The following is a 60,948-nucleotide window of genomic DNA, read 5'->3' as shown; positions in this document are numbered from 1 at the left end:
TTTGTCCATTTTTTTTAAACCACTTTTTAAAAAAATCACTTTGGTTGTATTCTTATGCTGTTAGAAATCCTGGAACTTCCTGTACCTCCCATTAGAGTGACAAAATGGCTCTAACAGCTCCTCACATCCATTTAGACTCCACATGAAAAAGAATGAACATTTTGTCCAGTAGCTCCTAGAAAGTCGCAAATTTACTATGATCAGGTTCATTTGGGTCATATACCTATCCTCCTGCAGCCATAGGCACACGCTGGGCTGATTTAGTTAGGTCTTCTCACATCTTCCACTGGGTGTGTTGGCAGCGTGGGGCAGGGGGAGCTCTATCCAAATTCTTCATTAAAAGTGCTCACACAAATGGAAATAGGGTGTATTTCTCAAAGAAAGTAGAGTGGATAAGGGGACTCAAGAAAGTGTGGTCAGTGGAGAGGTTCTTTATCCCCATTACCCACTATGTATGTGAATGAATGAGAATAGTAGTTGCTTATTTAGCGAATTGCCTGTATATTCTCTGGCTGATATACTTTGCTTTGTGTGGAGTCAGAACTCCTTGGAAACTTCTCTGCAGCAGCAATGGCTAGGAGGAAGCTACCAGTCAAAAGGGATGCACATCTGGGGGTTCTTATGTCACAGAGTGCTAGCTGATTCGCAGCAGGTCTGCGCAGCAGTCTGTGTACAGGATGCTCTCCTCTCTATGCAGAACCCTCCCAGGGCTTCTCCTTATTGGCAGACACCAGTCAGCTTTCTATCTGCCTGCATTCTGGAGGACTGAAGCTTATTTGTTTATTTGTGGGAAATTATCATTTAGCAAGTGTATGTGCCCATATGGCATAGCAGAACTTCATCAGGCTTGGAAAAGAAGTTCCATGAGATATATCCCAATTCACTGGGAGGTTCAGCCAAACTCTCTATCAGTCATCTTGTTTAGTTCTTCAAAAGAAGCTTTATATGTCATGGCCCGGGGGCATAAATGCCTCATCATCATTTGGATTCTTGAAGCAAAGCAATCATAATAGCAAACTCACTTTTAATAGTTTCAGAATTAACATCATTTATTCATCAAATTTACATCTCTTGTGTGTATAGATAAATATTTTCCTATCACATTGCTTGAAGGGTAAATCTTAAGGTCTTTAAACTCTTAGAGATTTATTTATCTAAAGCTTGTGTATGAATGAGTTAGAAATAAATATTATGAAAGCTAAATTCTCTCATTGTAAGCTGCATGAAAAAAAAAGCAAAATCTTTATGGAAAAAAACCCAGGCTAGTCGGATTTCTAATACTGGCTCTTTCTGATGGTAGAAATTTATTTTTTTTAAACCTCAGGTACAACATTTCTCAAGTCAGATGGGTTGGCTTGATGAATGAATGCTCTGTCATGGCTCCAGACAGGGTGGATGTTGTGACTGCTGCCCTGTGACATGCAGAGAGGACCCAGGTCCCTGTCTGTCGGGAAGTCCAGACAGCATGCAGGCTATGTATTTTGGCCCTCAGTGACATAGGGTCCTCCTTTCTTCTTCTAAGATTTCATGGTGCAAAGCATATTACAATAATTCAGGAAACAGCAGGGTACTTTACCCTGAAAGTCTGCACCCCAGTGTGTCAGGCAGCCTCCTGTCTGCTGCTCAGTCTTCTATCTCACTTTCTTCTGATTTACTTTCTTCTCAGCCCTCAGGGATCCCATCCTTTATAGCAAATATCTGGAATTTCCTGGGGCTTGCTTTTATGATACTGAAAAAATTAGCAAAAACCTAAGTGTTCCAATTCAATGACTGGCTAACAATATTAGGATATGTCTGAATTTTGTAACATTGTACAGAAATTAAAATGTTTTAGAAAAATATTTAATGCAGTAGGAGACTAGGATGCTATGATGCTAAGTGAAAAGTCTATATACCAAGATCTATCTACATTATGATTCAGTGTCATAATTTCTATATGTACATGTGTATAATGAATACAAAAAAGTAGAAGGAAATGAATTAAATGTTACAGTGATCATTTTTGAGTTGGAGAACTAAATATAACTTTTATTTTTTATACTTTTCTATATCTTCTAAATTTCCTACAATGATTATAAAATTAGAATATCCTATTATTTTGAAAATATGAGTAAAATAACATTATTTTAGAGTTATAGGGAATGAGAATTCTTTTCCTGTTACATGAGAAACTTTGGAAAATTTAAAATGGTATGTGTATTCCATGTAATGTTTTCCTCTTTATCTTTTCAATGATGAGATGATATAAAAATCTATAACTAATAATATATATATATTTTTTTGGTACCGGGGATCGAACTCGGGTCCTTGTGCTTGCGAGGCAAGTGGCAGAATCACTGAAATAATCCCCCACCTTATAACTAATAATATTAAACTATTAGTTGTATTAAACTTTAAATGAAAATATGTTCAAATTTACAATTGAATAAAATAAATCATCATCTATTTTAAGGAATGAAGGTTAGATACATAACAATAAAATTACTTTATTTCAAGGTAAATATAACTGCCAGATTGTAATCAAATAACAACAGTTCAGAGACATGGATATATGTACACATATATGTGTAGAATATATGCCTTTTAAAAAACAGTAAAGCATTATTAATGATATATAATCTTTTTACCACAAACTATATACACTTCTCAGCTATGAAATAAAATTAATATGACTAGGAAGACAGACCTGGGACAGAGTAACTGCTTTACAAGTAGTTTAACTTTTATGTGTGATGTTAGTAACACCATTATACAAACAAGCCACTTTGCTGGCAATGTTTTGGCAGTGTGAGTTTTTAGGACTCTGGCCAAATTTCACAAAAGATTCTGAAATATAGCGATTCCTGCTTTGTGAGTCTTTGTATAAAATGCGTAGAAGCAGGTACAAGTGGGGTCACAGTTGGTAAAAGCTAAGCAGACACAAAAGCTTTATTCCCATTGGAAACTGGGCAGAACAATTCTGAGCTCTGATCTCCTGTTGCTTGTCTGGAGATTTAACATATTCTAAACACCTTTATGTGGAAGTCAAAAATAATGGAACAAGAGAAAAATGGGGAGATTCCATTTCTGCCAGTAAAATTTTCCAAATCGACACAATCATCCAGTTTCTGACATTCTTGAGCAGCCATCAACTATTTAATGCAAAATGTGGCTCTTTGTTATTGGTGTTGTTGTTGTTGAAAAGGGAAAGCAAATCTTTTGTTCAGAGCTTTAGGAAAGTAGCTACAGTCCACTTAACTTCTGAAAAGTAGCTAATGCTCCTTTGGTAGTGAAGCACTGTCGAGGAATGTTTTTCCGGCTCCTTCCTTCACAAGATTACTTTACAGACAGGTTTTGAACATGTCACTCCACCTCAAAACACTGCATTGGCTTCTTGGCAGATGAGCTTACATTATCTGAGGGGCGGTAAGAAAGTGTGCTCATTTTTGTTGATAGGTTTGAGTGGGATTTGGCCTTTGGGGGAATGTATTTCAGAAGCTGGAGAAAATATTTTTTAAATTTTTTCCCCAGAAAGCCATAAAAAAGAGGGTTAAGGCAATTGTTAAAATAAGCTATGCAAATGGTAATGGGCATGGCGGTGTCCACAATATCTGAAATTTTGCAGTCATGTATAATGCCCAGCTGGATCAATACATCCAAAAAGGTGAATATTTGGTGGGGAACCCAGGAAAAGAAAAAGAACAGAACAATTGCCATAATTATCTTAAAAATATCATCATTTCTTGGCTTGTTCTTCTGAATTTCATAAGCCTTCTTTAGGGCCTTCCAAATCAGAGTATAACTTGTAAGGATGATCAGAAAAGGAAACATGAAACCCAGTATATTTTTGGTCAGGCCTAGGCCTATGGGGAGGGTTGAATTTTGGGATTCATAATGGAAAGCACAAACTGTGATGTTGGTGTTCTCGATGAAAAATACATTTCTGTGAATAATAACTGGCAAACTGGCCAAGCCAGCCAACAGCCAAATTATGATGCAAGTAACTTTGGCAACAAGCATTGTGCGTCGAAGACGTGACTTCATCGGGTGAACAATAGCCAGGTAGCGATCGATGCTGAGACAGGTGAGGAGAAACACACTGGCATACAGGTTGAAACTGACGCTAGCTGAAGCGATTTTACACAGGTAATTGCCGAAGGGCCAGCGGTATTCCATAGCAGTGTAGACAGCCCACAGTGGCAAAGTCAGCAGAAAGCATATATCAGCCAGTGCTAAATTCAAAAGAAAAACACTGGCCACAGTCTTCAGTTTCATGTAAAAGTAAATGACAATCACCACCAAGCTGTTTCCAAATATTCCCACCACAAAGATGATACTGTATAACGTGGGGATCATGACAAATATGTAACTGTGCCTTCCAGCTTTGGGGCAGTCATCTTGGATTCTTTTAATACCATCTTCGGTAGAAGAGTTGAGGATCATTTTGATCTCCTGAGTCGAATTAATCTCAGGCACTACACCAAATGATCCTGGAAAAAAGATAAAAATAAAAAGGTAAAATATCTAGACTCCCACTTGTAAACAGTAAACTGCTCAATCTTAAATCCAGTAACTCATGTTTAGTCTTTTTTTTTTTTACTCATGTTTAGTCTTAAGAAAAAAATTTAGATTACATTTTCTGAAGAAACATTGTGAATTTATAGTCTAAAATTATAAGCTAGGTGTAGTGGAGTGCACCTACCCCAGGACTCTGAGTCAGGATGCTTATAAATTCTGGCCCAACCTTGGAAACTTAATGAGATTCTGCCTCAAAAATAAAAAAATAGCTGGGCATGGTGGTGCATGCCTGTGATCCCAGCACTCGAGCAGCTGAGGCAGGAGGATCACTGCAAGTTTGAGACTAGCTTAGGCTATATAGTGAGTTCAAAGCCAGTCTAAACTACACAGCAAGACCCTGTCGCAAATTAAAAAAAAAAGACCAGGGGATGTAGTTCTGTTCAATGTCCTAAGTTTAATCAAAAGTACTGCAAAAAAAATCACACATATAATACATATAATTTTTAGAACATAGTGTCTATAAAGGAAATGATAAATGTCTTCCAGATAAATAAAAGTGGCATGCTATATGAAGAAAACTGTCTAGGTCCTTTTTCATTTTTTTCTGTAAGTAAACTCTACCTTTCCAGTAGATTCAAAGCATAATCTAAATATTGAAAACCACTGCTGAATTAAATTAGTTATTCAAACAACTTGAAAGTTATTCCTGAGGTAAGTGATGTTAATTTATCTTTAACATTAGAAGTATGATACATCTGTATCTTATTATTTAAACCACTTATTTCATCTCACACTCCATTTAGGTGTAGAAATTTTTAGCATTACCCCTTAAATAGTGACAATAAGTGCTTTTAGGTTACTGAGAAATTGGCATTGTGGGAATAGATTTAAAGCAGGTAAGAGGAAGGGCTCAGTATTTTGGAAAATAGCATTTTTGCCATGATTTTCCTGGCCTCTATAGGCAGTAATTGCTTATTCTTTAACTTCAACTCCATCTGGTAAAAATCTCTGAACCTCTCAATTTCATTCCGGCTAGCCACATCTGGAGTTAACTCTGAAGTTAACCATTTGTGTAGCCAGGCTGTCAAATGCCAGATTAAGCCAAGATAATCAATAAGGCTTGTCTTTGGGGAGGGCTTGAAATAGCAGCAGTTCTTCAGGATTTTAGGAAGTGTCACATGCTCAGGCAAGGGATCTACAAGGATTTCTGCAAATATTTGCTCCAATATTTTACATAATCAAAAATCAAACTGATCATTTATGTGATTTGAAAACGAACACATTTTCTGCCATCTGCGTCCATCAGGAAGTCCATCCTGGGAAGGAGACTGCAGATGCCTTCGCCACGCAAGTAATGTTATTCTTCCTATCCAAGTATTTGGTTCCATGGTCTCATTATCTTTTCATTTTGCACTCAACTGTATACAACCCAAATCTTTTTCTTCTCTTTTTGCTCATGGGAACATTAATGTCACATGTTACATTCTGTGGAAAGCCCTTTCAGCTTTTGTGATACTTTGTCTTGATATATCTGTCTTCCTCACTGGTCTGTCAGCTGCTTGAAGGGAGGCCAATTTGAATCATCCTGTTTACTACTGGAACATACCAGGAGGCAGATGACAAAGGTCTTGGGAATGAGAGTGTGTGGTCAAATGAATGAGTGACAATAAGTAACTTCAATGCTATGCAGAATATTGAGACTGACTTCTATGAGGCTTATGAAACTAATTTACAGTCTGCTCTTTTATAGAGCCTAGTATAACTACCCTGTGTCAACTTTAGCCTCACTATAAATAAGAAAACAAAAGCAAAAAAAACAGGCAAAACAACCCTTTGGTGCTTTCACAAATGTGTGGGTGAGAAGACAGAAGATGAAAAGATGGACTAATTTAATAAAACCTAGGACTAGGCTTTTAGGAGATATGGCTAGTTCTTTCTCACTTAGAAGGACTTTCCTATGCCTTGTTGACTTTTCCACTCATTTTATTAGTTATTGAACTTATGCCAATATAGAAGTATAATTTCATTAGATAAATATTCTGCATTACAAGTTAATTATTTCATGAAAGGTTTACAGGCTAAAAGTCATTCATGTCTTAATATGGATTAATGTGCCTATTTGTTATTCTTCTAACATCTAGTTTTGATCAGCTGGATTTTGTTTAGGAAAAAAAAAATTAGCATTTCCAAAGTTAAGGAAACTTAAAGGTTGAAAAGGGCCTGGTTGAATGCCAAAACTGAAAACTGGTGCAGAGGTAAATCTTTGGTTCTGCTTGAGCATAAGGACACTAAAAATAGGAAGAAATACAACGGCTATATTAGAATACCAAAGCAGGGAGGAGATTTTCCTTTCTTCCCTCTTTTCCCTTTTGATCCTATTTTGTGGGTACACAATCAGGTTGGTTCCATTAATCCTATATTTGGAGTGAGTAGAATTTTAGTGACTAGTCTGAAACTGTAATGAGCATTCATAATGGAATAGAATGGGGAAAAGTTTGCATTTGAGAGCCCAACTTACAAGAATAGTTTTGAACTCCAACTTGTTCCAAGCTGAGGTCAGTCTCTTCTTCCATTCCCACCAATTCACAATGACTACTGTTTAATATGTAATAGGTTGCTCTGAACCAGGTGGGAAAGCATCCCTGAAAACTATAGTGAAGTATTTATCATTTTAATGAGTGTATCACTTGAGAATCTGGACATAGTGTTGAATGTACTAATCAGAAGAACATTTTGCCTAAGCATTTGTAGAATGACTAAGACTGCCTGCCTAATAAGGAAACACACTTTCTCATACTTAAGAGTGGAGGAAACAGGGAGATGAATGGTAGGGGATGGAAAGAGAGAAAGAATAGGGAAGCAGAAATGCAAATAGCATATGCAGCAGGCATTCATCTATCACGTGGCCACTGAACGTCTACTGTGTGCAGGTATCAAGGATGGAAAACGACAAAAGCCACAGTCACTCTTTTCCTTTGTGGTGTTCAAGTCTAGCTGTGGGAGGCAAAAGCCTTAAAGACTGAATTCTCTCTCCTGTATTGAAGGTTGTGCCACACCTGGTTATACTAGGCATGTAAATATTTTGTCATTGTCATTGATTAAGTGTAGTGGAAAGTATGGAGTGGTAGGGTTCAGGAAGGGGAAAGGAATAAAAGAAAGCACTTAGATTCCAGGGGGTGCATGGGAAACAGAATGGTAAAAATATGAAGGCAGGCAGCTGGCTAGCCAAGGTGGAGCAGAGACTTCCCTTGAAATGTCCCCTTCTCAGCAACATCTGCAGCATCATCACTGGGAAACTGCTCCTGTAAGTTTACAGATGTTGCCTAACTCTTTTGGAGGTGTTGGGGTGAATGTGCACTGGGGATTTCTGAATATGAGGATGACATGGGGCATTCTGCTGCCACTACGAGCTTCCCCAGAGAAACATGGTTCTTAGGAAAGAGGAAAAGGTGGATCTCTGATGATTGCCAGCTGCTTTAGACGGACAACAAACTAGTGGGAAACCATGGGGATCCTTTCTTTTTGAAGCTGAAGAATGGAGTTTTGGTGAGATGCTGCAGAGAAAGATGTTCTGAGCCGTAATTCTGAGGCCTAGAAAACATTCTATTTCAGTTACATCTTACTTCTCTTTCTAGGAGGATTAGGGGCAGGTAGAGCCCAGGAAAAACACAGGAGTCCCTGAGTGCCAAGTAACAGACAGGAGGAAGAAGTTCTAGTGTTTCATTGCACAGTAGGGTGATAAAATAATGATCATGTATTATATAATCTCAAAAAGCCAGAAGAAAGGATTTTGAATGTTTTCACCTTAAAGAAATGAAAAATATTTGAGGAGGCATACATATTTCACTTGATGTAAACATTTCAAAATGGATACATATATTGAAACATTACATAGTACCTCAGTAATACGTATTGTTTTTGTTTTTATGTATTTAACAATAATTTTAAAGAGCCACCAGGAAGATCTACCTCTTCCCATTTTTTCCTATTTCTGGGTCTTGCTGTAACTTTTATGTAGGCTCTGTGATTTACATGAATTCTGTAGCACCATTTCCCTTTGGGGAAAGAAGATGAGTTTGGAGTCGAAAAATTTCTAATCGAACTGTCCTGTACCACTTGTTAATATATGTGGCTCTGAGTAAGTCACTCCATTTCTCTGAATGTGAGCCTCAGTTTCCTCATCTGTAAGAAGAGAATAGTGATTCTTATTGTACATGATAATTGTGGGAAGTAAATGAGATAATGTGAAAGTACTGGATGTATCTTTCAGATAGCAAGTGTAGATACGTTTTATTTGAACCTTACTATTATTTTTTGAACACAAATCAGGCATTTACTCAGAATGGCCATTGGTAAGGAAACCATGAGATTTTTAAAAAATGGTTTATCATTGGCAAACCTCTTTATGTTACTGTTAAAAGGCTAAAAATTTCAAGCTGTCGTTATTCAGAAGTATGGATAAAAATAGTCTTAAGCAGCTGAACAAATTTACCCCGAGTCACCAGGAACCTTCAGTCTGCTGCAAACATAGGAATTTGCTTATTGTTGCCAAGCTACCTTTAGTCACTGCTTATTTTTTAGGAATTACCTTGTACTCCTTCACAGTGTCCCGAGTCCTCAAAATAAGCATTAAAAGGAGGATTTTCTTTCTTTTCATTCTAAAAATATTTCCCCCATGTTTCTGATTACAATATTAATACCTTCTTAAGATTTTAGGCAGGCTGAAACCAATCTAATTAAATTGTTCATTACAAGCTGCTTTGTAAATGAATTTGTAATCTAAAAGAAAAAAAATACTCCATAGTTTCCTGTGATAATAAAGATAGAACTAAAAGACCAAGTAATTATATTTTAGAATCATCTTCTATCAAAGTATCTTTCTCAAATATCAAAAAAGAGCAGTCCAGTGTTTATAAGTCATTTCCTTGTAGAGTTAGACAGCTCAATAAACCATTCTGTTCAAAAACCATTTTCTTTATTGCAGTTATTTTGTCATTCAGGCTTCAGAAAGCATCTGTTTCTCTTTCTATGTGTTCCTCCATCCCAGTAATGCTGAAGAGAGCAACTGTGAGTGTATATTCATTTGTGAATTTATTCACACACAGACATTGGCAATAAAATTATTAAGGAGTCTACTTGTTTCTTTGTAAAACTCTATCCTTATTTTTAAACTTTCTGTTCGTATTTCATGGAGTCTATATTTTTCTTTATTTCTTCAAACATTTTTAGCATTGGTATGTTGAGTCTCTACCTAACTGTTCCTTGGTATAAATTCTATTTGTTGATCTGTCAATACTCTTGTGGAATTCGCCTTCTCAGATTTTGTAATATTTGGCTGAGTGCCCCTCTTTGGTGGCAGTGAACTTCCTTAGAAATTTGTCGATCTGGATAGTGGCAACTTGTGAAACTTATGCTTGGACATACAGCACTCATTTGATCTGGAAAAGTTTTTAATTTTCATTTGTGAGCTTAGTTTTCAACTCATAATTTTTTTCTGCAGATACTCTAGATTAGACCATCTACCTACTTCTGTACTTTGGTAGTATACTAAAATTTTCTAGTCTTTGGTCACGAATAGTCAATAGTTTTTCATTCCTGGCATTAACGAGCAATCCCAGATTTAAGTGCCTTTAGGAATGCCTCTAGTGCCCCTGACTTCCACACTGGTGCAGTTGGTAAAACTCTTCTCAGCTGTGTATCCAGTATTAGTCCTTCTCTGAACTATGTGGTCTTAACTCATGTATAGAGTTGTGATCTAGGATTTGGGACTTAGAGCAAGAACGATAATTTCTATGCCTGCTTAATCCATTTGTTCGTTTTGGTTGGAAATTGCTTTGCACAGTATTTGGAGGTAATACTTAAGTTGCTTGAACACTGTGAGTTTTAGATTACATTCATGCCTTTTGATGAAACACCCAAGCCTTTCTGAGCTGCACTTATCTCCATGCTAGTAATCTTGCCAGCTATGAGAGAGGAGCATGGAAGTGTGCCTGGAACAGTGGGACAAATGTCTGGAATTGATCTCAAGTCAGACGCACAGGAGAATACCACATTCTTGGTTGGCAATCCTGATCCAACTACTCTATGCTAAATGCTTTCCATGGAGATGATTTTGTTCACCCTTATAATTTCTGGGTGAATATTTCAATCAATACAAAACATATTTCATTGAAATTATTGATATCATACTAATGAAATATTGAAGATCTAACTCCTCATATGTCTAAGTGATAAATGGTGGTTTCTGGCCCTCTTCTTAAGTTAATAACACCCACTGTGGTCTGATCTCATACAAAATGAAAACAGGGCAAGCAGCTTTCTTAATTCTTTAAGTACCAATTGTACTCAGCTGTGGTTTTGGTAGTTAAATGTTCCACCTCCCCAACTAGTTTTCCCTTTTGCTTCGTCCAAAATATCCCCAAACCCAAAGAACCCAGCTTTATGAAAGAAAATTCATAACTTCCTTGTAACCTAGGACATAAATATCAATGAAAGTAAAATGTTAATCCCATGTTTTAGCTTCTTGGGAATTATTCAAGACAAGTATCTAATAATGAGGCATAAAGTACAATTAAACTTCTCTCCACTCTAGAAATCTCTATCTATTATAAACTATAGTTTAAACAACTCATTGGGATGAATATGTCAGGGCTTCTTATTTCCTCACTATCTAAAACTTTTGGCTTTTGTTGTTTTTATTTTATTTCAAAAAGGAAAGAAAAACAAGGGTGAAGGATATGAGTTCAAGTCTAATTCATGTACTTTAAATATCTTCCTCTGAGATGCTAGCATTAGTAAAAAATATTATGTCAAAGATGAAGGCTCCATGGGAGCCTGGAGAGAGGTTCCAGAGAGTAGGACAAAAGAAAATGAAAACTAACTTGGAGGACAGCCTATATATAAATGAATTCCTGTCTTCTTACACTCCCAAATTCTCCAAACTTATGAACTTACAGAATTTCCCCATTAGAATCATCACCACATTTCAACAGATTAGCATATTGGCCATGATGGGGAGGAAACATCATTTTAACAATATGGCTCTTGGAAACTGCTCACAGATTTCCTTTTTCAACAGATGGAGAAAACAGTACTAATGTGGGCCTCTCAGTCAGTAACTATTGCTTCATGCAACTCAAGAACAAAGCCTTATATTTCTTGTGTGAAACCACTGTACTTTAACTTTGAGAATTTCATTCTGTAACAGAAACTGTATATTTCACATTAAATTCTACCCTTTAGAAATTCTAACACTATTATAGTATTTTTGGATACTTATAATTTTATGCTAGACATTATTGCTTACATAGCAATTCATTACAAATTAAAGTTTTTTTAAACAAACCACCTAACCACAAATTTTAAATGAAAAGGAGTAAATATTCAATATACTGTACAGTTTCTCCAAATTGCTCAGTGTTCTGATTGCAATAGGGATACACTTGTGCAAATCAGTCCTAGACAATGTGGAGAGACACTTCTACTTCTGGATTTCAAGGCTGGGAGACCTTGAACCAGTTGCTTTTATATCTTCCAATTGGTTACACACTTCAAAAACAGAATTTCAAATCTTTCTTCTTTCTTTCTTCTGAAATCTTTCTTCTTTACATGTATCATGTAAAGACATGGGCAATTTGACTTCACAAGTAGAAATGACCTGTGATGTATCATAAAATCAGTTGTCTATTTATATTTATTTTTACTGATTTTTTTGTACCAATTTAATAATATTTTATATAGGGCTGGGGATTTAGCTCAGTGGTTTGGCCGCCTGCCTTGCAAGTGAAAGGTCCCAAGTTCGATCCCTGGTACCCGCTCCCCCCAACCAAATAATAATATTTTATATAAAACAAGAACTCTGTCCCAGCACTCATGAGGCTGAGGCAGGGGGATCACTGTGAATTTGAGGCCAGCCTGGGCTACATAGTGAGTTCAAGGCCAGTCTGAAGTACAGAGTGAGACCTTGACAAAACAAAACAAAACTAACAAGCAAACAAATAACCAACCGAAAAACACCCACAAGAACTCTATACTAAAAATGAAAAACATTTTATCTTTCACCAAAGATGATCAACAAAACAAAAAGTTTTACCTTTTATCCAAGATGATTAAAGAAACTTGATGTAAGATTATTAGGGTTACAAGATTTTCCCCTTTATTTTAAAATTTTAGCTAGCACTTAAAGAAATGTTTCTGATGTATCCTGGTTATGACCTGAGAATACTGAGTCAAAGTGAAGGTTCTGGGTCCTTCCCAGACTAGCTTGTTTTACTCCATTTATCAGTAAAGGCTGTGAGCCTCTCAGGAATTCTTGCTTTACTTAGCAGCCCTACAAGATGAAATAGTACAGGCAGATTGATTCGTGGTTGAAAATCAAAATTAAAACCATGCCCTGTTGTTAGGGAGTCAATATTACATTGTCCTATGAAATGTGAGGTACAATGTGACATTATTAAAGTAACTCATGCAAAGTGAACCTAGTCTCAGATTGTGGGAAAATACAACTTTTCAAAGTTTAGCTAACTCATTAGTGTGGTTCAGTTGTTCAGATGAAAAGACTTAGGTGTGGCAGAGTATCAGAAAAGAAGCTCATGGTTAGGTATCATTTAGTATTTGAAGTACTATGCTAGTCAACATTTTGAAGAATTAAGGGACTCTCATCCTACAATAAAGAATGCTGTAAGGATTATGTTCATTTGATTTTACCATAGTTAAAATTCTTTTTCAAATGTCAGCCTTGTATCCATCATACTTTATTTTTTACTTCCTCTACCATTAAAATTGTGAAAATTGAAGCACAGCAGAATGGTCTGCCAGAGAGGCACCAGCCTGGGGTCCTGGCCGAATTGCTCTGCCACAAACCAGCCACACCATCTACACTGGGAATTTATCCCCTTACTTTGTTATTCCCTAAACATTACAAAATATTTAGAATGGGAATACCAACACCTGTTCTCATTTCTATCTCATCATTGGCGGAGTTAAAAACTGAGATCTTTGGAATATATAAAAAAGCACTTGAGACATGTAGCCATTTTATAATCAGGGGTAAGAGAAATGAATGTAATGAAAGAAAGCTCAGCTTTTAAAGAGTAATGAAATTTTTATATTCAGAAATATTTTCACTATCATTCTCTAGTGTCTTTAAGAATTACAATGAGGGGCTGGGGATTTAGCCCAGTGGTTTCGCCCTCTGCTGCACAAGCGCAAGGACCCGAGTTCGATCCCCAGTACCAAAAAAAAAAAAAAAAAAAAAAAAAAAAGAATTACAATGAGGCACTTAGTTAGTACTGGAAGAAGGTGAAATGGGACATGTATAGGGGTTCTACATTTAAAATTGTGGCAGCAAGTATTTGGGTACAAACTAGGGCCCTTAGGTCAAATCTGACAAGCAGACATATTTTCTTTGTCCCTAAGTGTTTAAAGATTTGAGTCCTCTGTGATACCCACTATCTTCTATGTTTTGATTCTTCAGGTCAGTACTGTCTAAAGAAATATAATGTGAACCACACATGCACTTAAAATTTTTTCTAGTAGCCACATTAATAAAGAGAAATTCATTTTGATAACATTTTATATAACCCAATATATCCAGACTATTATTTAATGTGAAAATTATTGGCATTTATTTGTAACATTTCTTCAAAATCCAGAATGTAATTTAAGCATCCGACACATCTCAGTAGCTACCTTCCCAGTGCTCCTCTTCCCCGGGCTGGCTGTCGGAGTGGACAGCTCAGCACAGGTGCTTCCTTCACCAAGGTCTCTAATAAATGCTGGTGTCTGCAGCCTCAGCTTCACTCAGGAGTTTGCTAGAAGTGCAAATGTCAGGCTCCACCCAAGATGTACTGAATCAGAAACTCTGTGGGTGGGGTCCAGCAAGCTATGTTTAATGAGCTCTCTAGGCGATTCTGATGCATACTAATATTTGAAAAAGACTGCATTGCAGGCATCTTGATTTGCAAGTGTAGTTTAAATGCTGATAACCATGATTAATAGGCACAACCAAATCCAATGCACAATAAAAGTACTCTGAGCTAAAATGTTTTAATTTGGCCTCACAAAGCATCAGAAACTGAAGTGTGAGAAATTCTTAATACTGCTTAAGAATTATTCATTAAGTATGTGTTCCTTTACACATTTACGTCTGGCTTAGCTAGGTATGTCTAGCAGGATATCATCTAGTAAAATGCTCTTTGTACCTACTCACAGGTATCTAAAATTCTTTTACCTTGTGGGATGGGGTGAGGTACCACTTCTACACCTCCCATTAGAACTAGGATCTACTTGGGGAGGAAACACAGTGGCTCAGGGGAGAGTCAGGGTTAAGGTAGTGGAGAAAGAATAATGACAGGAACCAAAAGATCTGAATTCAGCACATGACTTGCTTCTTATGGGCTGACTTTTCACTCAACCTGTGATTCATTTCCTCCAATTGGGAAGTATTAACAATGATGTTCATAGTGGACGATGATGAAGCACATGTCTGTCCAGTCTGGTTCATAGAATTGTTGGACATACCAAATGAGATTATGTATATGGACTTCCTAGAGCTTGGACCTTTTGTTAGTGTTATAAAATTCACACTATGTTCTAAATGACTATTTCCCCCTGCAAGCAAATTTGGATAGGAGAGATAAGGAAACTTCTAGAAGTAAACAAGCTAAAGTACAAGCAAGGGGTGGACTTGGGGAGAGGAGCTGAAAAATACTATTAAAAAGCTGCTTGTCCTGGACTACTTTGATAAGTTTTCTTACATCCTATATAATTTAAAAATATGAATTATGATGATACTACACCAATGATTGGGAAACAAAATTTTGACCATCCTATCTGCCTTTTTTGCCACTCCACTGCTTTTCTACGTTGGGCTATTCGGGCTTTCTAATTAAACAGACTGTGATAACAGGCATGGATTTTGGGCCAATAAAAGGTAAACAACACTTTCCCAACTGAAAAATAAGATGAGATACCAGGGGCTGCTGTTTCCTGTGAAAACTTCATTAGCAATAAATGAGTTACCAGATGTCACACATCAGATTTGAAATTAAAATATATTTCCTGCATTTGTGTGAGTCCAAGTGGGAGTTTAAAATGAACTCTTTTCAAGAGAGCTAAATAAGATAATGTACCTTTTCTACCTTGTGATAGTTTGTTCCTCCTCTAAATGTAAAATCAGATGCATCTCTTGGTTTGTAAAGTGGCAAAATATAGCATTTCTGCCTGGGAGGGCTGGGTGGTGAAGCAGCATATTCCTCATATAGCAGCAACTGTAGAAGGAGAAGGGGGACATTTTTGAACATTTTGTGCCTCACCAAGACCACCACCTCCTCTTGTTTTACTTTGCCCTGAGAATTTCTCTTTTTCTCACCTTCACTTTCCACAATGGATGTTTGGTTTTATCACCATCAACAAAATTGTTCAAGTTAGCAATTGTCAACGTCAACCCTACTCTTCTTGAACTGTGGTGTAACAACAAGCTTGTTAATGCTACCCTTTCTTCATAAGATATTAAAACTCTCCTCTTGTCCTTCCAGCTAGCTAAGCTGATTCTGTTCTTGTCCTCCAAGTTGCAAACTTCCAACCCGAAAGCAATTGTGGTTAGGGAGGGAACCCAGCAGTAGGAAACAGAAAAAGCTCAATTTCATCTGAGCCAGCAGAAATTTCAAATGATAAGCTGGTATGATGGAAATATCTGACACATTCTAGTTTTTATAAACAAACATTTTTGGCTGAACTTCTTCCTTTGCAATTTCAAAATCTTTGCAGTTATTCATTCCAGCTGAAGACCATGGCTATTTGAAATCTTTTGTTTATTTTTCCTGCACAATTAATTTTAATTCTTATCTCCCATAAGATAGGAGAAGTCTATAAATAAATTGAGAGTGAAACCCTCCTCTCAGAGAAATATTTATGTAGAACTTCTCTATACATAGAAATCACCCAAAGTACTTAAAAAGTTTATTTCTTCATCATTACCCAATGTTATACACTGGGGAGGCAGGAGCTACTGCACTCTGACCTTCACATAAAGATAGATAGAGTATCCTTGAGATGATTAGCTATGTCAATGGGAAAAAATGTCAATTTAATCTTTTTCACTATATAACTGAGCACAAGGTGACATACAAGTGTCCAATTAAGCTTAAAGAATGTAAAATTATTTTACTCTTCTCTGTATTTCTGCAGGTATCTGATTTATAATTGAAAGGACACAATGATGGCTTAATACTTACAGTACTATTTATCATTTATAATTCAATGAATATTTACTGTGTGCCAAGTATTGTATTAATTGCTTTAATCTTTGTAAGAACTCTTTGATGGAAGACATTCTCATTTCTATTTTTAAGATGAGACAAACTTAGAGAGCAGGTCTTTCCATTTTTGACATCCTATAAGTAATATTTCAAAGCTTCTATTATTAGTACTTTTATTTTTTGCAATGTCATCTGTTCATAATCTATTCCAGTGCTTCTCAAGCAGAGAGACGATTCTATCCTCTCGGGCCATTTAGCAATACATGGACACATTTTTCATTTTTAAAACAGGGGAAGGGATAGGAAAGGGATTATTAGCACCTAAAACTTAAAGACAAGTAATAATGCTAATTATTTTACCATGCATGGTAAACATTATCTAGCCCAAAATGTCAATATGCTACTATTGGGCCGGGGATTTAGCTGAGTGGTTTCGCCGCCTGCTGCGCAAGCTCAGGGACCCGAGTTTGATCCCTGGTACCAAAAAAACCCACAAAACACAAGTATGCTACTATTGAGAAACCCTGCCCTGGGCCCTATTTTTTTTTTTTTTTTAACTTTGATAGTTTGCAGCTCTTATATGGGATAAGTTAACTATACATTGGATTTTATTGATAGCTTTTGTTTCATGTTTTATGTGTTCCCAGGAAAACTATAGATCCCCTAAAAGATAGGTTCTGAGAATTTTCTAGAATGCCAGAAATCTACACCAATACATTGGAAGAGAGACTCAGTGTGGATTCATCATAGAAACTTCAAGGACTCTATGGCTATTGTGGTGACCCCAAGGCCTCCACTAGAGGGAGGCAGCCACTTACTCCGGAAGTCAAACCCTGCCCCCTGGTGGCATCAGCACCATAGACATTCCAGTGGGAGCCAAAGAGCATCCATCTATGCTCTTAGGGCATGAACTCATTTTGCAGTATTTGAATATAAATTCAGCTTTATTTTTACATTAACTATTTTTTCTATGTGGAGCAGCATGTTAAATATGTAACATGTCATCAAGGTTCACAATTAAACCAAGTAGAGAAAAGTGGGAAAGAAAAAGTACACATACATGTAGGAACACATGATACTTTTTGGAGTTTTGGCAACCAAAGAGTTTAGTTATTTAGCTTGATTTTCTGTTACTTGCAACCCCCTTTCCGAATACACACATATAAGGCCACAATACTAATAGTTTATTGGTTCTTCTGATATTTTATCTTCAAATTTCTTATAGTGTAGTTCTAGAAAGAAAGCACCATGAAGTTTGAAATACCAGCTAAATCAGAGGAAATTACACTTTCCTCCTTTTCCCATTAAGAACTCTATTCTTTTACTATGAAAACTCTACTGATCATCTTATCAGAAAGTGCAGCTTTTTCTGTATACCGATGCCAAGTGAGTAACATTTTAGTGAGGCATTTGAAGTTGTGATATGCAACTCAGTGGGAGATAAACAAGGTCATTTACAAGGTCTTTTCAATGAGAACAACAGAGCTTTCAAAAGATGCATGCAGTGTGTCCTGGATAATCAGGGTAAAGCAGAAACGAAGAAAAAGCCTATAAAGTACAAAAATAAAGAAGCAGTCAGAGAGAAACACTCAAAATTAGGAATGAAAAGATATGGAGAATGCTGATGTTAAATACTAATATGTAAAAAAGCACTGAGTGAAAGAACAACATAATTTAAGAATTTGAAGAGTGGGATTTTGGTTTACTGTAGAATTAACAGGGTTAAATATCGCATGGTTTTTCTCATATGACAAACTCAATATATAAAGAAAGAGCAAAATAAAATGCAGATAACAGGAAGTAGCTAGCTAGATATTTCTCAAATGGGAAAGGGATCAAGAGATGGTGGGGAGGAGGGAAGCAGAAGTGGGTGAAAAAAATTAAGATGTGTTATGCACATGGACCAGCTCCCACAAGGAATGTAATCACTATGTACTGCAAACATGTACTCATAAAAAATAAAAATTGTAATTTGTTGAAAATACTAAAAAAAAAAAATTAGAACAAACATTGGCCTAAGTTTAGTGATGAGGTTCTCAGGGGTTTTCTTTGCCTTTCAAGAAATCAAGACCTCAAACAATTCATTAAATCTTCACTGGACTTTGATCTGACAAATGGAAAGGATACCGCCAACCCTCTACCTTGACCTTGGAAGAATACTGTGTGTTTAAAATGATTTTCCTCTCTACACATACATTCAGTATGGATAGACTACATAACAATAAAAACAAGTTTAATAAGTCACTAGAGTGGAAAGCTAATCTATATACCAAGAGATATATATTCAGTACTTAGAAACTTAAAAGGGAACATTAGCTAATGTTAGCAATTCATCAGCTGTCTGCCTATAGGAAACAATCCTACTACAAGCTTTGCACTCACAAAGGTTGGGGTTAAGGTCCTGGCTCCAATTCCGATTAATCATGTGATTCACTAATTTACTCCCTCTTTGGCCTTAGTTTCCTTATCTTTAAAATGGGATTAAAACCAATTGTGTACAGTTAATATGAGGGTTAAATAAAAAATGGGGAAAAAGAGAACTGTATATTGCACATTTCTATTATTACTATACCTATATTTTCAATATATATTCATATATCACCACACATATACTAAAATATCTCCATAAAATTTTACCTTACATATTCAATTTCTCACATTATTACACATTACTAATTGATTGGCATGTTGTTAGAAATCCTTTTAACATAATAATGTGGTAATATAATCTGTTGGTCACCCTATAAAGCAATTTAAAGATTGTTTTTAAGGACCGAAAATGGTAAGTATCTAAAATGAAGGTTATTTCCAATTAAGTTAGAGAAGCAAAAAATAAAAAAATCATACCATAGATCTTTGGTTGCTGAATCATGTTTTAACTAGTTAAATGAAGAAAATTCTTTTAAAATTCAGGGTGCAGAAAAAAAACTATATGCCTATTGCACCCCTAATATTCACATAAGTCTCTTCCTTGAATTATCTGACTGAACATGTGGTAATTGTTGTTCTTTAATATGATTTCATGAGTTCACTTTCTAATAATTATACAACATGTTGTTTTGGTAATAACATTTTTGGTATTACTTTATTGCTATATAAAATGGAAAAACAAATTAGGCTGATTTTTTTTGGCTCAGAATAAGGGAAGCATATTTGTGAGGTTCATTAGAATTTTGTGAGAATAATATAATATGCTAATAATTTTAAATATTTTGTTGTGAAGGGGTTCCAGTTCAGAGAAAATATGTTTTAGAAACCAGTCTATCCCAGTAGCCACAGCTGTACGCACTAGGGAAAAATCAGATTAAAACGATTCCCTAGACATATCACATAGCTTATGCTATACTAAAAATGAAGGTATTCTCTTTATATAAAAAGTCATTCTGTACCCATTGTGGTGCACACATTTGTAATTCCAGCACTCTGGGAGGCTGAAGTAGGAGGATTGCAAGTTTGAGCCCTGCCTGGACAAATTTGACTTAGTGAGACCCTGTCTCAAAATTAAAAAAAAAAAAAAATTAAAAAGGCCTGAAGATGTAGCTCAGTGTTAAGGACCTAGCTTCAGTCCCCAGTACCACATACACATACAAAAGGTCATCCTGCAACTACGACCTCCTTTCAATTTATGTTTGGAGAATAGCTTTATCTCAGTATGTGTCAGGAAGTCACAGAAATTTCTGAGATACAAGGAAATATGTGAATTAAATTTGTTGCTTCTTGTCTTCCAAGAACTATATGCCTTTTGTCTTAGTCAACATATATAATTACTAAATTACCAATGGTATTTTGGCTGTCAGATTAGTCGAGTGAAGTCTATTTTAACCTATAATGTAGTTGAACTACTATACTTTAGTCTTTTGCTTCCCTTGAAACAACTTAAGTCAGAGATGCACAGAATTTTATTGCTGGAAAGGTGCCTAGAAATTATGTTCTCCAGGGTTCACATAATCAAATGCTTAAGGGCCCTGGGAGAAACAGAGATGGTTGAAGTGGGCATGCTGGTGGAAGGCTTGCCCTTCTCTCAGAGGCATGCAGATAATTTTCTTTGCAGCTATAGCCAAATGTGGGAATTGTGATGGGGGGGTACAGCTGATTTTTTAAGATAAGCAGAAACTTCTATACGATATGTGAAATATCTTACTTTGAAGTGTTTTTAATGCAAATGCCAACACTGGAATGAAAGAGAACTACTCTGCAGGTCACATCAGTGTTGGTTTTGGGGTTGTTGATCTGCAGCTTAGGATCCAAGCCAACCACTGAGAGGTAGTTTTACAACTGAGAAAACAGACTCTAAGCCATAGCAAGATGCTGTAGACCCCATACCAATGTCTTTATATGACACTAAATATTTAGGGATCTCTTCTTCCATTTCCACATTCAAAAACACTCCATGGCTCAGGAGCTAGAGTGGGAAACACACAGAGATGTGTTGGGATGAAGTATTCTCCACCACTCTGTCATACAGTCAGGCTTCTTTGTCTGCATGTGCATGAGAAAAGCCTGGTTCAGAGTCTGAGAAAGGTTTTAGGAGTCAGCCTGAAATGCACCCCACCACACCCCTTTCTGTATTTTTGCTAGCAACTTTTTTTTCTACTCTTATTTTTCTATACTGTGAAAGATAGTTATGTCTCTTAGAGCTGCATTTCACTGGAGTGATGGCCTCACAGGAGTGATTACAGCACAGAATCTATTACATATGAGTGTTCTTCCATAGTATTATCATTATCATTATTATTATTATTATTATTTGGTACTGGGGATCGAACTAAGGACTTTGCTTGCAAGGCAGGAGCGGTGCCACTGAGCTAAATCCCTGGACCTCTTGCATATTATTTTGACATTTACTCAACAACTAAAATTTGGCGTCTAAAGGTTATCAGTCGTGAAAGAATGATCCTACTTCCTAGAGCCACATTGACTCACTAGCATTAGTTATATTTCTAGTGAGAAAGTGAAATTTAAAAAAAAATTAAAAATTGTTTTGTACAAGAGGGAAGTCCAGTCTGTAACTCCACTGGGGCTAGAAGTAGAAGTTCCTTGCTTTGAGTTTTGACCCTACATTTATTACAATTTGATTTTGGTCATAAGCCACCTCCTCTTTTTTGCTTACTTATGAAATGGAGATAATGTTACAATGAATAATCAATGGAATAATCTATAAGATTAGGGAAAGGAACATCCATAGACAAGAATCAGCTTTTAAATAAAGGTCTGAAACCAGGTGTGATAGCACACACCTGTAATCCCAGCGACTTGGAAGGTGAGGTAGAATGATCACAATGCCAGCCCCGGCAATTTGGCAAGATCCTATCTAAACACAGGTGGGGGTGAGGACTGAGGATGTAGGTCAGTGCTCCCTGCATTCAGTCCTCAGTACTGCAAGAAAGACGGACAAGGCTTAACGACCCTCTTCCCCCTTCGCTGGGATAACCTGAGCCCTTTTCTCTCGCTCAGACATGCTTGTCTTATCTGTTGCCTTCTTGCCAACTGATGACCTTTTCCTTTCCCTTCGGATTTGCTGGTAAAGGGGCTAGAGGCCAAAAAAAACAACTTGCCTTTACCCAGGACCCACAAACAAAACCCAAATTTGTCTGAAATATTTTGCCAAAGCTTCACTAACCCAGGATTGTAGAATCATCAACAGAATCTATGTAATTTTGCAGTAATAAAAATCTCATTTTTCTTACACCTTAATTTAAAATAATCATTTTCGGTAAACTGTGAAGTCAGAAGAATGCATAAAACTATTAATTGAGAACATCTGCCCACAATTATAAATATATGGAACTCACTCAGCTTACAAGCAGTACATTTCCGTTTGAAATGAAAAGATTTTTCGTTAAAAGAGTGATTCTTCTGACATTAAAATTCTGAGCTACTAATGTAGTAACATAAGTGAAAAAAATAATAAAATCCTATGGCTTTTTTATTGCATGTTTATTTAGGCCAAACCAGTATGAGGCAGCTAGATTAATTACTTTTATACTGTTAAGTACTGTACATAGTTAATTATTTCATCTAAGTCGTGTCTGAGCCAAACCTGTGAATTACTATTCATGCAGGGCAATGATGATAATTTATGTACTCCCTCCATGCTACAGCTTGTTAATATATTATTTTTGATTTGAAACTAGATGTTAAAAGTTTGTAAGAGGCTTTTAAAGACTACCCCATGGCATAAGTTCTAAAATTATGAATTTCAAAATTATGGTTGATGGCATGCTATGATAGGAATTTATTTAGATGATGGAATTATAATTTGCCCTGAAAAATTGTTCTCTTACGTTTATTCTGATCTTTTGACCCTTTGGTTTTCACTTGTGTTTTTAGATTCTGCTTGATTCTATGATGTGGCTATTCTTTGGGCCCTTAGTTGTATTTCTGCACACCATGACAAGCACAAAACCTGTTATCACCCACTCTCCCAACTGGTCACTCAAACATTTGATTGTGGCTACAAGTGTCCCATAACATTGAGTACTTAGAAAGATGCTCACAACCACTATAAACTCATCAAGCTAAGGTGATATCAGTGAATCCAATTTTACAATATAAAATCAGCTTTTGAACGGTTCAATAACAAGCTCCCAGAAATATTTGTACATAGTCAAGTGAAAGTCCTCTCAATGTTTTATAAATTCAAAACTCGACTTTTAAGACACATCATTCAATTTTAAAAGAAAAAAGAAGAAATCATAAGGATGAAAAGTATAATTAACAAAATAAAGAGCGATATTATGGAGCCTGCCTTGTGTTCCCAGAGTGGCCCTGAACAAGTCGCTTTAGCATGGTCTGAGAGCAAAGCAATCTTAGGCTTCACCTCAAACCTCCTAGGTCATAATCTTCATTTTAAGAAGATTCCCCAGGCAATCTGGATGTCCATTAAAATTTGAGTCATGCTAGTCTGGAGGTGTATTTAGTAGCCATTTACACTTGTACATTAATTATGTAACCCAGAGAACCTACACATCAGGACATGAGCCCACATTGCTGGAGTGTGGCTATCCATGGGGAGAAGCTGAAGCCAGAACAGACAAACGGGACTTCTGGAGACCCAGTTTTCAGGAGGAGATTTTAGAATATGGAGGAAGAAAAGTCCCAAATAAAGCAAGTGAAAAGAAAATATATTTCATATAACATAATACTTGTGAGCTTTATTCCTATATCACTGAAAAAAATACTGCTTGGCCTTTGGTCAAAATGTCCTGCTTGTTTTAGAGGAATTAACATCTAAAAGAATGTGGTGTGCTCCAGCTATTCTCAAAGCACATTTTAACTTCTTTTTGTTTCTATGAAATATGTGAATTTTGACACGTAAGTAATTTTAATCAGCAACTGTTCTGTTTAAAAAGCAGGCCCCTTCTGCACAATTGCCTTTTCTTACAAAGGTTTTCAAACTGTTCAACCACTAGAGGTCTGTATTACCTATTTTTAAAAATCATAACTAACTGGCTGAGAATTTTACCCCTCAATTTAAGGCATAACACTGGGAAATAAAAACCATAGCACTTTAAGAAATGAAGAAAACCTAATAGGAGCCCTTCCATTTGGAAAGAGACTAAGACTCCTCTGCTATTTCTGGGAGGCAGCTGAGTGCACCTTCATAGTCTCAAACATAGAAATCAATGGCCAGTCACAAATGGAGGGAGAAAATTTATTTTCTGCAAAGAACCCATGAAAAATAGTCTCCACATATATTTAAGATCTCTGTTTTAATTTTAAAATTTAAAGCATTTATTTTCCTATTGGAATGAAAGAAAAACTGAAATAACTGAGTTAATTCTCAGTTCATTTAAAACAACAATTTAATCACTTTTAGGAGGAGTTTTAAATAAAACTTTCTTTTACTGGTCTATACCATATTAGTTTAAAAATTAATGTTCTTTTAGGCTTACTTTACATGGCTCTTCTGACATTTTGTACATTAATTCATGAACCTGGGCTTGCCTGGTTAGATTTTAATAGAGTCATAATGCTTTCTGGTGGTACCTACTGTAAGTTGGTTCCCCCAGGTTTTAACTGTACTCCTTGTTCATGTGGGAATTTTCACGAGTAGTCCATTGGAGTTTCTCCTCTGCCAGCAGCAGCCCAGGCTCTGAGCCTTCCAGAAGCCTGAAAATGAGGTTTTTCATTTAGAGGAGCACCTTATTAGAAATGAAAAAAATCTTCTCATAGCATATGGAGCAGACCTCCTAAAGTATCGCATTCATATATTCACATATTTAAATAAAACAGTAGAAAATATCACAGACATAAAAGCTACAATTTACTGAGTACTGCACCGGGGGTTTGGATTCTGATGCTAGACTTCACAGATTCTAATTACATCTGCATTTGGAGTAAGTGGCTACATTTGTTGCCAGGCAAGGTGTAATGATAAGAGGCTCCCCTCTTTTAAAAGGCATTATTACATAATGTTCCTGGCCTGTGATGCCTCTGGAAGCATAAGCAGGTCTAGTGTGGCTTCCCTCTCAGTCTGTCACTTTATTAAAACACAACAATTTGCAAGTGTTATTTGGCAGATCAGCTGGGTTCATTTCAAAGGCTAATATTTAACAGTGGAGAAAATAACCCATCCCAAATCCTTTTAAAATATCTTTTCTGTATAGTCACAGGCAAATTGCCTAGTGTTTTATACAGATCTTGAGCTGGGATTCAAGAATAATTTTAGTAATGTCTTGCATTGCTTGTCTACATAATCCAAATTATCAATTTGACAGTAAAAGGAAACTAATACATAGTGCCAAAATTTGCACTACAGACCACCTTATTTAAAGTAGGTAAGTTTTCTTCATTTATTGTTGTATTTCTGACTATGGCTTGTGGCATATGAATTAGCAATTTTTTTCACTGAAATATGGCAGAAAACTATCTGCTTTACTCTGTCCTGAATATCTCTTTCAGAGCTCCTGACTTTTCTATTATTCAAATGATGTAGCTTATACTTGCACACAATATTAGAATAAGCCTGTAATTAAATACTAGCAGCGTGTTCACTTATATGAAAAAATGCTGCCATTATACCAGTTAAACAGTAGGAGCAAGATCTTAGGCACTGAGAAACTTGGTGAGTTACCACAGAGACAGAAATGGTTGGAAGCAAGGAATTGAAGTTAGTCCCAAATATTGGTCTTGACCCTGACTTCAGTTAACAATATGGGCAACTTAGGCTCAGTTCCTAAGAAAATAATGAGGCAATAAGGGAACTTAGTATATATGTTTGCTGTTTGTTTTTGTTCGATTAGAAAAAAGAACATGCAGACAGACTGATTGGATAGTGCCTGACACCAGAAAGTGTCCAATTAATATTATTTTTCCTGATCTTTCTTGTGTTCATTTATAAGGTGTCACATAATACACTGACATTAATCTTGCTTATATGTCGAAGTGTTGCGAGACACAGGTTGATGTGTGTGACAGAGTGCTCACGGATTGTTCTTCCAAAGTTTTCACCCTGAACACTAAATCACAAGTTGGGGATAGGGGAGTTTCAAAGGATTGGAGATTTTAATTCTTTTTTTTTTTAAAGACTATGTCATTTAGACTACTTTATGTCTCACCTTTTTTTTTTTTTTTTTCTGATCTGAATGATGACTCACATTTGTGACTCTTTGCAGACAAATACTGCAGTTTGAAAAGGAGTGAACTGAGAGACAGAAATCATTTTCATGGCAGTTAAAAAAAGTTGAAGTTAAGAATCTGTTCAAAGTCAGGAAATTTAAAGAAAAAAAAACCCCACGATCTTGCTTAACATTGCTACCTTCAACCCTTTCATTATTCTAAAGTTCTGATTTAGAGAAGTTTATTTTCTCTAAAATGCTGCATAGTATTTTCTTCAGGAGAGAAATTTGTGGGAGAGGAATATGAAGCAAGTTGTGAGTAACTAGCTTTTCATTAAGGATGGAATACTGATTAAATCACAGGCATTCTTTTAATTCACCCCACCTTCCAGTATTATTGGGGTTTAAAATTAGAATAGCCATATTTTGCAGTGAGCACTGAAGGGAACAGTGACCAGACACTGACAATGGAAAGGTCTCATTCTGAGGAGAGGGACTAGACTGCAGTTTGGCCCTTATGCAGCAATTTCGAAGAACACACTGATGTTACAAAAGGAGTACATGTCTCCTGAAATCAGAGGCACTCACCCATACAGAAGTTCAGGTCACTTTGAGCCAGTTTTCATGTTTTTGTGTGAGAAAAAGAAAACTTCTTATTTAAGGTTATGTATTGTGTATTCTCAAAATGTTTTAGTTCCTTTCAGGGCTGCTTTTATATACTTTCAATAATACAGGCAGTTCTGGGAAAGACATTCCTGAATAGTTATAAATAAATGGCCATAGTTGTACTATTAACTAGCCTTAGGACCTGGAATTCTACCAGAAAAGTACTTCTTGGCTTATATTTCATTTTAGAGAGCCTGCCAACAACTTGGAATTGAACCCCCCCATCTTTCTGTCAACTTAACACTTTCAGAGCCTCCTTTTAGTTCTGTAGACTAGGCAGGTAGGAGTCCGTCGTGAGATTAGGGAAGAGGAGAGGCAATGCCATGAACAGTTATAAAGAAGATGACACGATGGCCGGGATTTAGCTCAGTGGTTCTGCCGCCTGCCTCGCAAGCTCAAGGACCCAAGTTCAATCCCCAGTACCAAAAAAAATTAAAAAAAAATAAAGAAGATGATAAGAGGTCACAGGCAGAAAGCTCTATAAAGGGACACAGATCCTGCTAAAGGCCATTTTATTGCTTTTCTATCTTTAGCTCTCCCAGATAGTTCTATGAATACAATTTAGCTCAATTTGCTGGAAAAAATATTTTGATATAATAGATCATGGGGTTTAAAACCATTGCTATGGAGTGATCAAGTGTACAGCTATGATCTATATTAAAAAATGTTCTGGATTCAAGTCAGGATATTAGTGGTTTGGAAGTTACCCAAGTCACAAACTTTCTATGGCTTAGAGATCTCTTAGAGATACTTATTTGACAAAACAATGATTATTTATTACATAAGGAAGAGTAATGGCATTCCTTTCATCAGAAATCACATTACTTTTAAAATCTATTTAGTCACAGAACTTTCTCGCTGTGGTTTTTCTCCTTGAAGGAAGTTGCATTTTCTCTTTCTGCTCCTGATCACTTCCCATCTCTTACTCTTGGGGACATCTCTAGTGAAGACTGTGGGGTAGCAGGCCATGGGGGACGCACGACATCACAGATGCTTTGTGTTTTCCTTGGCCTCATCTATTGGAAATAGTAACTAACTCTTGCTTAAGCTGGTAGGAGAGGAACTGTAGAAAACCAATTTAGCCGAAGAGAAACTATTAGTCTTCATTTTCTTGTTTTCAACATGCAAACACAGTTTGTTAAATACACTTCTTCTCTAATCCTCATTAGAAAATCTTGAAGAATGGCAGGACAGGAAACAAACATGGGAACTATTTTTAAAACATCAATAAAAATAAAAATCAGAATTGTTTGTTTTCATTCAGACTGTCTGTACATATTTAGAGTTGGTTCATTTGAAATTTTCCATTAAATAATTTTACTACTACTTAAATGTGAATGAATGATACACACACAATCCCAAATGTATCTCTTTATTTAGAATTTGCTTGTTTGACTTGGAGATAAAATAATTTAAAAGGAATGACAGTATATGAAATTATTTTTCACTCAGTGGTACCGCTAGGACTGAAGTATATTGCTGTATGTATCTCTGAAGAGAAAGCTTGCATTAAACATAGTCTATTGGCAATTCTCAACAGCTCCAACTCACTATTACTTGAAGAGCTGCATTTTTCAGGCCCAGAAACACAAGATGACAGATCAGTACTGTAGGGCAAAGTGCATTTAAAGTATACCAGAGACAACAAACAAGGTAGTTAGATGTCTGGCAGGCACTGATAAAAATTGCAGGTTTCTAATGATTACAGATAGAGATGGTGCATAGAACCAACCAATGAGGATTGAGCAGTGGACCTGATTTCCTTTTAAAATCTACAATTTTGGGAACACTTCATGATATTTAAAAGCATTCTAGGTTTTAAAACAACTTAGAGTTTAAATTCCAACAATTTCCTTTCTGGCATCCATTCTAAATATGCCTTTAGTTTCTGTAGGTCCTACCCACCCATACTTTATGTCACTTTTGTTATACACTCTTCCTCTGATGTTCCCAAGGATATTGTCTCACTTGCTGTGGCAATAGTACTGCCTCAGGGCCTTTGCATTTGCTATACTTTGCCTAGAGCTATCTTCTCCCAGTTCTTTTCTTTTCTTTTTTTCTTTGTTTTTTTTTGGTACTGGGGATCAAACTGGGGTCCCTGAGCTTGCGAAGCAGGTGGTGGAACCACTGAGCTAAATCCCCGGCCCTTCCCAGTTCTTTTCTTATTAAGCAAGTTTTCCCTAACCACCCTTTTAAAGCTGTATGGCCCTGCCTAGACTTTCACACAGTATGTGCATTCAACATATCCTGTTTCACTGCATTGTTTTCTATGAGCACAGGAACTTTTGTCCACTTTGCTCACAACTTTCTACCTAGTGCTGAGGACAGTGTTTGGCATGCAATTGTCCAAAAACACCCACTGAATGAATGGCAGCAGAATCTGTTGCAAACTGAAGTTCTAAATAGGAATACCTTGTGTTTAGTATTAAGTCAGAAACATTCTTAATGTCATGGACTTTTGGTATTCCTACTTCAGAGCCAGAGGAAAGAAACTGTGGGGTTACCTGTTGTCACGGGTCACAAAAGCAGCAGGCTGAAATGTCGCTGGGATTCAGCAGTTAAATAAATGTGTGAAGGTAGAAGCAAGGCACCAGGAGTGGTGGGGACTGGGACAAGAAGAGTTTACAGAGTGCCAATGTAAAGGCTTTCGGATTTGACACAGCCCAGTATGAGGAAAACCATCCACCTCTATTTTCAAAGACCCTCTTTGGCTGCCAGCTGTGGCCAGTAGAGTCAAGAAGACATTTTCTAAGTTACACTGGGTTTTCTATCTCTTTTTAAATGGTGTTCTCAGGCTTGGGTATGTGCCTGACTCCATATCAGGACAGGAATATTCAATTGATCAAATCTAATTGCATTTGCTTCCCAACTAAATTGTTTATCACCCTCCCCTCTTGTGAGAGAAATGGCCCCTCTTGGGTCCTCAGCATCTGATTATTGCAAACCTAACTGATTTGCAACATTTCATTAATAAAGTTAACTAAAACTAATTATACATATTGAATAAAATTTCCTGTGAAATGAATTTTCTATTTAGCTTAAGGGTCTTAATTGTTAGACTGAATTACTGAATAAGATTGCAGAATTGCCTTCTCTTGGGATGGAATGAATACATATATATGTATATATATACCAGTTTTTTTCCACAGTCAATATGGATTAAAGGATGGTGACACCATAAAAACTAGAAAAGAAAAAAGTTGATTAAATATGAAAGTTAGAAAAGTTGAAGTATCTTCCCAAGAAGATAAAATCATAAAATAGGTTACACAGATCTCTTTACAGTCTTTATGTTAAATTATGTTTATTAATTTTGTCACATTATCTTAAAGACTCTAAAATAAATTAAAATTTAAAATTTATTTGTATTTCTGGTTGTATTCACAGTGCAGACTTCCCTTCAGTTAGTTGGTGTGTACATACTGTGTTCTCCACTTTTTAATTCCGACGGTATGTTTTGTTTAATTAGTCTCTATTTAAATTTTAATTCCGGGAGGTGTCCAGGAGGAATCTTATCCCATTTCAATTGCTCCAAACCTAACTGATGCTCTGTAGGTCAATGCTTTCCACAGGACCACTTCCAGTGTTCCTTATTTGTTCGCTTGTGCATAGATAAACATACTCTATGTGAAACAAAGTCTAGCATTCATTAATGGTTGAGGGTTGAGCAAAATATATCTGTTTCAATAGGGTTATACAATAATCTTAAATATCACAAGATCCTGTTATTATTGTCATTAATGACCCAAATTTGATATGCTTTGACTTAGCCCAAGCAGATTTCTTGCTTTGCACTGTTAAGGAAGACAGTTGTTTCATCCTCATACCCCATCTTGGTCTGTATACTGACTGCACTGAAGGGAGAAGGAGATACTGAAAAACCCATCTTGTTTTTCTCTTTGACTGGGAACATCCTGAGGAGCCAAGATGTGCTCTCTTGGTCAATGACAGCACTTACCCTCTGCTCAGTTCTGTCTGTTTCTTTATGGTGCCCATCCTGTGCGCAGAAGTATTTGACTTTCCCTGGATGAGAGGAGGGAGTACACTGCTCCTAGCTGGATTTGGGGCTCACAGTATCATGTTCCTGCTGTCCCAGGGCTCTTTGAGTGAGTCTAGTATTTGTTTAAATTCTGGAAAGGTATCAAAGGCCTATTCAGATAACTGATTATCTTCTACTGGGTCTGCACTGCATTACATTTCTGTGATACTCTAGACTTTTCTGGAATTTAAAAAATTACTCCTATATGCCTCCTAAATCTTCTTAAAAGGAACATCTAATGAGTTGAAGAGAGAAGATGACAGCACTCTTGTGCTAGTTGAAAGTTTTTCCTTCCAGCAAAACAGCTTCTAAATTTAGAGTAATTCTCTGAACTCTTTTAATTGTTAAACATATAAATAGTAATCTAACTTGAAGTAGTATCTCCTGCATAGTCAGCTATATGTTAAGCATATCTGGCCATATTATTTTAGCAAAAGTATAATATTATAGATAAATTCAGAGTAAACCTGCTTAGCCTAAAAAGAAGTTTTTAAAAAAATTTTATTTATTTTTATTTAAAGCAACCGCAAATGGTTGTTTTCCTTGCTTCTTTTCCATTGGTAAGATTCTGGGACTGATATTTTAAAATTACACACTGGGTCCAAAGTTTTGCTATTTACGTTTTTGTATAAAAATGATATTATTAGATGTGTAAGGAAAACATTGGCTGGATATTTATATCCCTTTCTCACAACTATCCATGTAGCTTTCTTAACTCTTATGCTTCAATAACTCAAAGACAAATTTGTTTTTAAGTTTTTATCTTGTTTCATCATTAGTTTAGGGAACAAATGCAAATGAATTGCTAGGCAAAGTGACTGAGAAGTAATCAAGGCTGTTGTTCCATTAATGGGATCATATTATTGGAAAACTGATGACTAAGGGTTTTAAGAACATACTATAACATGGGTACTTATAGCAATTAAAAGTGAAATCAGGCTACTGTTTATATATAAAATCAAAAAGATTTGTAATATCATGTACATTTCTATAAAAAAGGGTTCTAGTACTTATTTTGTTTGGCTCTCAAAATTGCTTACAAACATAAATCAGCTTTAAGTCACATCTATCATTGTAGCAAAACTAAAACCTTAGAGAAGTTTTGCTTACTTGGAAATGTCAAGGATATAGGTAAACACATCATCAATCATATATTTTAATATTTAGCTCAATGCAACTGTAGTTATCTCTTTTCTTAATTTTTTTCCCCAGTACTGGGGATTGAACTCAGGACCTTGTGCTTGCCAGGCAGATGGGGTGCCACATCCCTAGCTACATTCCTAGCCCTCTTTTCTCAATGTTTAAGATATCAAGAATCTCTCAGTTTAAAAGAGTACATAAAATGCTTAGCTCCACGTGTGGGGTGTGTGTGTGTGTGTGTGTGTGTGTGTGTGTGTGTGTGTGTGTTTTCTGGGAATTGAACCCAAGGCCTCCCACATGCTATGCATGTGCTCTCCCACTGAGCTACACACCCAGTCCCATTTATCCCTTATGTTGTAATAGTCAAACAAATAGGAAAAAGGAAGAGGCCAGTGAGAAATATAGCCCCAGTAATGTAACACTGAGAAAATTGGAATTTCAAACATATTAAAAATTTTCAAGTAAGTTACAGAGTATAAACTCTTCTTACTAAGCAGCACTGAAAGGCCACTGCATTATTAATAAATTTGTTTACAGTATTCTGTCCAGTACAACTTCTGATGAGGATAGAAACGTTCTGTATGTGCACTGTCCACTAGCTATGTGTGTCTACTGTGCACTTGAGTTGTGGGTACTACAACTGAGGAGCTAAATGTTTAATTTTATTTCACTGTAGTCAATTCATATTTAAACTTAAATAGTTACATATGGCAAATAACTACCATACTGGATGATACAGGTCTATAGATTTTTAGCCATCAAATATGTGTTTTTTAATTCTTTTAAATGTTCTAATCAGATATTTACCCTTTGAAGTCAGTAAACTTCAAAACAAACTCTTTGGACCTATAAAATAAGCTCTGAAATTCTGTTTGCCCGTGGATAGTTAAAATCAATAAGGGATCAGAGTCCTGTAGTTGTAAGTTGGAAAAAATTTGAACAGGATGTTAGAGTTCAGAAGTTCCTTCCAAAAACACGGTGTATATTTACATATATACCAGAGCTCGGGATAGGGCCTTGGAGGGATTATTTTATAGGAAACCAAGAGCAAACTTCTGGTTAGTGGTAGAACTGGCAAAGAATTAGGTCTTTAATGAACAACAAAAAAAATCTTCCTAGGATGAGGTTTGTTTTACTTGTTCACCTGAAACTTAAAGCTTGAAAATGTTTAAAGTTTTAAAGTATGCTTTCTTCAGTGCTCTGTTATTCTTAAGCAGATCATAGGTATTTTGGAAGTTTTTCCACAAATGTGTGGATGTTAGGAAATGAAGGCTTTGGAAATAGAGGAGAAGGGAGGTGAGTTCAAGGTTCTGCTCCAGCAGGCTTCCCTGGTACTAAGGTACTAAGGTGCTTCTGTTGCTGCAGGGCCAGTGGGGTATTATGCAGAAACAACTCTTGGTTAGTACTCTTGGGATGCATCTTGTCTTTCTGTCACCTTATCTAGGATATGCACTTTATCACACTGCTTCCAGAGCTGAAGTGTTGCTGAAAACAAACATAGCTCAGATCCCCAAATTTATGTGCACTTTTAAAAGCAAAACAAAACAAATAACAAAAATAACACACACTGAAAAATCCAACGCACGCACACACACACACACACACACACACACCCTCAAACCAACCAAACCAAAACCTAAAGATATCCAGTGACAGAACTCTGTAGAATGTTACTATTTTTATCTTTAAGATTAAAACAGTCCTAGTTTCCGAACACCTAGTTTCCGAATCATGGAGTCCCTTGCAGAAAGTGTTTCATACTTGCTAATCTGTCAAAGAATAAAGTCACTTCTATCTGTCTCCTAAGTCAGCACTTACCTACCCTCTACAATGATAAAATAGAATTACAGTATCTTCAGAATGATATAAGCTACTTTTTCCTTTCCTCTGGGAAGCTGAGGCTTGAGGCTTATCCTTTGAGTTGAGTCTTTTTTTTTAAGCCTACTAGTTGGGTAAATCAAGGATTCCTTTTATGAAAAATATCAGATAGGCTCATGACATAGTGGTGGTCAAAGCAGTTACAGCCGATCTTGCTGCTCCATGTCAGATTCTGAAAGATTTAGTGTCCTGCCACATGATGCTCTGTCATTAATGCATGTCACAGGGTTAGACTGCCTCTACCTCCAGTTTCATACAATATCTCCTCCATATCTCATCACTGGAGTAAGGGAGAAGTTTGTAGGGATGAGACTCTGAGATATGTGGGTTTTCTGAGCATGTCAATGTTTTAGGTTTATGGTCTTGAGAACTGTGGAAGTGAGTACCAGGGGATCACAGAGCACCAATCCATTGCCCCAGATGGCTGAGAAGAGAGCACAGTTATATCCAGCTGGCCCTGCCCAACAAAGGGAATATCGCTCAAGCAATCTCCTATGGCTAGGAAGGGTCTCTGCCAAGAGACTGTAGATCTCTTAAATGGTTTATGCTCACTAAACAAATGGAAATATTTTGGTAATTCTTACACTGTTTACATTTAACATCATAAATACGTACATTTAAAATCTGTGTATTGCAGGGAATAGAATGAGATTAGGATTCTCTTCTTTTCTCCTCCCTCTACCTCTTTCATAAAACAAAGATGTGTGTGGCTTATTGTGTTACCTCCAATGTTGACTTATTTAGAGAAAACTACTGACAGATACAATGCTGGAGATGTAAGACACTTACCTGGTGGCCACTTTCTGGGATGGCTTCAGTAACTTATTGAGATAAAAACCCGGCCATCTTAGACCAATCTATCACATCTCAAATCTGGAAAGAAAAAGAGAAGTTAAAACGGTACACAAATGAGATCAGATTTTTATTTTTTAACGTACACAGTTGGCATTAGCATTGCATATTAAGAACGTTTTAGAAGGGAATAAAATCATCTGTTCCACATCAAGACCTATTTTCCTTCTCTAGAGCTGGGTTGTACAAAGTGGCTGCCATAGAATCTTATCTGTTTCCTGCTTACGGTCACCCCAATACCTTGTTGACACATGCTAGAGAGAGGGAAAAAGAATTCTTTTTGTAAAATAGTATAGTCTTATTTTATGATGCTTTCTGTAGAGATGCTACTGGAAAAATAAATGATAATGAATTGCATTTTTACTTATGAATTTAAGTTAAACTTTGATAAATAATCTTTTCTTTTTAAATAAAGTTTATACAAGTGTTATTGCACCATAACTTAACAAACACCTTTGTAAAGATCCTTTTTTCCTCTTTTTTCATTGAAGTAATACCTGCATATAGTATAAATTTTGAGTTACAGAAGAATATAAAATAAAATAAGCATCTATTTCCTTGTCATCTCTGTCTCTGGATTCACTAACCAGGATACTTACAAGTAAATAATTTCTAGTGTATCCCTGTAGAACATTAAAAAATCTATACACATGTGCAAAAATACTCACATTCTTTCTGTTTATATGTTGCATTATTTAGCTCTTTTCTGTCTTTAGTAATTTTACTTAATAGTATGACTAAGGGAACTTTCTATATCAGTATACTTAAATCTCCCTCATTCCATTGATGATCATATAATATTCCATTCAGTGCACTAATACATCCTCATTTATTTAACCAGTCTGCTATTAACATGTTTTAATCTGTTTTTTGCCAATTTCCCTTTTGTCTGAAAGGGAAAACAAAAATGTCTCAGTCACAAATTTATATATAAACATTCTTGTACTTATATGAATGTATCAGTAGGGTAAATTCTAGATAGAAGTGTTGAGCCAAATTGTTTGTATAATCTAAATCTGTGATAGATATTTACAAAATGGCTTCTATAAAGGTTACAACAAAAGTCTGGTACTAAAAATCTGTACTTCATCAAATCATCCTTAATTCGATGTTTTTTAATTTGTCGTTCTTTAATTGTGAAGGAAGGTTGACTTCTTATTTTCTTATTACTTTCAGTAGTTACTCTACTGGTTTGCTCAGATCTTTGCTCATTTTTCACTTGGATTGTTCAGTTTCTCATGTTAAAGGGTTATATTACAGAAATTGCCTTTTTATATGTAATGTGCAGCAATAGCCTCTCCTGGTTTTTTGTTCATCTGTGGAATTTGCTTATGTACTTTTTGTTATACAACTATTAATTTATTTTTATGTTCATCAGTATTTTTCAGTATGGATTTGGAAGATTTTTTGTACAGCTGAGATTGTATATAGGTTACTTTAAAAAATACACAATCAACTCTAGTAGTATTGTAATTTAGAATTTTGGCATTATAAAGATGTACTAGCAAAAGATGTTTTCCATAAGATGATTTCTCCTATAAAATACCAAGATGGTATGAAGGCTATTTGGTTTTTTTGTAAAATTCTAATAAATTTTAGGTAAAAATTACCAAAAGAATAAGATTTACAATATTATTCACCAGAGAGTTAATACAGGTTGTTCAAGACTTGAAATCCAGAGTGAATTATGAGGAAAGTAATAGAAATTCCAAGACAAATAGAAAGTGAGAAATAAAAATGGAATAGGCATTCATTACAGGAAATTTGAAAAGCAGATACAAACTAAAGAAAAAAATTAAACCTAAAATTAATAACTCTCAAAAGCTTTTAAGATTATCTTGCCATGAAATGCTACAATATATGAAATGTGTTATATATAATAGATAATGAATATATAATTCTATATCACATGGCTTAAAATCATGTCTGTTTATTCTTATTGCCACTCTTCTCTCAGCAGATCAAAGTTCAAGAAGTTATTATGCAGAGGTCACATCAGATTCTTTTCCATTCCTGATAAAGTGGCACCAGTGAACTATGTGAAAGTTAAAGGCTGGGAGACATCATAGTTCAATGTGTTTTATGGGAAGTGGCATCATTCAAATGGAAAGAGAATTAGGTTATTAAATCTGAATTAATAGAACATTCTTTTTTCTAGAGGCATACCACATAGATTTAGAAGCATGCAAAAATGCATTTGAATTGGATAACAAGGATAATTTGGGTCATAAAGTAAAATTATGATCATAAAATTATAAATGCATGAAGTTTACTAGAAGAAATCCTGTAAGATTTTTCAATCTGTTTAGGAAAAGAAACCCTGATATAGATTGTGTTCTGCCACAGTCACGAGGTCACAAGTATTCAGGCTTAGTGAAACTGTGGAACTCTAAAAGCCACAGGGGATAATCATTGGTACTTTATCACTTTTCAGCAGGAAGAGACTCTGCTTGCTATGTGCAAGGTATCTTCTAGGTACTATTTCCCCTTCCTAGCCCCTGCTGCACAGCATTACAGCAGGCCTAGGTTGACTTTGCCCCAATCTATATAACTTAAAAGTTGGACATTGTGCTGTTTGTGCTGCCTGGATATGTTGAGTTCTACAACCAAGCAGTTGGTGAAGTTTTGTCTCCCACAGATGTGCCTTCACTACGTCACAGTGCTCTGTCCTGTTGGCACACCTCTCTTCTCAAACACGATCCCAGGGAACCTGGATTCAGCTCAGTCTTTCCAGAAACACAAACAAGTTGTGGTCCAAACAAGAGACCTCTGGACAGACTCTTCCGACAGATGTCAGAGAATGTGGATGCACTGGGAGAAATACTTCAGGAACTAAATCATGTGGGGAGTCACTGGCTTAAAATACACACATGTGACCACTTCTCTGGGGACTAAATGTTTAGTATCTGTATCTGACTGCAGTTTTAAAACCATGCTTGTGGTAAATAAGTATTTATATTAAAATCTTAAAAAGTAATATATAATTTGAATTAGAATGCTGAAAAAACTAAATAATTTATTTAAGAGACAACTTATAACATTAGAACACCAAAAGGTAAACTGTAAATTTTAGGTAAAGGCCGGGAAAATAGAGATATAAAAAATTAACTCCTAAAAGTATATAATCTACTTTTTTTTAGATAGCCTCATTATGTTGCTTAAGCTGGCTTTGAACTCCCAGACGAAATGATCCTACTGTTTCAAACTTCTGAGTAGCTGGAACTACGGACACACATCCCCATGCCAGCTACAATTATTTTCCTAAAACTTGGTTGAGGTAAAACTGATATACAAAACTCTACACACATATTAACTGTATTCATTTTGATGAGTTTGGATGGGTTGTCATCATGTTAATAATGTTTGCCAACTAAAACAGGAATTTCTAGAATTCTCATTATTATACTTAATGGCAAATGCATGACTAAAATGGACTAGATCTAAATTTTTTTCCCTGTGAAGTAAAGAGATCTTGAGTTCAAATGACAACTTTAAATAAATTCTCAAATAATTAGTTTGTATTAAAAAATAGGCAATCAAGTATAGAATAAACACTGTGGTTAGCAACTAAGAGCACAGACTTTGAGATCAGAATTTCTGTGTCTAAATCTTGACAGGATCAGTTGCAGCATTTGGGTGAGCTATTTCTCTCATTACTCAGAATTCAATCTATAAAATGAGGGCAAAGTAATGGCTGTCTCATTGGGTTGTTGTGAAGATTAAATAAAGGACATTTAAAGGCTGAACATTGTGTTTTTCATAGGATATATGCTCAGTAGACATTAGCTTTATTAAAAGTCCAAGAAAATAACCTCTGCGTAAACATTTTATGCAAGCCGTAAGTATTTATATTGTACTTCTGTAACTTTGATGCATATTGAAATCAACCAGGACTCTTGTTAAAAATGCAGGTTCTTATTCAATGGACCTGGATGGGGTATGAGATTCTGTATATGTGATAAACTTTCAGGTCACATGCAGAGTGCTGGCATGTGGACTGTGACACCTGAGATAATTGTGGATGCTTGGTCCTAATCTATACTATGATGTTTCTCAGCAGGGCAAATGGAGATGGGGTAGGAAATATGGCTCTTCTCTCTCTCTCTCTCTCTCCATATATATATATATATATATAAATTATATTCATATGTATATATCTTATTTTATTAGTACATGTTTGCAATACATAATCATTATAATTATTGTGGGGAGTTGGTACATGTCCCAGGTGATTCTAACATTCCTGCCTTACTTGCCTCTCAACACCTTATCATTGATTTGATATTTTAACCTTTTATTCTTTTCCATTTTCATTTCTTCTTCTTTACTTTCTCCTTGCCATTGATGCTTTAGATTGACAAATGATATTAAGGCCTAGTTCTCCAATTCGTAAGACTGAAGCATCAAGTTTATGTCATTTTATTGTAACAGGATAATATACTCAGGCAAACTTGGAAAACTAGTTTCTAACATTTCTCTTCTGACATGTAGAGATCTGAAAATGTACTTAAAATTTCCCATAGCTTTAACTGAAAACCACCAACCAACAAATGAGCACAGAATTAACTTTTGAAAGGTATTTAATAGTGGAATATAAGGCCACACTGGGTGTGGGCTGTACTGTCACGGGAATTCTATTCCTATGAGAAAGGGAAGTGGCTGGAACCAAACAGTGTACATGTACTAGACGTGCTGCCTAGATTGAAAGGCAGGAGAGAAGGAGGGGACATTTTGTAATGAATTACTTCCTTTTCTAAATATGTGCTTAGCTTGACCAACAACTCTCCAGGGCAAAGACCATCTTTGTACTTTGATGTGCCCGTAGGACCTAATGTCACTCAGATCTGTGGCATTCCCTCTGCAAGAAACTGCTATTGTTGGTACATTTCATAGATGTATTTCTTTATTTTCCAAAGTAGATAAGAGAAGCTTTAATTAATATAAAATGAGAAAATATCTAGAGAAAAATGGAGCACAAATCAACAATCATAAATTCTCATGAAGAGCGCACAGCTGTATGTGTGTTTTCTAGTATTCTGACTCCGAAGTTAATCAGAGTACTTAAATTCATTGATCTATATAAGATTTTAACACCCTTTGGTGAAGAACAGGACATCATATATGTGTATAAAGTGAATAATAAACCACACAACATTTGACACAAGCTGAAAAATTATTAATTTATGATTTTAAATTTGAAGCATATCTAGAACTGAACTTGAAGTAGGCATATTACAATTATGAAAAATAAAGGATAGACATTGCTTACCCATTTCTAAACTTTGAGATGTTACAAAAGTAACTAAGTGTGACACTAGCAATACATTAAAAAAAATACCCCTGGAGCTGAGCATGTGGACACACCTGTAATCCCAGCACTCAAGAGGCTGAGGCAGGAGGATCGGAGTTCAAGGCCAGCATGGGCTGGGCTACATGGTGAGTTCACGGTCAGCCTGAACAACATAGTGAGATCCTGTTACAAACAAAAAACAAACAAACAAACCTCTTGCATATTGAAGGAAACTAACAATAACAGATTCTAGATATTAATTTCTACTAATGACAATATTGAAGAACCTTCAAAATTGATGTACAAGAATAATGAAAAATAAAGCAGTCACATAGCATTTACACTACACAGTGAATTTTTTTGTTAGTAAAATATTTTGAGATACTGTATAGTTTTAGTTTTCATATGCAAGGGGATATTTTTCTCCTTAAGAACCTCTGGTGCGAAGAACAAAAAATCAATATCAGGAGCCTTTACTGCTAATACAACCAGCAGATAGTAGCAATATTCACTTTTCCTTGTTTGACTATCCTAAACATATACTTTGTTTTTATTTCCAATGGTCAAATTTGACATTAAAATAACCACTAACAAATGAAACATCTGGTAAATATACAGTTCTTTATATTTTTTGAAAAATTGTATTTTAGTGCTTTAATAGTCATTACAAAATCAATCGAGTATTACTTTAAATCTCTATAGATATTCCTTGATTTGAAGTGGCTTTTATAATAAGCTATTAAAAGGTTTAGAAGCTAAAATTCATATCATGAATAGTATAGAAGATGTAGAGTTAATTTAGGCTAGAAATTGAACAAAATGTTTATCAGATTTAGTATACTGTTTTAATATGCCCCAACGTGAAATGAATCACAAATCACATAACCCAGTGACTTAATTTTGAAGAGAACCGTTAGAACTACTTTGAAGAAAAATAACAGAAGATTCCAATGATGATGTGTTTAAAAGCTGACTTTCGAGTTGACTAAATAATATGCGAAAAAAGTGTTCCTAAGCTGGCTTGGACATGTCTTCATTTTTGTTTTTCCAGGTCCAAATTTATTTATTGCCACAGTGTGCCTTCAAGACAGTTTTTTAATCTTTACAACACTTGGACTTAAACTTTTAAACAAAATCCCTAATTGACTAGCACACTCGAGACACTGTGACATTCCCCAATCATTCTGAGCAGGCGAAGTATTAGGTAAATTCATAAGCATGAGGCTAAAGGGTAGGTGTTAACATTAGGCAGCCAAAACGTGTAAATGGGACAGGACTCTTATCTTTGTCCCTGTAACAGATTCGAAAGCAAAATACAACTCTCAGTTATCTGCTTTAAAGTACAGAGGAGACAGGCATCGTGCATCTAAACTGTGAGTTTCTAATTTCTTCTTAGCTCTGTATTTCACTTGAGCTTTGGGTAAGTAGGAGATTAAATTTTTCTTTCTTTATTTTCTTTCTTGAACAGGGCAAAATTAGTCATTGCTATTAATTAATCATAGCAAAAAAAGTAGTAAGTATAACAGCAGCAAAAAACCAAAATGAAGATTATATACACATTATATACAATTCTGACACCAAACTAGAAAGAAGACAAAAGTGAGAAACCTGAACCATCTCCAGATTCCTCTCTTTTTGAACACTGACCCAAGGTAAGACAGAGAGGAAAGACTTAAACTCAGGGTGCTGTGGGACAGGAAGTCTTGCCTCAGCTCAAAGATGGAGAGACATTTTGTAAATCTCAGGAATGTCAATTCTCCGATTGACACCAGAGGAGCCAGTGGAAGAAAACTCATGTTCTTCGGAGTTGGATAATTGGGGCAATTGATTCAATTTAAGATCAAAGAAGAACAGAACCAGAATTCAAGCCCTGATAATGGGAACAAAGAACAACAGGTCAGGAAAAAAGGATGAGTCATAGTAGATAACAGAATTGAAACAAATAATCATGAAACTGTAGCAAATGTTGAAACCTAGTAACTTGAGGATACTTCCTGACCCCTAAACCACATTATAGGAACTGCTAACCATAATCTGGGGAATGGATATTTGATGCTATCACTGGAAAATTTATTGTTCATTAGAGCAGATAATCTAGCATGAAGGCTATACAGCTTTGAAGACTTCAAAACATGGAATAATGGAGTAATTGTTTTAGAAATTTATTCTTTAAGCAATAACTAAGAAACAAAAGGAATCAAAGATTTTTTTTATCACTGGAAGAAGCCTTATGGACTGAGCTCTTCAGAGTTACTAAAAAACACTACTAATATTACATTGCTAGCTAAGTGGGAGTCTCCTTCCCATCTCCCTTTTTTTCCCCTTCACTCCTTTTAGAAAGGATGGAGAGGAAGAACAGGGTCTCAGAGAGTCCATCACAGCCTGGAAGAGATATCTGCGTGGGGCTTTTATAGACAGGAAAACACCATAGGAAAAAGGGAAGAAGCACAGTGGGGTTTGTTTGTTTGTTAATCCAGGGCCTCATTTGTGCTAGGCAATTGCTCTGCCACTGAGCCACACGCCCAAGCCCCTATAGTTTCTTTTGTAGAGAACACTGTAAAGGGGTTAAATTTATGCTCAGGGGAATAAACTCCTTGGTCCTAGGCCCCTCAGGTGGTAAATGCCTAGAGGATCATGTTGAGTATGAAGCACCTAAAGAGGAGACACAAGTTGCCCAACAGTTACAAAACAGAAGAGTAGGGTGTGGGGTTTATCCTCTCCTTCACTGTTACTTTCTCTTCCTGAAACAACACAGGAAATAAATGTGCCAAATTCCAAATGTGACCACAGGGGAATAAGCACCCAGACTTACTTTCTTTTTTCACTCATACTTTCATTAAGAAAGGCTTGTAAAAGCTGGTAGTGAGTTTTTGATACTCAGTGAGGCCATTGGCAAACAAGGGTAAAGAGCTCCACAGGGGGACAATAAGCAGGCTGTAAGACAGAGGGAGGGCCTACCTTGGGGAAGATTCACTGCTATCTTCGAGAACATAGCAGACTGACCTTGTGGAAGCACTGAGATGGATGTCTGAGAGAACTTGAACATTAGGTGCCAGGCAGAAAAGGGGAGTGGAGGACAAGGACTTTTGCTTAAAATCTTGCCTCAGCTCCACACGTGCACAGCCCAAGGCTGTGGGGGCCTCTGCTGTGGAGAAGAGGGGAGGGGGGGTCCCCCCTCCACCCCCCCGTGAATCAGAGGACACCTAGGAACACCTCAGGATGGGAGAGTTTGTCCCAGTTGGGGACAACGACCCAAGCAAGGACTCAAGGGCAGAGTTTTCAGGGAGAGGGGGAAACCAAGATGGGCTATCTTCTGGGAAGCAAAGGGAGGGGTTGAGGATGCCTGAAACTTCACCCTCAGGCAGCACAGCTTTCACTTGGGCTGCCAGCGGGGTCGCACAGGCTCCCCCCTCAGCTCACAGTTAAAGACAAGAGTTATCTAAAAGCCTCCAGAGAAAAGTTTGCTGGGTTGCGTCCCATTTGTATAGATTTCTAGCTTTTATTCGAAAGAGTTTGGTGGAAACAGGACGAAATGTTTGGAGCACAAAGGAAATATGCCCACCTCTTCGCCGCCCACCAGAAGCCCCTCACTCTATTTGGGGAAAGGCAGCCTGCTCCAGAGTGGGCGCTAACAGAGCATGTGGTCGACCTCCGGGGTCCTCTGAGCATCCCAGCACGGCGCCCACAGTGAAGACACCAACACCCGAAGCTTGCCATTCTGGTCCCCGAGGTTCCCAACCCGGAGCGTCCCCTCCAACTCACCGGTGCTCACGTCCGCCGCGAGGCGTCCCGGCAGCGCGCCCCGGGTGCCGGCCACCTCCGCCGCTCACCGAGACTGCGGCCGGGCCCAGAGCTGCTCGCCGAGCGTCCTCCCGTGCGCTCCGTCACTCGCTGCCGCCTGTGGTTCCAGCGGCCCGGAGTCGCAATCAGCGGAGAGGAGGCTGCGCCAAATTTATAGCAAGGGGCGTTGCTGCTCCGCGGGTTCCAGGGACTAGGCTGTGCTTCCGCGCTCCCTCCTCGCCCCGCCCCGCCCCAGGAGACCCTCCGGGGCCCACCCCGCGCTCCCGGGATTCTAACGGCTGCCAGGCTGAGGCCAGAGCCCCTCAGCGTCCCCTCCCAGGCCCGCGCTCACCTGGCCTGCAGCCCTGCCTGACATCTTGAGGGTCGCGAGGAAGGAGAGAGCTAGGGGTAGAGGAGCTTCGTTTCGGTAGAGATAAGTCTTCCCCCACGTCGGGTATTACTGTTATTTTAACTTGGGTAACTTTTAAGGTCGAATTAAGGAAACTTTGTCTTTCCTGTGAGTAACTCAAAATTTGACAATACTGCTGTGGATCACAGCTCACATAGATTAATTTCAGGGTTATAAGAGTGGACATTTATTTTCTCCTTTTGGAAATGCTAGGAGTGTTGCATTTTTAAAAAATGTAAAAATAGACAAAATTGTAAAACAAAACATCACCAAATATTTAAGGACAAATTAATATCAATTCTTCACAAAATCTTCCAAAAAATAGAGGAGCAAGGAACATTTCCTATCCCATGGTTTTGAGTTCAGTACTACTGATGCCAAAATCAGATAAAGACATAAGAAAACTACAGAGAAATAGTTTATATTATTATAGACAAAAATCCTCAATGAATTGCAAGGAGTTTGAATCTGTACCATATTAAAAGGATTATACACCATGACCAAGTGAGATTTATCCCAGAAAAACAAGAGTAGCTTACCATAAATTAATCAGTGGACTCAAGGTCAAAATCCATATGGTCATCCCAATAAGTTAAAAAAAACCATTTGAAATAATCCAACATTCTTTCATGATAAAAATCATAGAACAAACTAGGAATAAAAAAAGAACTTAGAGCATCATACTCAATATTAAGTCTACAATCAGACACAATGATGTCTGGTCTTCCACTTCTATTCGACTTTGTACTAGAAGTTCTAGCCAGGCCAAGCAGGCAAGAAAAAAAAACAAGTAAAAGACATGCATATTAGAGAGGAAGTCAAACTGTTTTTATTTGTAGATGACTTAATTTTATATTTTAAAAACCCTAAAGAATTAGCTAAGAGATAAAAAGTACTAGGGCTAATAAATGAACTGAGCAAGTTTCAGAATATAAGATCAACGTAAAAAATAAGCTTTATGTCTATACACTGGCAATGAAGAATCAAAAATAAAAGTAAGAAAACAATTCCATTTACCATGTTACAAGAGACTAAAAATATTTAGGAACAAATATAACAAAAAGAATGGGCTGTAGGTGTAGCTCAGTTGTAGGGTATGTGCTTAGCATGAATGAGAACCTAGTTTCAAAATTTAGCGCTGAAAAGAAACAGCGTAAAATTTGTACATCCAAACCCAAGAAACATTGTTGAAATAGATTAGACCTAAATAAGTGGAATGACACTCCATATTCATTAATTGGAAGATTTAAAATTATGACAATGGCATTTTCTTCCAAATAATCTACTAATTTGGGGGCCGGGGATTTAGCTCAGTGGTTCTGCCACCTGCCCCAAATAATCTCCTAATGAAACAGACTCTGTAGCAAAATCCCAACAAGCTTTTCTTCAAAGACTAAGCCTAAAATTCATATGATATTACAAGTGACCCAGAATAGTCAAAATAATTCTTTTTTTTTGGCTTAAATTCTTTCATTGGTACATTTTAGGTATACAATACGTTTACATTTATCATTGCACGCTTGTACCTGTACATGATGTATCCTGGTTCTTATTTTTTCCCCATTCCCTGTCCTCCCTTTCACCCCCTCCACCCTTCCCTATTGACAAAGACTTCGTTTCCATTTTTTCCTTTTCTCTTAATTTTTCCTTTCCCTTCTTACCTTTCCCCTTCCCCTCCTACTTTCCCTACCCCTTTGGACCTTTTCTTCCTATTTCAAATTATCAATTATTCATTTTAATAATTTTAATCCTTATTTATACTTTCAGTTTCTCACACCAGAGAAACTATTGGGTGTTTACACGTGTGTCCTATTTATTTCACTTAGGAGTATGGCCTCAATATGCATCCATTTAGCTATAAATGTCTCTAGTTTCTCATTCTTTATGGCTGAGTAGTACTCCATTTTATAAAACCCCACATCTTTATCCAGTTTCCAGTTGATGGTTACTTGGGCTGTTTCCAAGCTTTAGCTGTTACAAACTGTGCCACTATAAGCATGGGTGCTCATGTGATATTAGTCAAAATAATTCTGAAAATGAACGAAGTTGGAGGACACATACTTCCCAATTTCAAAGTTTACTGCAAAGCTACAGTGATTAAGACAGTGTTATACTGGCATAGGGAGAAATGTATAAATCAGTGGACTTGAAGCCAGTGTATAAATTAAACAAAGATAATTCAATGGAGAGCTGAATGGAACACCTGGCTACCTATATCCAAAAGAATGAAGTTGGGTATTTTACAACATACATAAAAAAATCAACTCAAAATGGATTATACCCCCAAATGTAAGAGTAAAATTTATAATCTCTTAAGAGGAAGCATAGAAAAAAATCTTTTTAACTTTGAGTGGTGCAAGTCTTTTTTGATATGACACTAAAAGCATAAGCAACTCAAGGAAAATAAGTATATTAGATTTCATCAATATTATAGCTTCTGTGCTTCAATGGATACCAAGCAAGTGAAAAATCCACAAAATACAAGAAGGTATTTGCAAGAACTTTTAAAAATGGTCAAGGATTTGAACAGATGTCTCCAAAGAATTACACAAGTGGACAATAAATATATGAAAGACAACATCATTAGCTATCGGGAAAATGAAAATCAAAATCACAGTGTGATACCAATTGATACCTAATAGGACAGCTTCAAGAAGAATGTCAGATAATAACAAGTGTTGGCCAGAATGTGGAGAAGGTGAGTCCCCATATATTGATAGTTGTAATGTAAGATAACATAAGCCACTTTGGAAAACATTTGGCAGTTCTTTAAAATGTTAGACATAGAGCTGCCATATGACTCAGCAAATGTAAATTGCTTTTTACTTTACTCCTAGACATATACCTATGAGAAATGAAAACATAAGCCACACAAAACCATAGACATAAACATGAAAATTCATAGCACTGTTATTCATATAATAACCCAAGTAAGAAAGAGGTCAAATATCCATCAACTGAATACTAGATAGACAAAATGTGATGTAGCCATACCATGGAACATTATGAGGCAATGAAAGGTAATAGAGTACATCTTGTGTACTAAGTGGAAGAACCCAGTCACAAAAGATCATATGTTGAATGATTCCACCTAAATGAAATGAAATATCCAGGAAAGGCCTTTATGTTGAGAATTTTGGTGTCTAGGGGAGGAATGAAGAGACAGGAGAGAATGTAAGTGACTGCTAATAATTCAGTGTTTCTTGTACTTTAACTGGATGAATTGTATGGTATCTTGTTTATATATAATATACAGATGTTTTACAGATGGTTGCAATAGATATTTGTGGGTTTGAGTGGCTCCTGAAGCTTTTTATTCCTCTCCATAATTACAGTGACCAAGAGCTACATCCAAAATGGATGGTGGGACAGAGCAGAAGATGAGCTTTGGGGTAGGAGTTAATGAGGAGGTAATGGAGGGTGCAGAAATTGGAATTTCAAGAAGTTTGTCAATGAAGAGAGGGCATAATGGAATAAAGCAGAGGTTAGCCTTGGATTTAAAAGTTACAAAACCGTAAGCAGAAAGGGGAGAGGTAATGGGTAGAAGAAAGACAACTGGCAAACAAAGCAGTGGTGAAAGTGTGAGGGTGAGAGGAGAACCCAGATGCAGAGCACAAGTAATGAGAGGTACTACAGGTGCAGGTCATGGGGACCCTTTGCAGACAGGAGTCTGGGCAGAAAGAGGAAGGGTGAAAGTACAACGAGGTTTCTAGGCTTTTATTGTTGTTGTTGTATTGTTTTGTTTAGGATTTTGGGCACTTTTCTTTCATTTCAGCATTGAATTCTAAGCCTAGGCACGCCCTTGTTCTATTTTAAATGGACAACGCTTTCCTGGGACGTGACATTCCCATCTCAACCAGCTGCCAAGAACTATGCTGATAATACTTATTTTTATTTTATGTAACATCTGCCTGAGAAAGGAACTTCACTTGTCTCTCCTAGGTCATTTATTTAGACATGTTGGTGTTGCTTCTTTGTATTTGGTGCCATGCTAAGTGATGAGAGAATAGAGATAAAAGTAATGGAAATAAAAAACTTCTGGCTTTTCCTCCTCTTGCAGGAATGGTCTGGGGAGGCAGCCTAGGCTGGCTGGATGATCCATTCACAAAGATTGTAGGAGTAGAGAGGAGACTCAACGACATCTGACTCCTTCATATAGTGCAGACCTCCTCCTAGGCATTCACTTATTTGTTTGATCAGTTTTGTGAGACTTACCTCAGAGTGCCATTGATATTTGGAATCATTTATCATAAAGCTTTTGTAAAAAAGCCCGAAGTGGGTGTCAACCAAAATCTAGTCTGTAAATGGGAACAAGGAGTACTCCTGTGATTATAGTTTAAGATTCAAAAGATCTTTTATATTTATAAGTCTATTTAGTGCTATAAAAATCATTAACTATAGTCACTCCTATATTGAATTCCAACTTGGTTTGAGAAATTAATTATAGTTTCAAGGACTGGAAGTTTCTTATAGAGTTAGTGTTGTGTTGGGTAAAACTTCCAGAAAGGGTGAGGTTTGCTCCCAGTGATGTTAAATCATCAGGAACAAGCAGAGGAGAAGGAAATGTTTCCAAGAGATCACTGACATCAGTATTACTGTGATGAATTGGCTGAGTCATAATATGGTTTAAACTCTAGGCTTTTCTGCTAGAGACTGAGTATTGTTAACCTGAAAATCTGGAATGTTAAATGCTCCAAAATCTAATACTTTTTGAGTGACAGCATTACATCACAAATGGAAAATATCACACCAGAAAACTTTGCTTCATGCACAAAATTATTAAAATTTGTTTCATTCTATGTGTATAACACATAGAATGAAACAAATTTGAATTTCCTGTTCATACTTAAGTCTTATCCCCAAGAAACCTCATTAGGTACATCCAAATATTCCAAAACCAGGGCTGGGGATTTAGCTTAGTGGTTTTGCCACCTGCCTCGCAAGCACAAGGTCCTGAGTTCGATTCCCAGTACCAAAAAAAAAAACCCAAACAAATATTCCAAAATCTAAAAAGAAATCTGAAATCTGAAACACTCCTGATCTTGAGCATTTTAGATAAGGGATATTTAACCTATATAATAACACATTGATCCTATGCAAAAGGATACACTTTAGGTAAAGTTGTGACTAGAGACAGAGTTGTGAAGCCCATTCTTGCTACTTGTTACTTACACAAACTTACTCTTCTGATGTGGATTTTAACATGCAGGGTAATAATGTCCCCTAAACTTCTGCTGGGTTTGAGGAAAGGAGTGTAGGTAAAAGGTTCTGATACTGTGCCTTGCACATAGAAATTGTTAGTGGATGGCAGCTGCAGTATTTTTAGTGAACTTGCAGTTTTGTATGCTGGGCAGGCATAGATTAGCTCTTCATGCCTTTTTAAAAGGGTTAGGACTTCTTGAAATCTTTCTGAGTAATTTGTTTCTAGTATTTAAGTATTGAGATTTCGATATAAATGCAGTCCTGACTTGTATATAGGCTTTTTCTTTCTCTTTCCTTCCTGTATGTGGCCTTCAAGACAGGATCAGACTGCAGTGCCACTGTGGAGCTGAGGTGTGAGTACTGAGCTAACGGGGGCAAGCCTGCTGTTGAAATGCTAGGTGAGGAGGCCTGTGCCCATAGCCTTACTTCTGCTGTGGCCTTGACTTAGCTGTTGATTTTAGATGGCTATCAAGGACTCAACTTTGAATATCAGTCTGGAGTGAAAGTTTAACATGATATGCAAATGAAGAAATGTGATACCTACTGAGTATGAAAACAGTTTACTCTTTTCAATAATAAAAAGGTAATTTAAAGCAGCAAGTTACAATTTTAATCTATAAAACTAGCAAAGATTAAAAAGAAAAGTTGATCAATTTAGTTTTTGGCTCAGAGTGAGACCCTTATAACCAAACTTCCTCTGCCCTATTTAGAAACCTTATCTTGATACAATAATCCAAAACCTTTTAAATACTTCTCTGATTTGAGTCTTTACATATAAACACATTACCTTTAAAAAAGTGAAACTTGATACACTCACCTGTAGCCCCTGAATTGGTAACTGCTGTCATCTTTTTAGGACTTCATCTAAACAGATTTCATCCTAGAATTATTCACAAAGACAGCTTTAAAAAATAGTTGATATTTGGCTGGTTATAAAACCATTTATTGGCAAAATTTAAGCAACTATTAGTTGGGCAGTGGGTTAAGATTATTGAACATTCATTTGCACTACTTGAATTCAGTGTTGGAGGCACAATTGAATTGGAACATGCCATCTAAACAGCACATTTCTCCAAACCACTGTCTTTTCTAGTATATTAGTTGAGTTAATTTTATCTTTATACTCATAGGAATATTTTAATTCATAGCACTTTCCCACATTACTATAGGTATCACTTAAAATAGACAAATCATGTTCTTTTGGCTGATACTATTTGTACTCACACTACACAACTGGTTTGTATTCTACAGTCTACATGAACTCATGCTGTTAGTTGCTCATTAAATTGTTCTTGCTTAAGTACTTCTTAAATCAATTCTGTTATTACGTGTTCTTATTCTTTCCTATTATTGATGTTAACTGTTTAGCAATTTCCTGGATCTCCCCTGTGGCATATCTTGAAGATCAGGAGAGTTATAATTACTTTCTTGACTCTTTCTGCAGCACATCCATCATTCTATGTTTGTTGTTTTGTTTATAACTTGAATATAACTTGAATTATAAGATATAAACATATTATTCATATCAAACAAGTATTTTCCTGTGAGGACAATATTTTCAATATTTGTTAACAAAGAGATTTGTATGTCACTAGAGAATTCTTTGAAAATACTACAATAAAATAAAAAATTTGTAGCTAAGAACTAAGCATTAGTAGCTAGACACGACATCTTTTTTTTTGGTACCGGGGATCGAACTCAGAACCTTGCACTTGTGAGAGATGCAGCAGAACCACTGAGCTAAGCCCCCAGCCCCTAGATATGACATCTTTTGACAAATCATTTGGCTTTTCTTGAATAAAAAATGTAAAGTTATAAGTTATGCTGTTAAAATTAATTACTTAAAATATAAATAAATACTATTTTCTTCAGATTAGTTGTCTAGGAACAGCATGTTATCTCTTTAAATATTTCTGTATTACTTTTTAAAAAATATTGTTATTGCAGTGCAAATATAAGCCAATTTTTGGCTTTTAGTTACAGAAAAGACACAATTAATTAATTAAACTGTAATGACTACTGGATTAGTTATGGGAGCGTAATTTAATACACTGTCTGAATAAAAGAAGTTCACAATCCACAAAGTATGGAAAGCAATAATGTGAAATACCGTGTTTAAATAAAAGAGATATGCTTAGAGATTAAATAGAAGGCCAGGATTAACTCACAGCTACAAGTTGGGCAAAGCTCTCATACTGGAAGAAGAAAGTTATGAGCCATGCCTTGAAGGTTAGGGTATTCTAGACAGAGTTCACTACATACGCAAATGTCACTATGAAAGTGTGGCTTTGCTAATGTGGATGAAAAAAGTACAATGATTTTTTAATTTAATACTGGTCACTTCTGATGATTTGGAACCCCCAATATCAGCAGAGAGCATGCTGGTCTTGTTTACTGTGAAGAGCAAAAGAGGCAGAAAAAATGATATATTGGGTTGAGAGTTTCAGTAGAATGCATTACTAATCACTGAGATCAAGAATGTAAAAAAAGACCAATTTGGGAGGAAGGATGATTTTAATTTAGAATGTGGTAAGTTTGTTTTCCTTAATTTCAAATATAGTAAGTAAAGTCAAATCATATCAGCAAGATGAAGTTGGAGGGTATAGAAGAAAATGAGGTTAAAGTGTGAAGAATGAAGAGAGAAAAATGAAAATGGAACCTTGGGAAACCCACACATCTAAGGAATAGGCAAAGACAGAAGTTGACAGGTGAAAGTGCTACCACTGATTCAGGCATGAAGTACGAGACAGATACTGTCTTAGGAACTTTGCTTCTGTTATCTTATTTAATCTTTGTAACAGTGAAGGGAAGATTTATCAGAGAAATAGGAACTTTTCCAGAAAATGTTTTTCGAAAGCTGGCTGAAGGGAATTGTACTGGCACACATTTTCTGTAAAGGGCCTAAGTCTTTAGACTATGGCTCCCCTTTCACTGGCAACTAACGTCACTGCTGCTACAGTACAAAAGACAAGTGACTAGGTATGGTGGTGATCAAACTTTATTTGTGGATAGTGACATTTGAATTCACATAATTATCTCATGTCATGAAAAAAATCATTCTTTTGATTTTTTTAACCACTCAAAAATGTGAAAATTACTCTAAGTTCCTGGGCCACACAAAGTCAGGGAATGTGCTGTGGCCTGAATCGTGCTGTAAAGAGGGATGTTAAGATCAAATGAAAACACATGAGCTCTAAAAACTTTATTTGTATCTTGCATATAGGAGGTAATTGATAACCTAAGAAAAGTGGTTTCACTGGGTGGAAGGGCAGAAACTCTGTTGTCATAGGTTGGAGAATAATCAGAAGGTTGATAAAATAAATACAGAGACTGTTAAATTTGGCATGGAAGGAGAAGATAGAATTAAGTTGACAATTTAGGGGAAAAACAATGTGTAGGGAGAGTTTTTGTTGGCTGTTTTCTATTTGTCTTCTTTTTTTCCTTCCTTTTTGGTAGATAAAGGAACCACAAGAAAAAGAAGAGAAGTTATAGATTTAGGAGAAAAGAGGTCATTTAGGAAAGATTCTGTGTGGAGAGAAGGAAGGCATAGCACTCTTTGCATAGGTAGACAAGATTGTTTCTCGTCCTTTGGTTGAGGTTTGGATGAAGCTGCCTGTTCTTTTTCATAGTCTCTATCCTGAAGCTTTCAAAGACAGCTTACAAGATGGTGAAGAGGAATTTGATTTACTCTTTAAAATAGTCCTGCCTGCCAGATGAGTTTCAGATTTGAATTACAGCTCTTAGCTACATTCCCATATTGAAGTAATTTCTACTTAGGAGTAATTCCTACTTATGTGCATTGAGAAGGATTTGCTTCGATCATGTTATTGGTAAGGTAATTGTCTTGGTATGGCCATCCCTTTCTAGCTATTAGTTGCTCTGGCAAATGAATGAAATATTCTTAAGGGTAAAAAACCTTGTCTTAAATTTGGCGATGTTTATAAATTGTGAAGACACAATGGAGAGTGTTTATTCCATATGTGCTAAAGAGATGTTAATGTTAACTACCTCAAAAGTTTTATCTTTTTTCTCTACTTTCAAAACAACTGAGGACTATTATAGAGAGCTAATCTAAAAATAATAAGGGAGCACAAACAGTGATATTTTAACACTAAATTCTACCTGCAGTTTGAAGTTGACAAGGGCCTGCATCTATCCCGCACAACTTGGAGACAATGGGCTAAAGGGGCAAAGAAGCAATTGCTCTTTTGTGTCTTTGCTTTCACTACTCTGTCCCCTCACTGCAATCATTCCTAAACTCTCAACTGTGTAAGTCTTTAATGTGTGCTAGTAAAAAAGGCAAAAAGACTCCAGGGAAAATAATTTAAAGATGGACAAACATAAAAACATAATTAACATTCTAGGTCATGAGAAAAATACTTTGGGAAAGGAAATCATCATATAGCTTCAGAATACATTTTATTTAAAAATAGAAAGTTAGAAGAAATTGACAGATAAACTAATACTCTAATTTAATAGTTAAATAGTTATTGTTTATGATAAGTCACATCTCTGATATGATTGATTATTTAAGAAAATAGGGTCAAGAAATAATAATATGTTTTTAAATTTCAAGAGCTAGGAATCAAATATGTTTATGAAGAATAGGCTATTCTATGAATAAATTATTTCACAGCTTTAATTCTAATCTAATTTACATTTAATTTTTATAAGCCTTTCTCTCTTGTCTTAGAGTTGTTTTCTCCTCACAGAAATCCCCAAAGATAGCACCGTCATCACTAACCTTGACCTTACCCTTCCACTTCTGAATTTCAAGTCACTCAGAAACACACACACACAGAGTTTTAATTATTATTTAATATTTTCATACTATAATTCTCTTCTGAGATCAAGCTCACCAGTTATATTTTCTATTCTTTTTCTTCTTCTGCTGAAAACAGATGTGTGATATGTGTGCTCTAGTGACAAATTATCTTCCTCAATGAGAATACACCTAAAATGAACTTTTCAGAGATTGCAGAAACAAAATGTTCCGGATTTCCCTTTTAATTTCTCGATTCTGATGGGTTTTGTAATTAAAGATTAGAAACCAAAGAAAATTATTTCAGAGCACACATTTTCTTGGAAGAGATTATCTATTTAATTACTAAGAAGTCTCCTCATTTATGAAATTCAAAATTTCCAGACCACAGAAGCTAGGTAATAATTTTAAAGAATTTTCATTGTGAAATATTATACACACATAAAAGAGTATACAAGGTTAACATACATAGTATTAAGTAACTATAAAGCACAAATTCATGTAAACAGCATCCAAACTGCCAGAATCTGATCTCTCCCAAATATCTGTTTTCTATAACATTCCCCTCCATTCCCCTTAGAGGCACCAGTATGCTGACTTTTATATTAATCATTTCATCATTTTTCTATACTTCTTCCACATATGAAAATATCCCAACTACAGTTTTTAAACTTCACATATATAGAACTATCCTGCCAATGTATTTACCTCCATCTTTCTTCTTTTGATCAACATAATGTTGGTAAGAATTTTCCATGTTGCTATGTATAGCTCTAGTCTGCTCATTGATAAGGTATTTTATTATGTAGATATACTTACCACTTGTACACAATTGTGGATGACTTTTTGGCTATTGCAAATATTATACTGAATTGCAAATATCATACTAGTGAATACCTTGTATATGTCTCCACTTATACATACACATTTCACAAGGACATGTATGTAGAAAGGAATAGTTAGGTCAGAGTGAGTACTGAAATGACAGCTTTCGAGTGTAAATTATTTTAGAGATTTAACTTCTATACTTGATTTCCATACTTTTATTCTTTTCCCCACAAAACAAGTCCATGCCTTTTTGTAGAGAAAAAGTCCAAGTAGTAAGAACCCAATTTAAATTTAGTCAACTTGTAATGGTTTCATAGCAATGACTCTTTTAGAGAATGAACTTGAATACTGTACTTTTACTTTTCTTGCTGTTGTAGCTCAGTGAACTCCAGAAAGCAGTCCTTTTGAATTCCCAATTTCACTTTAAATTTAAAGGGTGATTAGGTATACTGGTATTCTGATTAATCCCCATTCTCATCTTATACCTTGACTACCACCTTCATTGTCTGCCTGCCTCTGTTCTGCTCCATTCCTTAGGAGGTTGAGCTCCACTGAGGGTATCACCTGGTATTTTCTGTTAGATTTTGGTTGACTTTGGCTAATGGGAGGTTGAATTGCTTTCTAGATCTGTTGTCTTATGTGTTTGACTAATGGGATGAACAGGCAGGAGAGCTGAGTGGAGAAATCAAGGTCTTCTTTGATGGCTCCTTCCCTGCTTTGGTACTAAATCTCTGGTTGTACTTCTACACCTCCATGATTCTAGTACTCTTTGGGAGGCCCATTCTTCATGGTCCAGTTCTTGATTAGCTCTAGGATCACCATTTGTTCCTCTTGTTTTTTTAATCCCAGAAGTGGTAATGGCTTTCTGCAACTGTTAGTTTCTAAGCACTTGCTGTCACTATGTTTCCTTTCTACTCTCCACACTTCTGTAAAACTTTTCAAAGTCTGTTGATCCATTTAAGGTATATTGTGTTTCTTTCTGGGCTCCTCCCTGATATCTGCTTTTTGAATTTACTTTAAATAGAGGTTGCAAATGTTTCTTCCACTATGATGCCTATGCGAATTTTCTAAATAGATGTCACGTTGATTTTAGGTTTAATTAGAGAAGCACTCTTAAAAACAAAAACATCCATACAAACATAAAAAGAGACATAAACGATAGGAAAAATGGATTTTAGGTGATAAACAAGAATACAAGTTAAAATATGCATCGTATAAATTAATCTAGGCTCACAAACTGGAGCCGATATGCTTTGTTTGCAAAGTGGAAACTAGGCAAACTTTTGGGTGCTTTCTAAATTTCTAATACTCAAAGGTGTCTTAGTTAACCCACTTTTATAACTGTGTTCAAGAGGTCTTATTTTACATCAATAAAACTTTCCCCTGCATTTTATCTGCGTTTTCTTCTGTTTTCTATGGGGAGTATACCACACTCACGAATGTGTTGACAAGACCATACCTAAGGTCTGAATACCAGAAAGAACTAGGAATTTCAACATTTCAACTGTCCATAGTTCCTGTTTACTGACATTTATACTTAGAAGAAGAAAATGTACCCATAACCTCACCAGGATTCCTGATCTTTTAAGCTCAGAACAATGTCTACTATTACCTTAGCTTTTATATGCATTGTTATTATTGACGACTGTAGATGTTATGAATTCTAAAATCTACCTGTAGATTTTAGTTTTCTAAATCAACATTGATTTAAGAATCAATAAAATACTTCATTTTGGTCATCTATTTCTATTTTGAATATTTTGCTGTTATCAAATTTCAGATTAGGTGACTAAAAAAAGTCATTTAACAAGAACAGTTGTAATTTAGTTTGAACATAATGTACTAAATAATCTCTTCCTAGTATCATTTGTGTCACTCCTCTATAAGCCCTAAATATTTAAGTACATGCCCAAAAGCTCACCCAAATAGAGAAAAAACAAAACAAAATAAAACAAAACAAAAACTCAGCACATTCAGTGACATCAGAGATATTGCTATTGTATAGATATAAGTAATGAAGATTTTATTTGTCAAAATATTTTAATTGGATTCATGAACCATTCCTGAGGAGGAATATATGAACCTTAGTATTTGTCTTAAATAATACACTAGATTTTGGTCTTGATATGTTATATTTTAGAAAGAGGATAGTTTATGGTGTTCATATTTCATCAAATTATGCCTTTAATGTAGTACACACTCAGTAAAGATTGTATATTGTCATTGAAAAGACCAAATGTCATCCATCCATTGATGAGGTCTAGTTTGAACCCTCATACTGCCTGACCTTGTCACTTGGCTCCTCACTAAGACATAATATCTGATGGACTTGCTTAAGATCATAGCTTTTAGAGATTTTAGTCCATAGTTAGCTGGCTCAAAGGCTGAAAGGGCATGGTGGAACTGCTGGCTGAAAGGGCTCACCATGCAGGAAATCTGCTCATGTCATGGGGGCTAGGAAGCAGAGATAGAAAAGGGAGGAGTCAGGGAGGGAGATGTATCCTTCCAGGTCACGCCCTGAGTGACTGGCCTCTTCCACCCAGACCCCACATCCTAACAGCACACTCAGCTACTGAACTCACTCACAAGTCTACTCATGAGTGTAGCACTCCTAGGAACTAGTCACTTTCCAAAAGACACATTTTTGAGCAAATTTTCTGAGAAAATTTAGGGGGACATTCCAGATCTAAATCACAACACTGGCAAAATATTTATTAACAGCTAAGATTTATTCATTATTCTAATAATTCTGTTGCTTGATTTTGGTGTTTTGCATGCAGTGTGAAACAGATTATAAAATCGGACTCCTATGGAATATGCTTTGTTTGGGGCTAATTCCCAACCACCAAGATGCTGTTTGTATTGCTTAATAGCCTCTGAAACCAGTATGAGACTAATGTACAGTTAATAATTTTACAACTGTCCTTTCCTAATACAAAGCATTCAGCATTTAAATAAAGAGAACAGATTTAAATACAATTTATATCAACACATTACAGTAACATTTGTACCTAGGGAAAAGACAAAGACTGTAATGAGGCTTTAACATATATTGCAGTACAAATAACTGCTCTGTATTACTTTGACATTGCAATATTTTTTATAGTTTTCATAAGTAGCTTTTTCTATATCTAAATTTGCTTAAAAATGTTAAACCACTAAAATTTCTGAGGAGTTGGAATGACATACGTTGTGTGTATACCCACATATGCACACATACATATATACATATATTATGGATATAGTTTTCTAAAAGTTACATAATTGCTGAATCTGGCTTCTTTACTTCCACTCTGCCTTCTGGTCCTTGGCTATGTTTTCACTGAAAGTGTTCAATACTTGGAAAAATACAAAGTGGAAGCAAATTACCATCATGGAAAAAAACAGTGCTAGAAGCCAAAGGCAAAACGGACTATAAGAAAGTTGGCAATAGAAAGAGCAGGTTTAGTGGTATCCAATTAACATTTCAGATAAATTTATTAAAGTTCTTTTAGTACACAGAGATCTTTTGAGCTTTGCAAAAATGTGAATATAAAAACATTCTACAAAATCTGGAACATAGAAGAGCTCAATAAATCAGTAGCAACATATCACTTCCCCTCTCTTAGGGGGATAATCCCATCCTTGCATCTATGTGATAGTTTGTAATTCATCCTTTCATTGTTTAAAACTTCTGTGTTGCAAAAAGTTTGTATATTTTTACTTGTCCCAGATGTTGGAAGGCACCTGAGTAGTGTCCTAGACTATGGAACTGATTTGGATGTTATTCTCATTGTCTAGAAGAGGAATTGAAGCCCATTGCAGTTAGGTGACCTGTTATAGATAGAACAAGACCAGAAGTCAATTGGCCTTACTCCTCCTCCTGTACTCTATTATTGACCTCAAATTGAAATGATGAATTAAATTGATAAATAATTATGATAAATCAGAAAAAAACACTATTCTTATAATGTAGGTTATAATTTCCAGACTGATATACATATGTATTACTAGGGTGCAACTAGCACATAAACAAAAGTGAGCTAAATGGCACAAATAAATATTGAAAAATTTAAAAAAGACAGTGTGATTAGACAAGCATACTTGATTTTTTACTATTAAAATGCAAATCACAGGTTGACATTTTTACCATGTTTTATAGCATGTAGAAGAAAGAATACAGATTGAGAGAAAACTAGGATTCTTGTCTTGGGTTGATTACATCTCAGTGACTTGATTTTGGAAGGATTATTTAACTTCACTGAGTTTCACCCTTTGACATTGAAAATAGATATATTTGTTTCTTAGTTTCTTGGTTTGAAGGTCATGTGACAATGTTTTATAAACTGTAAAGTATACAGTGCAAGGTGCTATCATTACATGATAGTATAGTAGCTAAGACAACACGAGTTGTGTTGCATGTGTGGTGATAGAGTTTTTTTTGTTGACAAGTTACTATAAACAAGTAAAACAGTTTCTTCATCTATAAAATGCATAAATTAATAGCACTTACCTCAAAGTTTTTCTGAGGATTAAATTAATTTCCATGAATATTGCCCTTATATTGCTCAATGCTATTAACATTAAAATATTGTATATTATAGAAACAATATTTTATATTTTATTTTAATAATATGCTTTAATAAGTCATCATTAAGAAAGGAAAATTAATTCAAAATTATCTATTAAAATGTGGAAGGTATTGATAAAACTAAGTGTTCATTGGACAAATTCATTGTCTATTTTCTTTTCTTTTTTTTTTTTTGGTACTAGGGATAAAACTCAGGACTTTGAGCTTGCGAGGCAGGCAGCGGAACCACTGAGCTAAATCCCCGGCAATGGGACAAATTCATATGGAGTGACTTTACCCAGCTGATTAAAACATCAGGCTTAGAATTATCCCTACTTAAAACTCTTCTCATCTCTTGGCTTAACTGATCATTATAACTTTATATTAGTCTTAATGATAATTCCTTATTTTATTTCCAGCTATGTGCTGTGTCCCAGAATCACAGAGGAAAAACTGACAATTTGGCCTAACTTCAGTGTTCAGAAGAAGAATTAAGCATATGAAGATTAGTAGAATAGTTTTACTTCCACATGTAAAAAAGAAAACAAGTGAGCATTAATAAGTTACAAGAAAAATATTTTTTCTTGTATTATAAAAATATAAGCCATGTGGTGACTTTATAATATGTCAAGTTGGCCAAATTCAACCTCCTTTCTTAGTATTCTCTTCACTATATGCTTCAAGTTGAGGTGGACCACATTAAATACTTCATAAGACTTCCCTACTGGTTTTACACTGAGAAAATCAGTACAAGTGCTTTTCATAGCTTAGTATTTTGTTATGAGCTGTTATGTGACACTAGCTGAGCCTGCAACTGCTTTGCTTTCCTCTGAATACTTCTTTAACTTCATCAACCCCTGAGCCAAGTGTATGTTTAGTTCCATGAACAACACTATCTTTTTTGGCAAAACACCTACACTGTATATCTTCAAAGTCAAAGGTAGTGATGTCCTGGTTGGGTTTAAGTCTTTCTGGTGGGTTCCATTTTAAGCTTATATATTACAGCTGAGAACTTTCTTTCTCTTCTATTTTACACCCATCTTTCCTTCATTATCTTGCCCTGTCGACTAAGCTCCAATGACAGATGTGAAGATAACTTTGCAGAAACCTTTATACTAACACCTGCTATAGTATAGGCTCAAATTATGTAATAAATTATATATGAATGTCACACAAAAAAGTTGTGATTGAAAAATATGGTGAATGTTTAAATTTTAAAAATATTACACTAAAAAA

General features: G+C 36.0%; 1 protein-coding gene across 13 annotated transcripts; it reads right to left on the bottom strand.

The window, feature by feature from the left end:
- Window positions 1-2,461: 2,461 nt before the first annotated feature.
- Agtr1 (angiotensin II receptor type 1) lies at window positions 2,462-44,092 on the bottom strand. Of its 13 annotated transcripts, none has more exons than XM_021252846.2 (6): window positions 43,945-44,086; window positions 40,257-40,365; window positions 34,830-34,913; window positions 24,751-24,869; window positions 15,630-15,767; window positions 2,462-4,469 (listed from the first exon to the last, which is right to left on the bottom strand). In XM_021252846.2, exon 6 carries the CDS (start codon window positions 4,420-4,422, stop codon window positions 3,343-3,345), a length of 1,080 nt encoding a protein of 359 aa, XP_021108505.1. In that variant the 5' UTR covers window positions 4,423-4,469; window positions 15,630-15,767; window positions 24,751-24,869; window positions 34,830-34,913; window positions 40,257-40,365; window positions 43,945-44,086; the 3' UTR covers window positions 2,462-3,342. The 13 variants fall into 13 exon arrangements, with proteins under 13 accessions (XP_021108505.1, XP_021108517.1, XP_004834467.1 ...); XM_021252858.2 differs by having other exon boundaries at window positions 15,639-15,767; XM_004834410.3 differs by lacking the exon at window positions 40,257-40,365 and having other exon boundaries at window positions 43,945-44,092.
- Window positions 44,093-60,948: the final 16,856 nt, after the last annotated feature.

Source organism: Heterocephalus glaber, unplaced genomic scaffold (genome assembly GCF_053883595.1).
Source record: "Heterocephalus glaber isolate CG9 unplaced genomic scaffold, H.glaber_assembly_v1.0 deba00001504, whole genome shotgun sequence".
Lineage (NCBI taxonomy): Eukaryota > Metazoa > Chordata > Mammalia > Rodentia > Bathyergidae > Heterocephalus > Heterocephalus glaber.
Note: the sequence above shows the minus strand (reverse complement) of the source record. Positions and strands in the feature narration are given on the sequence as shown.

Coding starts and splice junctions, on each gene's coding strand:
- Agtr1 (XM_004834410.3), bottom strand. CDS start 4,422: ATGATCCTCAACTCTTCTACCGAAGATGGTATTAAAAGAATCCAAGAT.